This window comes from Malus sylvestris, chromosome 5 (assembly GCF_916048215.2).
Source record: "Malus sylvestris chromosome 5, drMalSylv7.2, whole genome shotgun sequence".
In the NCBI taxonomy this organism is placed as follows: domain Eukaryota; kingdom Viridiplantae; phylum Streptophyta; class Magnoliopsida; order Rosales; family Rosaceae; genus Malus; species Malus sylvestris.
This window is the reverse complement of record NC_062264.1, coordinates 36,823,049-36,894,091: the sequence shown is the minus strand read 5'-3', so window position 1 is coordinate 36,894,091 and position 71,043 is coordinate 36,823,049. Positions and strand designations below refer to the sequence as shown.

Here is a 71,043-nt window from a genome sequence, read left to right as displayed (position 1 = left end):
GCTTGTAATTTTAGTAGAACTGGGAATCCAGGAAACAATGGGTCTGTTAATATAAATTCTGTTCTCTTTTGTTGGGATATACTGTAATATGAACTTGTTTACGTAAGGGGCCTGCTTGATAATAAGAGAGCACCTGAAACCTCAGGAGGATAATCGATTGTGTTGACTTCGTACTCATGACTGTAAGATGATTTTTATGCCCATAGGTTATTTTGTAATGGATGCCACTATACACTGATGATGAACTTAATATTTTTCTACTGTATTATTACCAAAAGTAACTTTCAGTTTATGTCTAAGAACAAAACATATTCAAAATCCCCAGTTCAATTGTTCTAGCTGGGACATAAGAACATTGTCATAGATGGTTGTTGATGCTAATTGTTTGTGATTAAAGTTGAACTACTTCACTTGATCTTTTAAATGAGCTATTACAGAGTATGGTTGAAGTATGTCCATTATATTTTAGCTGTGGCTCAAAATAATTCCTTTTCATGAATTTAAATTTGCTGATAGTCAAACTGGCAAAAAATGTATTTTACAGGGTTCCCAATGCGAAGGATGGCAGGGAGTCAACGGATATTGAAATTTATGGGATGCAAGGAATCCCACCTGACGTCTTGGCTGCACATTATGGAGAGGAAGGTAAAAGGATCCTTACTGGTTTTGATGTTTATCCAGACAATTTTGATATATTATCTTCATGTTATGTTATCATCGTTGGTATTTGGTGATGTGTGAACTTTTAGTCATTTTCAAATTCAACTAGTTTATGCCATGGTTTGGTTTGACTCGCATTAAATTGTGACCTGGATGTGATGATACGTTCAAGTATGCATAGATGGACCCATCTATTTTGGACTTCCTTGAATAATATAATGTATTGAATTAGACATTCTATTAGAATGTTCATAGCAGTATCCATGTAATATACTTATTATATTTTGTCCATGTAACAGTTTTTCAAATTCTCTTGTGTTCATGGTTGAACTAAGTTATGCTTATGTACTCTTGCAAATATACATTCATATGGATTTGGATGTCCTAATCTCTGCATACGAATTCTGCATAAAATGTTTTTTCATGGAATATTGACTGTGCAATCCATTTGAAAGTGTTGTCTCATTTGAGCTAAAGACTAATAAAAAAAAAAAAAAAAAAAAAGTGTACTATACCTATCATTTTGAGTAGTTTATGGCGTTAATCATATATATTAAGTTTATTTTCTAAATATCTCAATTTATGTGCAGAGGAAGACGGTCCATCAAAAGTAGCTAAGGTAAACATCCCAACAACCCAGTTTGTTGGTGGTATGGTGCCAGGTTCGATGGGGGTTGCATATCCTCCCCAACCACCTTTGGGTGCAATGCGGCCAATGTATGTTTTTAGTCAGGTTTCTTGCATATCCTCTGCAACCGGCTTTGTGAAATTTTGAAATTATGTCACTGCTGTACATCATGATTAGCATTTACTTAAATAACTTATCTGTTTGTTTCTTTTGGTTTTGTTTGCACCAGGTACAATTCTGCAGTTCCGGTGACTCCGAATGCTTGGCAAGTTCCACCTCGTCCCCAGCCATGGTATCCACAGCCTCCAGCAGTCTCAGTACCTGCTTCCTCATTGGGTTATGTGCAGCAGCCCTTGTTTCCTGTGCACAATGGGAGACCACCTCTACCATCAACAACCACCCCTGGACTTCTGCCTCCACATATAGCCCCTCCTGGCCTTCCTACATCCATGCCTCCTGTTCCTGTATCACAACCCCTATTTCCTGTTGTTGGTATAAATAATGTACCAACACAAAGTTCTCCCTTTTCTGCTCCCATGCTTTCAACAAGTATTCCTTTAAATTCTCCAGCTGAAGTTAAAGGACCAACGGATGCTTATCAAGGTACTAAAACTTTCCAAACAAGTAGTTATCTAAGCGTTTCAGTTTTGATTTCTTATTGTTGATTTTTTTTTTTTTTTTTTTTTTTAAATGCTCCTTTGTGTGCATGATAGCAGTATGGTGTCAGAGTTGTCTTCTTGCTTTTAAGTTCGACCTATATTTCATGTCTGATCAAATAAGTAGTAGATACTTCAGCTTTTCTTTTGTTTTTTTTTATATTCTAGTTGCCTTCTGAGATTCTTATAGAGAGTTCTGTTTTGGTGAACTTCAAATTTGGATATGCTAGCAATGGCTAGTTTTCCCTTGTAGGCTTAGTGTTTGATTTATTACCAAGGCATCTTTTATGTTCCTTGATATGCACCCAATTAATCCTGTAATTGTTTTTATCTAAACTTAGCTAGTAATTGTTCTGGTATGCTAAGCCTTACGTATTTTCCCGTTGCAATAAAGAATACCTACCACATTGCTAAATTCTCCATGTTGATGCCTTTGGATTGTTGATTTCATACGAGCAAGGCTTGTCAATCTGATATTTCCTTTGCATTTAATTGCTACAGGTGTTAATTCACACTCTTATGCATCTGGTCCAAACACTGGTGGTCCATCAATTGGACCACCCCCTGTTATTGCAAACAAAGTTCCTGCTCCCCAGCCAGCTGCTAATGAGGTGTATCTAGTTTGGGATGATGAAGCTATGTCCATGGTAAGTCGTTCTTAATTTCCCAAATGTTTGTTAGGTTTCCACTTTGCTAGGCTTGCTGGTTCTTACTAACTTGTTTTATGTTTTCTGGTTCGGACTGATTGCTAACTTGTTAAATGGGTTAATTTGATTTGCAGGAGGAAAGAAGAATGTCCTTAGTGAAGTATCAGGTTCATGATGAAACTAGCCAGGTAAGTCATACTACCTCTTTAACTTACGGGGTTGCATTGCTCTAACCAGCTAGGTAGGCTTTATGTTCTGTCTTTTCAGACTGGGTTGTTTACCAATTGTTTCCTGATTAGAGAGGTATTTGTGTACTGTATGAGTTTGAACTTTTTCTATTGAAAACAAACAAATTAAGAAAGAACATGTGAACCTTTTAATCATCCATCTTTCTGCTTTCCAACCCAATTGGTTGATGGGCATGCTGTTTTGTTTATACTGCCATTCTCCGGTTTCCACGCAACTGCATCAAAAGATTCAAGTAGGTATTTACATTATTTTTGCTGTTAGTTAGTATTTACAATTTTGACAAGCTTGCTGCAATGGGATCAAGGATTCTCCTACCTAGCATCGTACTCAGTTAAGTACGGAATGTATATATTTGCTCTTTTAAAATTTGGATTTATCTGTTGTTCACTCTCCCCATGCTTTCTTTTGCGGTTTTGGGGTTCGAGTGAAACAATGTTGAGACCAATAAATTTTTTTTATAATTGTAGCAACGTTATTTTATCGTTGAACAGTGAAACCAGACTTGGCCCAGGTCAGATTCTTTCATAAAGTTTGGCATCTCCGGTTAGATCATAGGACCAGTTTACTTATCTGGCTTTAACCAAATGATTGTGCCCACAGTCCCTCTCTGATGATCTCATTGTGGTTTTGTTTTTCAGATGAGTTCAATCGATGCAGCCATAGACAGAAGGATTTTGGAGAGCAGGCTTGCTGGTCGAATGGCATTTTAGATCAAATAGCAGCAATGGGACGATGATGACAATGTATGCGCCTTCGGAATCTCATGATGAAGTGTGGACCTCGGAACTTCATGCTGATGCACGCTTCATGTCCGGCAAAGTTTATATGAAGTGAAAGGCGGTTTACCAGACTACTAACCAGTCATAGATTCGTGTTTGTATTCTTTGCAAGAGCGTGAAGTAGAAGAGCAAATTTTTAAGTGTTAATGTAATTTTTTTCATTCTTCTCCGGTACTTCGACAGTTCTCTTCGGTTTATTTATAGATGACGAAGTTATTATATGGCTTTTAATATTTCCAGTGCTTTGACAATATTTTCTTGGACGGAATTTTTAATCCAACTCGCACTCTTGCTCGCGGGCTTTCTGTTTTTATTTCGAAGATGTTTGGTTTTGACTTCTATATGTCGTCACAATGGTGATACTTCTGTGAAAATTCAATTGATTTAGTGTGAACGTTAAACCGAATCTCTATTCAGACGAACGATTCTGATCATACGGTTGCATTGCATGATAAATGTACGTGCATTTCTCAAATTATTTCCTCTCAACTTATTTTGTCTCTCAATTGTTTTGGTGTCAAAGACGTGCATGAATTCAAGAATTCTGCCTTTATTCACGTAAATTTATAAAAGTGGTGTTATTCATATTCATTTTTATCTCATGCAGTCATTTGAATTTGTGGCCGTCGGATAAAAAAAATTAAAGATTAATGAATAAAAATAAACAGAAAAGTATGTGAATAACACTACCCATCGGTAATGGAGTAAGGGGTGTGCTATCTACACACCTCATTTTACTTCTCACACCCCTTGATAATTTATGTCTGTTGATTTTCTTCAATTCATCTGATCCGACGGCCGAAAATTAAAAAGGTGTGTGAGAAGTAAAATAAGGTGTCCTCATGGAGTAAAAGTAAAAGAGAATATAAGTTTTTATGGGGTACATTTTGAATTTGCCCCAAAATATTTATATATTCAGAATCACTCAAAAAAGGAGTGATCGTCTACAGAGAGACTAGACAAGGCTCTAGGCTAAAACCCCTAAAACCTCAGATCTCACCCGCGCGCACACCCTCTTTGTGTCTGTCACTTGACACTCGGTATCAGCAGCTGAGATGAAAGCATTGAGAGTTCTGAGAACCCTCTCTTCAAAACCCAGCAAAACCCCTTTAAACCCAGCCTCCTTCTTCCACCGGTTTTACGCAGCTCAGCCGCAAGAGGACGATTCTGGCCACAACCCATCTTTCTCAGACTCCGAAAATGGTTCAGACTCGGTTTTCGACAGTACCCATTACGCCATACCATCCATTGGTTCGGATTCTAAGCCCGAAACCCCTAGGAAGCCGACTTGGGACAACAAGTACCGATCAAAAGCTAATAAATTGATTGGGGTGGACACCCCCAAGGAAAAATTGAGGCGTTTGGAGGAAGAGGAGGAGCAAAAGAGCAGAGTGCTCGCTAAGGCGCTTCTCGAGGCGGCTTTGCAGCGCGCAGATGATGAGGAATCAGGGGAGGAGGAGGAAATGGTGAAGGAAGAGGACCAAAAGGCGCTGTCTGTTGGGATAATTGGTGCCCCGAATGCCGGAAAGTCTGCTCTGACTAATTACATGGTTTGTTCTTTTGGATCTTATTGTTTAAAGATGTTTAATTTAATGGGGGTTTTGATGAATTGTTGAGCATGGGGTTGGTGAAGTCAATGATTGTATTGAGTGTTGTTTATGGTTTTATATAATTGTTTCATTCGAAGGGATTTTGGTAAAGTTTTGTGTTATGTATTCTTTCATTTGCTTAATCGACTGTGGTTTAATATTTCGTGGCAAATAGGGTTCGTCTATGTTGCTCAGGATTATGTTTGTACTGACCATGGATATGGCACAATCTGCCTAATTTCACCGAAAGTGATATCAGTATCTGTTTCATGCTCACTGCACTTTGGTCAGATAGATATCAAATAGTTGTTGAGGCCAAAACATGCTTGAGCTTTTTAATGTGTCTGAAGTTGTCCCGATAAAAAAAAAATTCTTTGGAGGGAAAGAAATGAAAAAGCTTGCGAGAATTCTCTATTTGAGATATGTATTGGCTTTGGAGATTATACTTTGTTCTTAAACTTGAATCTTTGCTGTACTTCGTAGGATACAAAATGATTTGTTGTAATATTTTTTACCATATCATGTGATCTAAGCTTTTACTTTACTGGCCTTTGATGTAACCAGAACCTTTATGATGATATATTGTGCAGATTTATCATACGTTCTCTGCATTTCTTATAGGTTGGGACAAAGGTTTCTGCTGTTTCACGGAAGACAAACACCACTACTCATGAAGTATTAGGAGTTATGACAAAAGGAGACACACAAATTGTATGTTTCTTGTTTATAGTTTATAATCAACCTGCTTCTCTGGACTGGGAATGTTTTCTGATTAATTTATTTTATGTCCAAATGAGCTCTGAAAATTATTCACAATCAATATGCAGTTAATTTCTTTATCCCAGTTCTTTATTTATGAAATTATTGCACAAAAAACAATCTGATGAGCTTGCGACACTTACTTTCATCCAGTGATGAGAGTGGTTGATACATGAAGGGTAAAGGTGATGGGTCATCTTTGCATATTATTTTCTCATCAGTTACTTTCATCTAGTGATGTGTAGACATGTTATTATTATGTTTTCTCCTCACTGACTGAAGAGCACAAAAATTGAATCATATGACATTTATTGACTGTCTTCATGTATGCCTGTGCAGTGTTTCTTTGATACTCCAGGTCTTACATTAAGCAACAAGGGATGTCCTTACAAGGATTTTAAGGTTCGAGTAGAAAGTGCTTGGAGCTCAGTTACTTTATACGATGTGCTCATAGTTATATTCGACGTCCATAGGCATCTTACCAGGTTAGTAATCCATTCCATTTGATATCCTGTACCATATTATGCATGAAACAAACATAAGCATCAGAGCTAGACATATATGGCAGGTGGATTCCATTTGGGCAAATGTTTATCGCTTTTGATAATCGTGCAATTTTTTTTTTTTTTAAATTTCAGCCATTATCCTCATTCCCTGCCTTGTTGGGGAAACACATAGTTATTGCTTGTTTCCTGTTTGACTTCTTGTACATTATCACTCAAGTTTATTATCATTTTGTTGATCGGCTTGCTCTATATGCCATCACCCCCCCCTTTTTCTAAATTTCGTCCCTGTTTCAGTATTTTTGGTCCCTAATCACCTAGTTCTTTGTATTTCCATTTATATAGGCCTGATGTAAGGGTTATTGGATTGATCAAGCGTATGGGAGCACTACCACACCCAGTACAAAAGAGAATTTTATGTATGAACAAGGTTGATTTAGTTGAGAAGAAGAAAGACTTGTTAAAGGTTGCTGAGGAATTCAAAGATCTTCCTGGTTATGAAAGGTGGATTTTACTTGTTCAAAATCAAAGATGGTGTGTTTTCTCTTTTTGACCACGGACCTTAAGAGTATATCTAACCATCTGTTTCTTTCTTAACCGTGTAGGCATTTCATGATTTCTGGTCTGAAGGGCTCCGGAGTGAAAGATCTTACTCAATATTTGATGGATCAGGCATGTGAGCTTTTTAGTATTGTCATCATTGTGATAGTTTCCTCTGACATTTACCTGTCAAAAATATTCTGTTACGAAGGCCTTTTTTAGATGTATTTTTCGGTTGGAAAGAGTTTTTCAAGATATGCCTGGTTTACATGAATCTGATTATCTTTCTAGCCAATGTTACTGCTGTCCACTATATCCTCAGTTCTTCAGTGGTTTTTTTATGTATAGGCTGTTAAACGATCTTGGGATGAAGATCCATTGATCATGACTGAGGAAGTTATGAAGAATATATCATTAGAAGTTGTCCGAGAAAGATTGTTAGACCATGTGCATCAGGTAGATCTTCAGTTTCTGTTTCGAAGTACTTTGAGGCTATCATTTCTGTCTGGTTATATTTTCATTCCCAAGGTCTGAATTAATAAGCAATTTGAGAATCTTCAATAATGGCAACTTGTGCTTGTTTTAGGAAATCCCATACACTATTGAACACCGGTTGATGGACTGGAAGGAGTTGCGAGATGGCTCTCTTCGGATTGAACAGCATCTTATCACGAACAAATTAAGTCAACGCAAGATCCTTGTAGGAAAGAAGGGCAATAAAATAGGGTAAATACTGAAGTCCTAGCGTATTGGAATCACTTTGCTTTTAACACGAGCCAATTTGAATTGAATACATGCTTCTGAAACAGGAGAATTGGCATGGAAGCTAATGAGGAGCTACGGTCCATCTTCAAGAGGGATGTCCATCTCATTCTCCAGGTTAGACTTAAATGATACATTGGAAAATCGAGTTGAATGTCAAGAAGGGATACGATCCATCAGGAGATGTATTTGTAAGGTCAGACTTACGACAAGTTTAGTGAATGGAGCTGAATGTAAAAAGTCGCGACATTTTGATCCAACCCTATTTTGAAGTGTATACAAAGGAAGTACCATCAACTTTATGAAGGCCATCCAGAGTTGTAGCTTTGAGTGGCAGAAATGTATCAGCTTTAGTTTGGGGATGGAGGCGGGTGACGAATAACTGGAAGACTCCAACTTGGCAGGCAAACACATTAGTCCCGAAATTTTGAGAATGTACAATAGCAAGTCTTTTGATATGAAATCTTTCCTCTTTATATACTAACAATTTTTTTCCTTATATATCCATCTTTGTACTTTGCTTGTGGAATTGTAAAATTCAACATGTGTAAAAGGAGTACAGGAATTGATTTGTACGCTCCGCACCCTCCATGCTTGTTTGTACGGAAATGGAGTCTCTGCCCTGGACTCTTGGCATTGTTTCACTTTCATTTGAACCGCGTATTGCAAAGTCACGAGTTTAGGGTTTAAAGAACCATGTATCTCCTTGTGAATATCTCATTCATCGCGTATATGTATTATGTCCCATTCCCGTATATGTATTATGTCCCCATTCCCAGGTAATAGTGGAAGAATACCTAGTAAGGGCTGACTGTCAGTTTTTATACTCAACAAATCATTCGTTTCATCGTTCGAAATCTTGTTGATCAATTTGATTACAGTTGAAGCAGCTGCTTAAGAACGGAAAAAATATGATAGATCTCGGAAACGGCACAAACTTCATCCTAGTGGTAATCCCAAGCAGGAAAGAGAAGCTTTAAAACATTCCCCTTTTACCTAAAGTGGTATTTTTCTTTATTTATAAATGAAAGGCCTTAACTTCGACTTTCAGAAATTGTGAGTCTGATACTTCGTTATTTTAATCGGTCTATTGGGTGGTTTAGCTGAAATTCCCCGGACCCTAGTGTAAATATCGGTTGCAATAAAAAATAATAATAAGAAGAGAAAAAAAACACTTGGCTTCAATCTTGTAGTTAATTCCAGGAAATATTACTACATTTATCACAATAGTTATGCAGACTATCTCCTCATTTCATACACTAGGTAGAAGAGACTGACAAAATACATAGCAGATTACTTCAAACTATAACAAGTAGCTCCTTTTACTAGATTAGACCAAACCTACCAACTCCCACATCACAACCGCTGCTTTTCCTACGGCTACATACTAAGATCACATGCATTGCAACTTGAACCCTCCTAAGCACTGAAAGCCTGGAACGGAATTGTAGTCAGCTGATCAAGCAGCCCAGTGACCGGCGTAGCGAGCCGGGGTTCATAAGCAAAGCCATGCAAGTCCCCATCAACCCCTGCATGAACATAAGGGCACGGAGGAATCCACTGCCACCTCTTCCTGCACATATCGAACAGCAACGCCTTGTCCGAACCCAGAATCATGATGGTGATGAACTCTCCATGTCCAACACACTGGAACCCACTCCCATTCTCCAGGTCAGCAAATTGCACATAGAGCTGCTGAGGCATCCTATCAATCTCAACCCAAGTTGTTCCACAAGCCTGCAACCCCCAAATCCTCAAGCTTTTCGGCACGTTGAGCTTGCTCTTCTCAACTGCAGCAACCAAAAGCAGCTTCCCCCTGCTCTCCACCAAGCTTGGAGACCTCAGGAACCTTCTCATGGGGGCCTGAATCTTCCACCAATTGTTTGCTGACACATCATAGGCTAAGACGCTGAAAGGGCTGTAGTTCATGCAGTAGAATCTTCCTTGAACATTAACCATTTGACCTGATTCGAAACTGCAGAGCCTTGGGAGGGAAGAATTGATTCCCCACAGCGAAAAAAACCCGCCTGCGTCGATATGGAAGCTCTCGGCAGTCAAGTTTTTCACAGCGTATGGAGAGATCAAGTCGTCTCCAGCAAGAGTTACATCAATGGATGTGGGGCTGACACTCAACCCTATGGAAGGGAAGAGTCTTGATCTTAGTGTTGGAGGCAACTGAGACACAGTACCAACAATTGGGTTGCATAGAATGAGAGTCTTCGGGCCAGCCTCGTCTGAAACCCAACAGATTAAACCGCCGGAAGATGAAGCAGGGGAAAGGCCGGAGGGAAGCAAAGCGAACGAAAGGCGGTACCATGCAATTTCATAAGGATCAAAAAGATAGCCTTCACAATTAGTATCACCCCTGTTGCTGTCACCATTGCTTCCTCCATTGTTGTTGTTCCTGTATATGTAGCTTCCATTGAGGCTCTTGTTCTTGAAGAAGAGGAACCAATGACGGCGCGGAGACACTTCGAGGTAGAGTTGGAGAAAGGTGTTGGAGAACAAGAGGGCATACCACCTCTTGCAGACACATCGAGCGCGAAAAAAGGCCGGCGGTGGGAGAAAGGCGATGACACGGTCGACGAGCCGGTGGGGGAGCTTGCTCCATATCCTAGCATCCATCCATGGATTAGGACATGATGTGTCGATGTTTTCAGCAATGACACCACCAAGTGCACTAGTAGTAGTAGTGAAGGTGTAGGAGAAGGGAAATGTGAGAGAAGGATGAAAAGCTTCCATTTTTGTGTAGGATGACAAGGGCTTATAAGTAAAATATGCCTCTAAATTTAGTACGTGTTGAGTGGAACGAAAGCAAAGAAATTGGAGGGAATTGAAGAGTGCTAATTTGGGAAATATGTGCTTACATGCAAGCTTGCTTTTTTCACAAGCAGTGCGAATTTTGTTTTGGAAGATGTGAACATAAAACTGGAAAATCTCTCAGGTGGGTTTTGGAGAAGGCATGGGTTTCTACTGGGAGAAGAAGAAAGAACTGAAAGAGAGACAGCTGATGGCAGTCACCTGAAGGGTGGTTTGTTGTTAACTTTCATGGGATTGGAGTGAAGGGTTTGAAGGCTAGGAGAAAGGAGCTGAAACTTCACTTCATATATAGAAGAAAACTTTGGGGATATAACTTTTTTTTAGAAAAATGATATATGCACTTTTTTCTTTCTTTTTTTGCACATCTCTACATATTTTTATTCTTTGATTATCTTTTATTTTATTTTATTTATGGACGAAAAATAAAGAGAGATGCATATACAAAGAAAATGAATGTGTGAAAATCGTAAAAAGGTAGTGCCCAAAATAGCTCTAAAGGAACTTGCGTTTGTTTTGGATGGTCTCTCTAATGTGTGCTGTTTTTATCTTTTGCAAATTGGTTTCTTTTGTATTCCTTTTCCTGAGCGGTGATTCTGATGGATGCATCAGTCAATTTGGTGTTGTTTTGTCAAAGCCGAGGTTCCTGAGACATGTGCAATTTTTCGAGAGAGAGAGAGAGAGAGAGAGAGAGAGAGAGAGAGAGAGAGAGAGAGAGAGAGAGAGAGAGAGGAACAGTGCAAGGCAACAGAAGTTGGAACCTTAGGCCATCTCCAACCGAAAGTTGGTCAGATGACTCGTTTTAGCCTTCTGGCCTTCGAAGAAATTAATATTTTAATGAACAATACAGGATCATATTTGCCTCCATCTCCAACCGAGGGCCAAAGGGCCATAGGGCCAAACATAATTTATTATTTAAAAACTACAACTTAAATTCTAATCCAACGGCTAAGTGACGTCAGCTAGCCGTTGGATTTGAATTTTTTTTTGCTATAAATAAGGTGGATATTGGGCTATAATTCACACAACTTTGAATTCAATCTATTTCAATTCAATCTCTTTCAATTCAAGTTTGCAATGAATTCCAACTTTGGATCCTCTTTGGATTCCAACTAGGGGTCCTCATCCAATTCCAAATTGGAAGAAAAATGGGCGCAAATAAGACGAGAAGATGATGAGTCTGATGAAGAAGTTCAAGTAAGGCGCAACAAACAAAACAGAGCAGCAGTCATGCACTACAAGAAAACATGGAATAGGTGACGAATTGTTCAGAGAGTCACGCATGACTAGTTTTTTAGGTATGAAATTTGAGAACACTTAGGTGACAATAAATACGTTACATATTCTAGAATGGAGTGACGAAAATCATAAGCGTCAATTACAATTATTTTATATCTTTTAAGATGAAAAAGTGGTGACACAAATTTTTTGAAGTCCTTACTAAAGTCTATGGCCAGGAACAATGGCGGCCTAACGAAGTATGATATGTGAGGAATTGCAAAAGGGTCACATATGTGTATTCTTAGTGACGAAAGTGATTCATCACTTTTCAATAGTAAATAAATAAAAAAAGATAAAAGAAACATAGTAAAGTATTAAACAAATTTGAGAAAGCCCATCTAAATTCTAAACCGTTCTCTTTCACTTTCACTTTCTCTATCTCTCAGACTTCTCCCATTTCTCATCGCTGTGACCCAAGCCAACCGACGCATCTCTTAATCTTCTTATTTCTCTATTGCGACATTATTGGGATCTTCTAAGCCAAATGCTCAAACCCTCTCTCATCTATTCGCTGTTTATCACACTCCACAACCAAAAACCATAGAGACCAATTCAACCAACAAGCCAAACCCACACCCTGTCGCGTCTCAACCTTCTTCCAGTTTCTTGTGCCACCACCGAAAACCCAAGAACCATAGAAACCCTTTCCACCAACTAAATAAATCTATGCCAAATTTCTCCACGCCTACGAGACCACTATGTGGCCAAATGGTTAACGAATTCAATTTTTATCATTCTTTTTAACTTAGGGTTTTGGATTTGCAGGTAATTGCCTCCAAATTGAGCACGCCAGCAGCCCCTCGACCTCTTCATCCATCTTTCAAGGACTCTAATTGGGTAAAATTTGGTTTTTAATTTTTAGATTTATATATATATATCCCTGGCTTTTTCTATTTGTTTTTGGAACTTGCAGGTTTACATTCACAAATTTACAAACAAAAAAACTGAAGGAAGGAACATTAATCAATAACTTTAGCAAAGAAACTTGTAAGAATTTCTTCTTTTTTCTTGCTACATTTTGTTTTCTTGTGAGATTATATGTATTTGTCCCTGGCTATTTTATTCAGGGTAATCGTTGGGGATTATTCAAATGATTTATTTGCACATATGGAGGCTTTAATAAGTTGTTTTATTTGGTATTTCTATTTCAATTTTTTGTTTGTTATGAACTTGCAAGTTGGTATTTTTTTTTTGTTGGGCTTATTGGTTTTACATGGTGATTGAAGGTAAAAAATTTTGAGTTGGTGATACCATTTATTGAAAAGGAAAGTTGTTTGATTTGGCTTTGAATTGCTCTTAAATTTGAACCATAATTCTTTTAAGTGCTCTGCATTTGAAAAGATTGAAAATGGTCTCTTGGGCAAGCAAAATGATTTCCCCCATCATAGATGATTTTCTTTCTGCTAATTATTAGTGGCAATGTCTTTTCTGTTTATTGGTGTTATTATTTGGAGTCCTAGAAAACCATGAAAAACTATATAAAGAAGGATTTAAGAAACACATATATTTCTCATATATATATTTTCAGCTGCTCAATTCTTATTAGATGATATGGGGTGACTAATGCTGCATATGGTTGATGTTGCATATGAATATTAGACGATATGGGGTAACTGATGCTGCCATATTTTATGTTTCCTCTTTCCATGAGATTCTTTATTAAGTCTAATCCCTTAATTTGAGGAAGATTGACATCTAGATGACTTCTTGTGATTGTGTTGTTTGCAGGTTGGTCATGTTTTTTGACAAGGGTAGTTCTCTTGCTTGTGTTTTTAAACCAAGATGTTGTCGGTATAGGTTTTATACTCTACAAGTTTTGGGGTTGTTCTGCTTTCAGTATTTTCATCTTAATCTCACTTTATCAACATACTTGGTAACTTAAGTGATAGCCACAACTTCCAGAACTCACCTTTTGAAGGATATTGAATTTGGAAAACTAATATGTTATTCACCTTTTTTTTTCTATACTAAGTTAGATTTTGGTCTTATTGTTTTTTAGGAATGGTGTTGGAGTTGGAGTTGGATTTTTATTAAATTTTGGCAAATCTTCATATTCTTGCAATCGCAGATTGGTTTAGAAGTTTAATTATAATTTAAGAAGTTTTTTTGTTAATTTTATCTTTTGTTAGTAGATTATCTAGTCCTGACATTTGGAGTCTTGATAACTTACTAACTAGGCTATGATAAATTAGTGAAATCAAATACGCAAAAGGAAAATGAGGATATGATAGCACAACTGAAGGATTGCAAGCCAAGGGTGGACCAACAACATCTCCAGAGGTAGTGACATCAATTTAGCCTTCATTAGTAGTGATATCAATTTGATCTTTATAAAAGTTGAATGTTTTAAAATTACAGTGAATAAGTAGTCTATGGTATGAAACTAGATATGTTTTTCTTGTTAATTAATGGCCCTTTAATGTAGGATGTTTTCAAGCAAAATTCATATAATTGTAAGAAACAAAAGTATTACCACAAGGGAGGGGCAAAACCATTTCATCCAACATGCAAGGAAGGCTTGCAAGGTAATTAAATTAAAGTACATATAAAACTCATTGTGTAATTTAGGTAGGCTCGTCTGTTATGTTTCGTTCTTCTTACTGTTAATTATTCCTTCAATTCTTATTTTCTTCTCTTTTGTTATTCAAATTCTCAATGCACCTGCTATTCTCTAGACACCAATATTTATTTTCTTCTCTTTTATTATGTAAGGATAAGATGAAGAAAAAGAAGGATGAAGTTAAAGGAGAAAGTATTCAAGAAGCACTTGAGGTAGTGATGGTGATCTTTCAAATGACAATGATACATGTGCTGAACTAAAGACCATGACATGGCTGATGACTTATATTATGTATTTTGTTGTTGGTTTCAAATATGCACACAGTATACCTGTTTTGTTACCGACTCAATGCCTTAGAATCTTGTTAGCATCTCAATATGTTTAGAGGTGTTAGGATGCTTATGTTAGCTTTTGAGATATACACTTGGTGTATGTATTGGATATAATCTAACTTATTGATCAATGAAATGTGATTAACTAAAGTATTGCCTCATATTTGTTATGAATTCTAATTCTAGATGATGAAGCAGGGAATATGTGGTAATTGGTTCGTCGCGAATTGTTTCTAATAGGTTTATGATTTTGACACATGTGACACAAATTGCGCCACATGTCAAAGGAATATGTGACGCTTTCAGTCTCACTTATTCTTAGCCATAACATTCTAGGATCAAATTGAGTGACGATAAATTCCTCACTTATACATTTGTTATGTGACAAACTTATAGGTCACTGACTTTTATGTTTTGTGACACTTATTTTGTCACAGTTAAAGTTATTAAGTGACGAATTTGGCATCACAAATACTAAAAATATGTGGCGAATGTAAAATTTGTCACATGAACTATATGTGACACTGTATAGGTGACGAACATAATGACGCTGGATTTTTGTCACATATAATCAAATATGACGAATGTCTGTCGCCACCTAAGCTATGTTTTCTTGTAGTGATGGCTGCAGCCATGGTGTGTCAGCTAACTGAGGAACAACCTCAATGGGGTGGCTCTGTTGCTGGTCACTCTTACAAACCACAAAACAGGGGAATGATGAATGCCAATCTGATGAATAACTACTTCAACCCTAACTCGGTGTACACAGAAGAGGATTTCAGACTTCGCTTCCAAATAAGGCATCATGTCTTCGAGCGTTTACTTCATGATGTCCAGTTGGTCAATCCATACTTTCGACAGAAGCGAGACAGAGCAGATCGCCCTGGTTTCTCACCTCATCAGAAGGTTATTGTTGCACTCCGAATGATGGCTTATGGCTTTGGAAGTTATAGAAAAAAAGAGAATTTAAAAAATATACGAAACAAATTTTGTAAAATAGAAGTTATAGGAAAAAAATATATAATTTAGAAAAAATATAAAACAAATTTTGTAAAATAGAAGTTATAGAAAAAAAATAGAAGTTATAGGAAAAAAATTGTGTAAAAAAAAATTCAAAAATAACGACTAGCTGACGTCAGCTAGCCGTTACATTTGAAATTTGGCCTAGAATTCCTATCGGATATAACCGACAAGAATATTAAATATATTTCTATCGGTTATATCCGACATGAATGCTAGAATTTCTGGCCCAGCCCGGGGTTGGCTGGCTGGCTGGATTGGGCCAACCGGTTGGCCCTTTCAGATTCTATGGGGCCCACGAGCCCTCTGGCCTATCCCTCGGTTGGAGACGGTTGTCTAGCTATTTTCAGCTCTCTGGTCCTCTGGACCCTTCGATTGGAGAAGACCTTAGCATTAAAACTAATCATTGTTCACAACAAGATTCTAAAAGACGCTAGGCACCAGTCGGGCGGTGGGCTGGAGCCTAGAGCCTAGGCGGTTAGGTGAGGTCTAAGCGGGCGCCTAAGCGAACTAAGCGGATTTAAGTAAATCCATTATATTTCGTGTAAATAAGTGTCTGTTTATACTTAAAATATATATGATTTCATCATAAACTACAAAATAGAATGACATAATGTATTATGAAGTATTGGAACATAATGAAAACATGGGGAACAAATATATAGTGTGTCCGCATTTAAGTATTCAACAAGTCTCTTACAATTTATTGAAAAAAAAAATTAAATGCAAAGTGAAAGTTATTTATTTTCTTTCTAAGTGAGTCGCAACCTATGCAGGTCTGGGCGGGCTAGGCAGTCTAGGCGGGCGCCTCAACTGGTTTAGGCACCCTTTCTTAATTTTCAAACGCCTAATCATTAATCGGAGCGGTGACTAGCCGTCTAACCCCTAGGTGGGGCCTAGGCGGGAATTTTTAGAACAGTGAATGCAACCAATCTAGGAGTCTAGAACCTTTAGCTAGACCCGAATCCACCAAAATGATAGATTCAACTCCCTTCCTAAACCATAGACCTCGAACATACAATCTAGGAGTCTAGAACCTTTACCTAGACCCGGGTTAAAGGGAAAAGTGCACACATGCAGGAGAGATTTTTCAGTGTGACCGACATACAAAGTGGTACACCACGTGTCACTTTACAAATGGTAGGATTTGTGTGTTAAAAAGTTAATAACTTAAAAAACAAAATTTCCCACCACTTATATAAAAACACATGGTGTACCACTCGTGTTCCCGTTACATGAAAAATTTCTCCACATGTAGATCCTCAAATCACATAATAAAAGATATATGAACTACTCAACATAAGAAATATATTGATGCATACAAATTTTTCTCTTATCTAAAGTGTCTGTCAGAATTTTGACAAAAAAGTGTCAATTTGAATCTTGATTTAGTTGATATCAAACCCTTAAGTTCATGAAACACACCCATCTTTCGGACAGAAACACTGAACCTCAGGCCATCTCCAATCGAAAGCTGGCCAGAGGGCTCGTTTTAGCCCTCTGGCCCTCCAAGAAATTAATACTTTAATGAACAATACATGGCCATATTTGCCTCCATCTCCAACCGATGACCAAATGGCCATAGGGCTCGTTTTAACCATGTCACAAAAAACTGTTTCCAACCGAGGGCCATAAGGCCAAACATAATTTATTATTTAAAAACTACAACTTAAATTTAAATCTAACGGCTAAGTGACGTCAGCTAGCCATTGGTAGAATGATACAAACAAGTACCTACAACAAGATCTTGTTGCATATCTTTGGGCCAAAAATAGCATGGAGTAGGTGTTTAATTTTTATGTTGGTTAATGTTATTTAATGTTGTTTCATATTGTTTAATGTTGTTTCATGTTACTTAATTTAATTTAATGTTGTATAATGGCTTAGGAAGTTATAGAAAAAAATTGAATTTAAAAAAAATATGAAACAAATTTTGTAAAATAGAAGTTATAAGAAGTTATAGAAAAAAAAAGAAGTTATAGGAAAAAAATTGTGTAAAAAAAATTAAAAAAATTAAAAATTAAACTGTAAAAAGTTAAAAATTAAAAAATAACGACTAGCTGACGTCATTTAGCCGTTGCATTTGAAATTTGGCCTAGAATTCATGTCGGATATAACCCACATGAATATATTTATATTAAATATATTCTTGTCAGTTATATTCGACAAGAATGCTAGAATTTCTGGCCCAGCTTGGGGCTGGCTGGATTTGGCCAGCCGGTTGGCCTTTTGGCCATTCCAGATTCCATGGGGCCCACGATTCCTCTAGTCTAGCCCTCGGTTGGAGACGGTTTTCAGGCTATTTTCGACCCCTGGCCCTTTGACCCTCTAAACCCTTCGGTTGGAGATGACCTCAATTTCTATACATTGAACTCAAACCGTACATTTCCGACCACGTGACAAACTCAAATCTCACACCATGTCCATATATGGATATGGATTACACATGCATCTCTTCTGAATGTCATCATACTAATATGTTAGTAAAACAACAAGAACTTGAAAAAAATCTACTACTTTAACTAAACTCATCACATTTGAAACTTATTGATGTAACTCGCCTAAATGACTTATCTAATTGTAGTTGTACACTACGACTACATTAAGAGCAACTCCACCGGAGGTGAAATAGCCCAGCACCCAGTCAAAAAATAAGGCTGGCACCCTGTCAATCCATTCCAGCCCACAAACTTGCCTGACACCCAGCCCGTGCCAGTCTCCAGACCAGCCCATTTTTGACTGAGCTTGGGACCGGCCTATCTGATGCCTGCGTGACATTAGGGACTTTTTTTTTTTCTACGCCAGCCAACTTCACCCCACCATTGCACCCATATCTCCATTCTCCTGGGGATTTCCTTCGCGTTCCTCCTCCTGGGGATTTCCTTCGCCTTCCTCCTCCTCCTCCTCCTCCTCACCTACTCAATCTTCATCGACACCGTCGACATCCGATCTTACTTCCTCCCGCTTCTCCCCTCATTGTCGCGGCCGTTGTCCGGTCCCTCTGCGCCACCACCTCCCCGCCTCTCAAGGTCCCTCTGCGCCGCTGGTTGTTCGACGGTAAAGGCGGTGATGGGAAGGAGAAAATAAAAATATTATTTTATTTTTTATAAATTCATAAATTAAAAATAAAATTATTATTTTATAATAAAAATACTAATATTTTAATATAATGGACTAGGCTATTTTTTGTTAGAGGTGGAGATGTTTTGGCCTATTACTGTTCACTGAGGTCTATTTCTGTTCACTTAAGTGGATAAATACACTGGGTGCTGGTATAAAGTCCTTTGGAGTGGACTTGCTCTAAGGACCACTATATCACACAAAAACAAGCTTATTGTAAGGAACATAATTGAGTACGTAATTATTTTAACAGTGTCTGGATAAGTTGGTATTATCATACTGTTGACTTGGTGGCAAAGACATCATGCAACCCTAAACGCAGGTGGTGTGTATGACACAAAGACTTTGTCAGATCATATGTCCAATCCAATCTCATTGATGATGGGTTTTGTTGCAGTAGTCGTACACATCGGCGTGAACAACGAAATACTTTATTCGACCCTTGAGGCTTCACAAATTTGCTTCAAATTATATATAATTATAATTTAATATTAATTGCACTTGCTGTAAAGAAGCTGCGTAATCTGCTCCTTCTGACTACTCTCCTTTCTCCTTTCTTTGAATCATAATATTCTCTTTCCGTAGCCCTTCGGCTTTTGCTTGGTTTTGTTAAGAGAAGTAAATCTGAGTCAGAACAATCACCATGTCTTGTTTACATCAATCTATTTAGTATTATCATTTGTCTCAGAGTTAATGCTTCAAAGATGGAAAAAGTTGGGTCGCTCATATTTGGAAATTTATTTCTTCCCTCAAGAAACTTCCATATTTAGAAAAAGGCTAACTCCTCTATTTGGCAATTGTGTTTTTACTTCAAGCAACCCAGCAGGTCAGTACAGTACTCATCTCTCTCTCTCATGTCAATGTTTCTTCCTTCAGCTAGCTAGCTAGCTAGTTTGGTCTCGGTTCCTCATTTGTATCTAGTTTGGTTTGGCACTTTGACTTGCCCAAAATTTCATGGAGCTTCTTTTAGCTTTTACTTTATTTATGGGAGAGAGATGTTAAAACACAATTATCTTCAAGAAATCTACGGTAAATAAGTATCCATTTATAGATGTTCTTTCTTTCAAAATTAAAGTATAATTAGGGTTTCTTCCTTGAGCTAGCTAGCTAGTGAGGTAGTCAGTCATTTAGAGAGGTTCTAAACCAAAATTAAAGTATAATTAGTGTTTCTTTCAATATTGAATGTGATTAAGAAAAAATCAGTGATAAAAACAATCATCCAATAGTTTTATTTATTTTTAGTAAGCTTTCAAAAGTTGATTAATTACCAAGTCAGATTGCAGAACTCATGTCCAATCTTCCTGTAGTGATGGTTCTGTGGGAGAGTTGGTTCACATCCATCCATGTCATCTGCTGCTGAAGGTTTCTAGGCTCTTGATGAATGGCATGCTTATTAGTTCGTTAAATCAGTTTTCACTTCATATGACACAAGCAATAAGCAAAAGTCAAAACTAAAGAAACAGAAATATCATGATAAACCCTTTTTAGTCAGAAAATACATAAATTAATGAATACAAATACCCCAATGCAACTTTTGTTTAGAGCAGATGAGTCAGATTTGAAATTACACTACATTTATTTATTTATAATGGCTTTTGAAGAAAGGTTATCTTCATGAATTCATCTAGCTAGCTCTCTTTCCCTGACAATGGCAGGAGCAGGTGCAATATTTTGCCCTATAGGTCTTGTAAGAGTTCAGCTAGGCTTCAAAGACACAAGATACAACATTTTCAGCCATATAGGTTTAATAGAAAAGTCAAATTGAAGTTAGGAATTGAAATGAGATACATTGAATTGGCTTGTGTTACATATCCTGCACTTGACTCACATGTCAATTGTCTCACGTTTCCTCAACTCAAGTTCATAAAGATTTTAGGGCAAGTTATAAGTTTTAGTTTCCATTTTTTGTTAGTAATACAGGAGAAATACAAGATAGAAATAAGGAATGAGCAGAGGTGGAGGTCGGTAGGTGGTTTGAATGAAGGACAATGTAGGAAACAACAACTAGAAAATACTCTCCTTTCGTTTATTTACTTGATGTGATTGTGCAAATTAAAGTTGTGAGATACTTGTGTTGTACAAGTGGTGAGATACTAGTATTATGACATTAACAACTTAAAGAATAAAACTTTCCACCATTGACATAATAACACGTTATGTACCACATCTGTTCCTGACACAATGAAAATTTTCTTCTCCGTTGTCTTTTTTTCCCGTCGACGGATTATGGTTAGGTTCCTGACTTGAAGCTCCTTTAGATAGAAAAAAGTTACATACTTTCTTCACCTCTTTTACAAGGCTCTGACTATAGTGTTTCGCTTTTTGTTGGTTGATTGGAGTAATTGATTATAGCTTCTTTGTCAAACGAGTTTCATTATGTACATATATTTTCGTGAAGGTAGCCTAACTGCAGATATATAAGTTAGCTTCTTATAGAGTTGCATTATAGGCTTATGATTCGGTAGTCGTCAATCCTGAAGTTTGCGGCTTGTATATATACATGTCCAAGACCTCTCTTTTTCCCTTCATTTCTTGTTATTCTATTAATAAAAATTGGTAGAGGGGGACGAGCCAAGGGTTTCTTGATGCAACAATATTTTCCCCTTCGAACAGGAGTAGGTGTCTTGCCCATGATTGTGGACGAATAGCTAATATCGCTTGGTCCTTTATTTTTCACCTAGAAAAAGAATGGTGGGAGTGAACGGGAATAAATATACATGAAATAAGTACAAACAATTATACATGAAAGGAAACCTAAAGGTTTTATTTTCTAGTTTTGTTTCCGACATTCTTCTTCATTTCTCCCTCCTTTGTCCATCTATCTACCCTTCTTAATTTCTCCCCATGTGTATTATCTCTCTTATATTCTTCCATATATTTTCTCTCTATCTCTATCACAACAAATGAAAACTAAACAAAATATAAAGTGATTATCAAAGGGACCCTTAAATTTTTTGTTGTTTATAACAAAATCAAAATTTCTTATATATAAGAAAATATATTAACCTAAACTGGTATTTCGTCAAAAGAAAAGGGTGGATTAAATTCTCTTTCATAAAGAGTGACGAAGCAAATGTGAATTGTTTATGAACTAAATATTCCAATAAGCACTTCTCTTGATTTTATACTCAATCCATCCCTTTTAGTATTATAGTTTCAATAAAAGTGGTAATATGATATTTCATTTGTTGTCTATAGAATAATATTTAGCTTGGAGTAAAGCTAGGCAGACTAATTTTTTTTATCAAAGTTGTAAAATATAGATGTATCATTAATAAAAATAAACACGTTAAAGAAAAGTTAAGTAATAATTCAATCATTAACAATTACGTCATATAATTTACTAAATTTGATCTAAATAATTGGTCCCCATATCATTACTCTTTATCTTATTTGTTACCTATACGTTACGATCTTATTTATATGTTCCGGCAGGCTAATTGGTACAATAATGGAGCATGTAATTCCAAATTAATGGGCCTACCTTCGACCTATTTTCTTGTCAACGAGCGATGAATTTAAGCATCCTGCTGTGAGTATTTTACGATTCCAAGGTATTCGTTCCGATTATATATTATTTAAGGTCCTATATGTGGATCAAAATTCACAAGAAAAGATAACACCACCAAACAAAACCATACAGCAAAAAAATCACCATGGCCAAATTTCATGTAGTCTTCATCTCAACTCTGGAATCGGAAACCTTGTCCCACTCGTCGAGTTTGCTCAGCTCCTTGTCAATCATGACCGTCGTTTACACGCCACCATCCTCATCATCACCATGTCCCAAAGGCCCATTGTCAACGCTTACATCTAATCCCGTGTTGCCACGTCAACTAGCATCACCTTCCTCCGCCTGACTCTGGTGGACCCGCCCTCGCCGGACCAGTACGGGTCCACCATGGACTACATATCCCTACTCATACAAAACCACAAACCCCACGTAAAGAATGCAATCACCAAACTCATGTCGTCCCACTCGGCCGAGTCAAACTCATCTAACTCGGACCGGGTTGTAGGGTTTTTTGTTGACATGTTTTGTACTTCCATGATTGAGGTTGCTAACGAGCTTGACATTACTTGTTACCTGTATTTTGCTCCCCCAGCAACTTTTCTGAGCTTTATGCTCCACTTACCATTCTTGGATGCCCAAAACCCCCGCCGAGTTCATTGACTTGGGCACCGAGTTGAGCATACCGGGTTTTGTCAACTCGGTGCCACCACCCGTTTTACCAACAGCCGTGTTGAATAGAAGGGAGATGCATACTCGTGGTATCTATCCCACGCGCGAAGGTACACCGAAACAAAGGGTATTGTTGTGAATAGTTTAGAGAATTGGAGCGGCATGCACTTGACTCGTTGAATACGAGTCAAGTGCCACAGGTTTACCCAATTGGGCCGGTTCTTGATCTTTACGAACCGACTCAAAAGCGGGATTTAAACCAATATGAAAGCGTCATCAGGTGGCTCGATGACCAGCCCTCATCATCGGTCATGTTGTTATGCTTCGGAAGCATGGGGAGTCTTAGTGGACCACAGGTGCGGGAGATAGCATATGGGCTTGAACGTGCCGGGGTCCGATTCATATGGGCATTACGTGAGCCGCCCAAGTCCCAATTGGATCTCCCAAGCGACCACGCGAACGTGGAAGATGTGTTGCCCAATGGGTTCTTGGAGCGGACATGTGAATTGGGCATGGTGTGCGGGTGGATCCCACAAGCGCAGATCTTGGCCCACCAATCGATCGGAGGGTTCACATCGCATTGTGGTTGGAACTCGATTTTCGAGAGCTTGTGGTACGGTGTACCGATTGCCACGTGGCCGATTTACGCGGAGCAACAAATGAATGCCTTTGAGATGGTGAAGGAATTGAGATTGGCAATTGAGATTAGGCTGGATTATAGAGAGGGTAGTGATTTGGTGATGGGAGAGGAGGTGGATATAAGCATAAAGCGGCTGATGAACGGTGGTGATGTGGTGAGAGGTAGGGTGAAAGAGATGAGAGAGAAGAGTAGGATTGCTTTGATGGAAAATGGGTCTTCATACCAAGCACTCGGAGTTTTAATCAGAAACTTAGTGCCCAAAATATGATGCAAATAGCAATTCGTCCTCTTGTATTTTTTTTCGTTTTAAATAAATTTTTAATTACAAGTTGTCAATTTCTCCATTTATTGTTTTTTTTTTAACAAATTACATTATCTACGCTAAAGTCATCTCCAATAGAGAAGATTAAATGTCTAAAAGCCAAAAAATGATATGACTTGTCCAAAAAATCATCTCCAACCGATGACTAGACTATAATTATATATAGCTTATCAGGCCATTATTTAGCCAAGAAGCATCTGACTAAATATAGCCCCCCTCCCCCCCCCCCCTTTAGCCCTTTTTTGGCGCTCAACTCCTTAATTGCAATAATTGATTCAAATTTAACGACTAGATTTGAAAACATTCAACAATAGTTTAATTAGATTAACCAATAAATTTAAAGTATAAACTTTAAAACTAATAAATTATTGAGAGGACTATGTTTAGCCTCTTCGGTTGGAAATTGTATATAAATATGGTCTGATATTGTTCATTTAAAAATATTTTTTTACAGGGCTTTATTTCTAGATGGTGCTATGTTTAGCCATTTCGGTTGGAGATGGCTTAAGGGGGAGGGGTGGGCTAAGTCTCACAATGGGCTAGCAATAATGTAGTTCAAATTTCCCTTTGGCGAGAATTGAACCTATGATTTCTCACTTACAAGTGAAAAAGAATATGACTAGACCATAGTACTAATTAATCTCATATGCAACCAGAACCCAATGGTTTTAGTAATAAGTACGAGGCTGCGAGATTTATTTCTTTGCACAAGGTCGATCAACATAGACAAGGTAAAAGCTTCTCCAAAGGAGATGTCAAATATAATATGTCAAAATTTTATTTGATGGCTGACGTGACAAATTGAATACAAGTGTTAAATTCTCTTATTTTCCAATGGATGTGTCAAATATTTATTTTATTATTTTATTGGGCCTAGAGTTACATTAATTATTAAAAAATAATAAAAAATAATTGTAGTTTTTATTCTATTGGTTGTTAATGAGACCCATGTATTAAAAAAATTCAATTAAATATATTTGACTCATTCTTTGTTTGCTATCAAAAAAGGCAGCTAAAAAGCAATAACTCAAATGACTCACATGTCATATTATATATGGCATATCCATTGGAGAACACATAAATGTCTTTTTAATCCTATTTGGCATATTTGACATCTCATTTGAAGATGGTCTAAGGGGATATCACAAGAAGAGAACTCTCGCCACTTACAAAAGGTTAAGCAAATAATAGGTTGCATCATAAGAGAATGAGAAATTTTTTATTATGATCAGAACACGAGTGGGACACCACGTTTCTATATAAGTGGTGATAAATTTTATTTTTAAGTTATTAATTTTTTAACACACATATCCCACCATTTGTATAGTGACACGTGGTGTACCACCCCGTGTTCCGGTCACACTGAAAATTCTCTCATAAGAGAATAAGCATACTTTTTTTTCTGATTTTTAGTTAAGATCAAGTATATTATCTGTTTTTATCAATTTAATATTTGATACGTGAGTCAATGATCTACACGATATTAAATTAATTAATTTTTTATGAAAGAGCCTACTACAATAACTTGTTATTGAAGCTATCACGCGTCGCCATGTGTTGCACTTAGGCTTGACACACCCAAACAAATCAAATTTTAATTTTAATTAGTTTTTTCCCAAGTTGTTAGGACTTTTTGTTGAAAAACTAAACTAAAAGAAAATTCAACCATAACTTATAAAATTTCTGGTTAGAAGAACCTTGCCATTGTGGTAATTGTTTAACGAAAGAGTTTAGGCCTAAAGGTGAGATTTTCTACTCACCTGTACGGTTTGTTTGATACACATGATTAGATTGGAATGGAGAACTCTCAAGTTCAAAGGTATATTGAAGGTGAAAGTGAATGGTTTTTCATTTGGAAGGAAATAGAAAATGATTAGATATGAAGAAAATCATCATTTCTAATCCTACCATTTCTTGAATGGATAAGTTTTCTTTATGAGCAATCTATCTTCGATTCATCTTTGGTGTTGTCGAAGAATTGAAAATAGGCATACCTCCATGATGTCTTTATGATCAACATGCCGCAAACGTCCCAAATGCCTACGATGAAACCAAGTATCATGCTGACTGAGAACCACAACTTATCATAATTTCCATCTTCATTCTTGTCTTTTGAAACCACAACTTATCATCATTTCCATCTTCATTATTGTCTTTTGCATCCTTAGCTGCGAAAGTGTCATCTCCATGGCACTTAGTTGAGAGGGGAACGCCACATTGCGATGAACTTTCCATATAACGAGACAAAACATTGAACGTTTAAAGCTGATTTCCTGAATAATTTCTTTCGGACAAGTTGTTGTAAAACTGGTTCAAGTGGGACAAAGAGATTTTAAATGACAAGCTTTGAGGAATCTATCCCGATAGGTGGTGTGAGAGACCAACAGTTTTGAGCCAACGAAAGTTTTTGACCTTGGAAAGGGATCTTTCCAGTCAATTGATCATATACAAATTCAAGTGCCAATAGAATCAGGCTACTTATTTCTTCAGGGATTTCACCTTGTAAATACTTTGATGAAAGATCAATGCTCTTTACAAGATCTAGAGTCGTGTTGTACACAAGTTCTTCTCGTTTTGGTGTCAGTGTGGCTTGCTCAAGATAATCAGTAGAGTACGTATTTGAATCACTAACCAACGAAGTCAAATTACTTAAACATAAGGGAATAGTACTTGAAAGGCTGTTGTGACTAAGGTCGAGGATATAAAGGCTCCAAAGATTGTGCAGTTGCCGGGAAATATGTCCACTAAAGTAGTTGGACTGTAATCATAGTATATACAACATAGATTCATTTGATCCTCCTATCCATAAAGGTGTTTTCCCAAATAAATTGTCTTCAAGATCAATACGTTGAACTAGAACAATTTTACGAGGAAGCAGGAATCTCACTACCAAAATTGTTGTTGTTTAGCTTTAATTCTTGTAGTGAACTTAATACCCCAAATGAACTGGAAATATGACTAGAGAGATTGTTGTGACCAACATCTACAAACAACATATAGATCCCCACACTCCATGCATGATAAAATTCTCCAGAAAATTAATTGCTCCTTAGAGGCAAAAATCCCAAGTGTTGCATGTTGCAGATAAAAGGAAGAATAATGTCATTCAAATGATTCTCAGAAAGATACAAATCTATCAAATTGGGCATCATCTGGTCAATATTCCAAGGAAAAGGTCCGAAAAATAAATTGCTTTCAAAATCAAGGGAAGAGACATTACTGGACCACCAAAGTTGAAGTGGTTCCTCCAACTGATTATCACTTAATTCAATAGACTTTAAATTTGGAAATTTCAAATGGGATGGAAAGTTTTCACAAAATTGGTTGTGAGACATGTCAAATGTTTTTAAGGATGACAATTTTCCAATGGATTATGGAATTGAGCCCCACAAATAGTTTTGTGTAAGACTTAAGAACTTTAGCTTGCATAAATTTCCAATGCCCTTGGGATTGTGACCTTTTAGGCCCGTAGAAGATAAATCAAGGTATTTCTGAGATTTGAAGTTTGAAAATTCACTTGGAAAAGGACCATTGAAATTATTCCCGGACAAATCAAGCGTTATGAGGCTGGTAAGATTAAAAACCAACTGAGAAATTGAATACCATTCTGCAACATATCAAGGATCAAAAGTGATGTCAATTTAATCCTCTGTAGTGAGACTGGAAGGCTTTCAATTTGGCAAAAAGATAAATGTAACTCTAATGACGAAGGAAGCATGTTAATATTATATGGCCAACTGATTGCGAAGGTCAACGGAATTGAGATTAATATATTACAGGGAAGAGAGGTGAGAAAGCCAATTCAAGTTTCTAAAAGATAAGTCATAATTCAACCCGAGATCAAGAAAATTTGGACTTGGCAGGTTACTAAGATTGTAATTTACAGGTTTGCAACTTGCAAGACTGCTGCCCAATGAGGTAGTCAAGTTGTTTACTCGTGTTTGCTCCTTAAATCCGTCATGGGCCTTGCGAGCATGCCGGGGATTTGCTCACATACGAGATTGGTGGGGTGCAGGCATGCCACTACTAGATACCGCTAGTAGATGGGATTTGAATAATTGAGGTTGCACCTGAGTTTGACTTCGAACCAAGAGATTGTGCCATTGAGTGGGAGTTACTCAAATTAAGGTTTTTTGTTTGCCTTAAAAATAAGGACTTTACTTATATGGAGAGACAGAACAATATGTGAATGACAAGGTTGCTTGGAAATATAAATGATAGAGGAAAATGACTAATATTGCAGATTGCTTGTAGATTAAATGACTGAAAGAGGGTTGTACATAAAAGCTACAAATAAGATCGATACTACAAGTGAGTAGCAGAGCTAATAAACAAGAAAAGCAAAGGATGCTTGGCTAAAAATAAATGTCTACAAGGAAGCTGATGAGCTAATTTGAGTAGAGTTTTGATTGGTTGTTTTTAGTGTCTCTAATCCTTGTGCTTGTGCTCCTTTATATAGAGGTCTGGAAGAAAACCCTGCTGAGGACATTGCATCTGCCCGAAACAAACTTGGACAGTTTGTATTTCACTTGCCAACTTGCATGGAGAAATAATATTAAAAGGGGAACTTGCATTTCCACCACATGCTTTCATCACATGTCTTCCCACTTGTAATAAACTAACATTTAAAAGAAGCAAGTTGGCTTCTTTCACATGTTCTCTGCATCCACATCCGTATGTTGCCTTCCAACCCTTTTGCAAGCATGCAATTTGTTGATTAAACAAAGGCTTGACAAACCTCCACCACTCAAACAAATGGGAGAAACAATATTATAGTGTCAAACCCCTCCACTTGATAGCTAAATATCTTCAAAATTAGTCTTCTTGCTCATTAATCCTTCAAATGCCATATTTTACCCAAATTGCCCAAATAAGTAAAATGGGTATATTTTGAGTGCAAACAGTGCCCCCCAAGTTTTACAAATTTGAGCAAAGTTTGTGAAACTTACGACTCCAATGTTGCCAGGATTGATGTCGAAGGAAGAGGCACGTCTACCTCTTTGGTCATTCTGTCGTTGATAAACTTTGGCAAGAGCAGCAAGGCAATTGGTAGTGCAACTAGCATCGGAAAGAATGTTTATGTCTGGCTTGTATTCCTTCTTGTGGATACCAAAAAACATGGGAGCAACCTCACTGATTACATAGATAATAAACTGGACAAATGCCCAAAGTCGGGCAAACTAGAAAAGAGGGATAAGAGAAAAATAAACTTGGGCAACTATTATTTTTATTGTTCTTTTTCTTTTTGCCTCTTTTCATATGTAATATAATATAATAATATAATACATATACAAATATAGGTAGAAGGCCCATTCGGGCAAGTATAATATATATATATAGAGCCCTTTCGGGCAAAGTGCCCAGATTCTCTTTTTTAACTCTTTTTCTATAATATAATATATTCCAAATATATAAAGAGAGTAAGTACTTGTCTCCTTTCAAGTAGTATAATATAGATATATAGAGAGCCCTAATGGGCAAAATGGAAGAAAGAGAGAGACAAGGAGACAAGGAGAAAGAAAAAGAAAGAAAGAGAAATAATAATAAAAAAAACAAAAAGAAAGAGAGAAGAAGTCCCTCTTTCGGGTAAAAGAGGGGACAAAAGAGATAAAAAAGAAAAAGAAAAAAGAGAGAGAGAACAATCCTTCTTCGTTCCTAAACTTTGCATCTTTGGAATTAGGAGAAGTGAAGAGATGTCTCTCAAAGCAGAAGCTCCAAACAGCAAAGCCAATTTCATCATCCTCTTGGCTGACGAGGACCTTTCTACCCCTTTCTACCTTTCTACCATAACAAAGAGGGTGTGCAGGAAACAGAGCAACCAGCGCAGTATGTAACAAGAACACTTCATGTTTGCCAGATCGAATGTGGGGCCCCACATTTGATTGACAATATCTAAATCAATTGTAGTGGAGAAGATATCATGTCCTTCGGGCAAAATTGTCGTTCCGTCGGGCCACAACAACATAATTTTCTATCATCTTCCTCCAGCTTTCGAATTTCACATTTAGATGCAGCTCCATTTTTCTATTTTCTCACCCATGAAAACTAGTCTCCAGTGATTAATAGTAGCCACATCAAAAGCTCTAACTGTAGCCTCCAATGGTAGTCGTCGAAGTAGCCCGACCCTTGGTTGTAGGAGCTGGTGAGAGTTGGGGAGACATGCAGAGTCTGTTGGTGGTGAGCAGGGAAGACGTTAGTTCCATCAGGCATGGTTATGGTTCCATCGGGCACCATCAGTCGGGTAAGATATGTTAGGAATGTCGGTACTACAAGATAGAGAATGCACAAGGTAAAGTAGAAAATGGACGCCAAGAATTTATGTGGTTCGGCAATTTATGCCTACGTCCACCAAACAAGGAATCTTCACTATATGAAAAAGATGAATACAACAAGAGTAGTCTTACCAAGCCAAAGACAAGGCTTGATGGATACAAGAAAGTATAACACACACTTTCTATCACTCTAAACTTCACTCACACAATGTGTAGTGGAACACTCTCACTCTCACTCTTGGAGTGGAACTCTAGCTTTGGACTTGATCCTTTGCTACTCACTCTTAGTTCTCTATTGGTTACATCACACCCATATTTATAGGTGAGGGCTTGGCATTCTACTAGTTTCTAGTTCCTTCTTCAAACCTCTAGTATAGAAAAATCTAGACTAGCCACATACTTGTAGCTTCTAGATCTTTCCATTTGCAACCAAGGAAGCTAGTACTCTCTAGCTTCTTCCATCAACTTAATAACATGCTAGAATTGTCTAGCAAGCTCCAGCCTCATCTCTTGCTTACTAGAATAATCTAGAACATTGATCATGGGCTGGACCATATACCAACAATCTCCCCCTCCAGTCCATGAGGGAGGAATTCCGATCATGACTCCAAGTTACCTGGAGTTCATCCCAGCAGCTTTAATGCAGAATTCCAACTTTGATTTTGTGACTACCTTTGTCAACATGTCTGAAGAATTATTATCGGTATGAATCTTCTTCAGCTGCAGCAACTTGTTCTCGATAGCGTCTCTAATCCAGTGATAACGAATATCAATGTGCTTAGTGCGTGAATGATATGTAGTGTTCTTGCTCAAGTCCAGAGCACTCTGACTATCACAATAAATGCCATAATCACTTTGCTTCAAACCCAACTCTTGGAGAAACCGCTTCAGCCACAACAACTCCTTGCATGCTTCTGTAACGGCTATGTATTCAGCCTCGGTTGTAGACAAAGCAACACACTTTTGCAACTTGGATTGCCAAGACACGGCTCCCCCTGCAAAAGTAAACAGGTACCCAGACGTAGATTTTCTACCATCCAGGTCACCTCCCATGTCAGCATCTGTAAATCCTTCCAAGATTGGTTTGGAACCGCCAAAGCACAAGCACATCTTAGAAGTCCCCTTCAAATATCTGAGAATCCACTTAACAGCTTCCCAATGGTCTTTCCCTGGATTAGAGAGAAACCTGCTCACCACACCTACTGCATGAGCAATATCTGGCCGTGTGCACACCATTGCATACATGATACTTCCTACTGCTGAAGAGTAGGGAACAACTGCCATTTTCTCCTTTTCTTCATATGTTTTTGGACACGACTCTTTGCTCAACTTGATATGATTGGCTAAAGGTGAGCTTACCGATTTGGCTGCTTTCATGTTGAACCTTTCAAGCACCCGTTCAACATACTTTTCTTGTGACAGCCACAACTTCTTGGATTTTCTGTCACGAATTATCTCCATGCCCAAAATCTGCTTGGCTGGCCCTAAGTCCTTCATGTCAAAGGACTTAGATAACTCTTCTTTGAGCTTTTTAATCATAAAAGCATCTTGACCGACAATCAACATGTCATCAACATAAAGCAACAAAATGATAAATTTACCTCCAGAAAATTGTTTGATATAGACACAAGAGTCAGCATGAGTTCTTTTGTACCCATTACTCACCATGAATGAGTTGAACTTCTTATTCCACTGTCTCGGAGCCTGCTTAAGACCATATAAGCTTTTCTTGAGCTTGCACACCAAAGTTTCTTTACCCTTGACTTCAAAGCCTTTGGGTTGCTCCATATATATCTCCTCTTCTAAGTTACCGTGGAGAAATGCAGTTTTAACGTCTAACTGCTCGAGCTCAAGATCCATGCTTGCTGCCATACCAAGGATAACTCGAATGGAAGTCATCTTCACCACCGGTGAGAAAATCTCATCAAAGTCAACTCCTTTCTTTTGACCAAAACCTTTGACAACCAAACGAGCCTTGTACCTTGTCATGTTGTCGTCATTTTTCAATTTGAACACCCACTTGTTTTTCAATGCTTTTCTGCCCTTTGGAAGCTCCACCAGCTCATAGGTATTATTCTTTAATAAGGAATCCATCTCTGACTCCATTGCCTTCATCCATTTATCACTGTCGTTATGAGCTCTGGCCTCCTCATAAGTTTCGGGCTCTCCATAATTAGTCAACATGATATACTCTGATGAAGAATACTTGGTAGACGGTCTTCGACTTCTGCTGGATCTTCTGACCTGATCTTCATTCTCTTGCGGGGCTAGAGGCTCCCCCTGATTGGATTCTCCTTGAATCTGCTCTTCTTGACTAGGCTCCCCCTGATCAGCAATCTCATGGTCTGGCACATCTTGATCAGGCTCCTCTTGATCAGCATTATCTGATTCTGCAGGCACTTCATTGGCAGTTGCTTCAGGGATGTCATCGTGACTTTCTTCATCTGAAGCTAATGGATCAACTCCTCTGACTGCGCCATCTGGTTGTGCCTCTTTATCCGAATCCCCAATTGTTTGATCTTCATAAAAGACCACGTCTCTACTTCGGATAAACTTCTTCTGGTATGGGTCCCATAATCTGTAACCAAAATCTTCACCGCCATAACCAAGAAAGATGCACGGTGTAGCTTTGTAGTCTAACTTCGATCTCTGCTCTTTGGGCACATGCACAAAAGCTTTGCAACCAAACACCTTCAGATGAGAGTAAGACACATCATTACCAGTCCATACTCTCTCTGGAACATCAAGACCTAATGGTACTGATGGAGATCGGTTGATCAAATAGCAGGCTGTCCTTACAGCTTCACCCCAGAACTGCTTAGATAACTTTGCAGTCCTCAACATACACCTGACTTTCTCCATGATGGTTCGGTTCATTCTTTCAGCAACACCGTTATGTTGTGGAGTTCCAGGAACTGTCTTCTCATGACGTATGCCATGTTTTACACAATACTCTCTAAACTGGTGAGATGTGTACTCGCCGCCGTTGTCGCTACGAAGGCACTTGAGAGGTTTCCCAGTTTCCCTCTCCACCATGGCATGGAACTCCTGGAATGTCTGAAACACCTGGTCTTTGGATTTCAACAAATACACCCACACCCTTCGTGAAGCATCATCAATATAAGTAACAAAATATTTATTTCTTCCAAGTGACTCGACTTCCATGGGACCACACACATCTGAATAAACAAGATCTAACAAGTTTCCTTTCTTTGTAGATGGAACAGAAAAACTAACTCTTCTTTGTTTTCCGAATAAACAATGCTCACAAGAGTTTAACGACGTACCTTTGGCAAAGGGAATATGAGACTTCTTTGCCAAAACTTGTAGGCCTTTCTCGCTCATGTGGCCTAGCCTCTTATGCCACAAGTCTAGAGATGAGTCTTCCACAGCATTCAACTCACCTTTCAAAACCTTGGCATTTGACCGGTACAACGTACAACAAAGTCGTGCTCTTGCTACCACCATTAAGCCTTTAGTAAGCTTCAATTTTCCTTCGCCAATATGGTGATAATATCCTTGTCGATCAAGGGTACCGATGGATATCAGATTGAGACGTATATCAGGAATATGTCTCACATCTTTCAACATCAATTGGCAGCCGAGATTAGTTCTTAAGCAGATATCACCAATTCCAAGAATTTTGGAATAGCTTTCATTCCCCATCTTCACTATGCCAAAGTCACCTTCTTTGTATGTACTGAAGAACTCCCGTTTGGACGTAGCATGGAAGGAAGCTCCATTATCAAAGATCCATTCAATGTCTCTGTCAGAGTTGCCCATATGCAGACATTCACCAACAGACAATATTTCTGGTACATCACCACATATGACAGCGGTGGTATTGCCAGTATCATCTTTCTTCTGATTGTTTCCTTCCTTTTGCTCTCTCTTCCAAACTCGACAATTTTTCTTCATATGGCCTTCTTTGCCACAATGGTGGCATGCACCCCTGAACCTTGACTTGGATCGGCTAGGACTCCTGCCATGACCTCTAGGCCCTCTACTCTTGCTTCTTCCGCGGTTCTCTGTGACAAATACTTGGCTGCTATCTGTGCCAGAAGTCTTTCTCCTTGTTTCTTCATTGAGCATGCTATTTTTAACATTATCAAGGGTAAGAACACCATTAGAAGCAGAGTTACTTATACTCACCACAAAGGTCTCCCAACTGTCTGGCAAGGATCCAAGTAACAAGAGCGCTTGTAGCTCGTCCTCGATCGTCATTTTCATAGTAGCCAACTGGTTGATGATATTCTGGAAATTATTCAAGTGTTCTGCTACACTTAAACCATCCTTGTACTTCACATTGATGAGCTCTTTGATCAAGAAGGCTTTCTTAACTGGAGTCTTCTTCTCGAACAAGGACTCAAGCTTTGTCCAAAACTCGCGAGCATTGGTTTCATTAGACACATGGTGAAAAACACTATCGTCCACCCATTGTCTAATTGTGCCAATAGCCTTGCGATTCATCTTCTTCCACTCGGCATCGGACATGCTCTCTGGCTTAGCGGCATCTCCTTCAATTGGCTCATGCAGATCCTTGCAATAGAGAATGTCCTCCATCCTTGGCTTCCATGTTACCCAATTGGAGTTGGTGAGTTTGATCATAGTGCCACTTCATTCCATCTCGCAGTACGAGCCAACCGGGCTCTGATACCACTTGTTAGGAATGTCGGTACTACAAGATAGAGAATGCACAAGGTAAAGTAGAAAATGGACGCCAAGAATTTATGTGGTTCGGCAATTTATGCCTACGTCCACCAAACAAGGAATCTTCACTATATGAAAAAGATGAATACAACAAGAGTAGTCTTACCAAGCCAAAGACAAGGCTTGATGGATACAAGAAAGTATAACACACACTTTCTATCACTCTAAACTTCACTCACACAATGTGTAGTGGAACACTCTCACTCTCACTCTTGGAGTGGAACTCTAGCTTTGGACTTGATCCTTTGCTACTCACTCTTAGTTCTCTATTGGTTACATCACACCCATATTTATAGGTGAGGGCTTGGCATTCTACTAGTTTCTAGTTCCTTCTTCAAACCTCTAGTATAGAAAAATCTAGACTAGCCACATACTTGTAGCTTCTAGATCTTTCCATTTGCAACCAAGGAAGCTAGTACTCTCTAGCTTCTTCCATCAACTTAATAACATGCTAGAATTGTCTAGCAAGCTCCAGCCTCATCTCTTGCTTACTAGAATAATCTAGAACATTGATCATGGGCTGGACCATATACCAACAAGATAACCCCATGCTTTCTTACAATAGCCATTGAGAAACAGATGACATGCTTTTCTGCAGGAAAGCCATAGTTTCGGCTTTTTATGAAACTCCTCACTCCATGAATTTGGGTATAGCCACTGGATGGTTTTCTAATTTCAACTTTTGGGTTCGGGCTAAATACACCAATTGGATGAGAGAAAAGTGGAAAGAAGGGTAAAAATGGCTACTCACAAACTGGCTAACTCTTTATATTTTCTGTTTTTTTTTTTTTTTTTTTTTTTTTTATATTCATCACATAACTCAGTTCGGGCAACTGGAAAGAGGAAAGAGACAAATAAAAAGAAAGAAAGCTAGGCCTTTGACAAGCAAGTTGGAAAAAGGAAGAAAGGGTAAATAAAACGGAAGATAACAGGCAACAAAAACAACAAGAACAAAACCCCTTTCGGGCAACGTAAAAGAATACTATTATATTATATATATATATATATATATATATAGAGAGAGAGAGACACACACACACAGCCCATACGAGCTAAATGCTTTCAAATCATACATGGATAATATTATATAGTAAAATACCATGAAGCCCGTTTGGGTAAAGTATAGCTTGAAAAAAGAAAAATAATAAATAATAAAGAAAAGGGGAGAGATAGAGACAGCCCTTTCGGGCAAACCACACCAAAAAGAAAGTCTTTAATAGAAACATGAACTATACCCCCTTCGGGCAAAATATGAGAAAAAGGGTACACATTTTTTTATTTTTCTTTTTAGCTTTTCTTTTGTTTTTGGTGTTTTGTTCTTTTTTTGAAATCAAAAAGTAAGTAAACAAAAGAAAGGTCTTTTTAGACAAGAAGGCAAAAAGAGAGAAAAGGAAAGAAGAAAGAAAGGAGAAATGAGAGAAAGCAAAGAAAAGAAAGGATCAGGAAACCTACTTCGAGCAAAAGAGGAAACAACAACTTGGGCTTATTGGTCAAACCCCTTGATTGCCCAGATATCTCTTAACACTCAAATCTTTTGCTCTTTTTAAAATTGACTGTAGAGAGATCATATCCATCATTTAAACTGGCCATGCCATGTAGCTTGGGAACCATAGGAGATGGCCATTCATGTTTGACCCCAAGCTTTGTCCTCCTTGAGATCTCAATTTGGATGACATGCTTGTGTTGGCGGGGAGGAGTGTATGAGCTTTTTTCTTCTTCTTCGGGCTCCACATGAGGTGTGAGTTCGAGCCCCCCGAGCGTCGGTGTTTGGCCTACAATAGCCACAAGCTCCATCTTAGCCGTTATCGGTTTCGATATGTCGGCTTGGTCTTCTACAACCATATCTATTTTCATAGATTTTTCATTGGGTGGGGCCATTGTTTGGCCTTCATCAACGTGTATGATTTGTTCTTCCTTGGTTGTAGTAGGGTGAGTGTGCTTTGTAGAGGGGATTTGACACATTTGATCTATCAACTTTCTCAAAGTTTCTCCAAAAGTTGTATAGCTTTCCTCCACCTTTCTAAAACACTTAGTCACCTCTTCACCATATTCGATGCTTGCCATATGGAGTTTGGACACCTTCTCTAATTTGCCCACATCCTCTCTGCAGAGCTTTTCATCTGGATGATCATGAGTTGGCATTTCATATATTGGCTCTATGTACTCATTGGAAGCCTTTTGATACTCAAAGCCATTGGTTGGCCTATCATAGTATTCAAAAGGGTGATTGTCTTCAAAAGAATAATAACCTTCATCATAGCCATAAGTTGGCCAATCTTCAAGATTATTATTTATTTGATGGCCATTAGTTGGCCGACAATCATATTCCATGGGCCTTGAGTATTCTTTAGCCATGTACCCATAAGTTGGCAACTCATAAGTTGGCTCTATGTGATAGCCATAGTTTGGGCGTTCTTCAACACCGCCATCCTCCTCATACTCCGAAAAAGCAGAAAAATCATGAACATAAGGATTGTTCATGATCTAACTTCATATAAGTATCCCACCGAGCGTGCCAAAATATGTTTGCTCCCTAAATCCGCCATGGGCCTTGCGGGCATGCCGGGAATTTGCTCACATACGAGATTGGTGGGGTGCGGGCGTGCCACTACTAGATGCTGCTAGTAGACGGGATTTGAATGATTGAGGTTGCACCTGAGTTTGACTTCAAACCAAGAGATTGTGCCATTGAGTGGGAGTTACTCAAATTAAGGTTCTTTGTTTGCCTTAAAAATAAGGACTTTACTTATATAGAGAGATAGAACAATATGTGAATGATAATGTTGCTTGGAAATATAAATGACAGAGGAAAGTGACTAATATTGCAGATTGCTTGTAGATTAAATGACTAAAAGAAGGTTGTACATAAAAGCTACAAATAAGATCGATACTACAAGTGAGTAGCAGAGCTAATAAACAAGAAAAGCAAAGGATGCTTGGCTAAAAATAAATGTCTACAAGGAAGCTGATGAGCTAATTTGAGTAGAGTTTTGATTGGTTATTTTGAGTGTCTCTAATCCTTGTGCTTGTGCTCCTTTATATAGAGGTCTGGAAGAAACCCCCCTGCTGAGGACATTGCATCTGCCCGAAAGAAACTTGGGCAGTTTGTATTTCACTTGCCAACTTGCATGGAGAAATAATATTAAAAGGGGCACTTGCATTTCCACCACATACTTTCACCACATGTCTTCCCACTTGTAATAAACTAACATTTAAAAGAAGCAAGTTGGCTTCTTTCACATGTTCTCTGCATCCATATCCGTATGTTGCCTTCCAACCCTTTTGCAAGCATGCAATTTGTTGATTAAACAAAGGCTTGACAAACCTCCACCACCCAAACAAATGGGAGAAACAATATTATAGTGTCAAACCCCTCCACTTGATAGCTAAATATCTTCAAAATTAGTCTTCTTGCTCATTAATCCTCCAAATGCCATATTTTACCCAAATTACCCAAATAAGTAAAAATGGGTATATTTTGAGTGCAAACAACTCGCAAAGAGTCATTCCTCCTTGCGTAAAAGTTCAGTCCAACGGTAAGTTGTGGGTTACAAAAAATAATCAACTAGGATCAAGTTTTTTACTTACGTAGTTGAAGCAATAATGGAAGGGTGTATGACTTTATTGGTTGTATATACTGATGATTTTGGTATGAATATATGTTTGGCTGGTCGAATTGTAATTGAGATTAGGAGAACGTTCCACGATGTATTATTGGGTTTGGAATACTCAAACTATATAACTTTCCATGATGTATTATTGTGTTTGGAATACTCAAAGTATATAACTTTCCATGATGTATTTATTGGGTTTGGAATACTCAAAGTATATAACTTTCCATGATGTATTATTGTGTTTGGAATACTCAAAGTATATAACTTTCCATGATGTATTATTGTGTTTGAAACACGTCCTGACTAGAAAAAAATGAAATCAAATGCCAAATGCCAACGCTGTCACACCATGAAATTGCAGGGAAAGTGCAAGTGGGGAGGGGGACTAGACTGTCTTATTTGGCTTTCACTAATGGGGATTACAAGACATTTTCTTCGGAATTTTTCGAATTCTGGTGAATCCGCGTAGGAGTAGATGATAATGATGCTTGGATGAGATCGCTATATGTGGAAAATAAATCATAACTGATGAAAGGGATTGGAAGAGAGAAGAAAGAGGCATTTTGCAATGCAATTGAGGATGATTTATATGTGGGATTTTTGTTTATTTTTACTTATTTCTGATACTAGCAATATTCTAAACTAATTCATTGATAAAACCGAACACCATGCTAATGTTAGTTACCATGTTTTTTTTTTTTTTTTTTTTTTAGTTAAACGATAGATTTTGTTATATTAGATGTTAGATTAGCGACCGATGAGATTTGAACCTACGCCGTCATGTAAGAGTTCAACACCCTTCCACTACTATGGTAAAGGGTCACTTGCAATGTTAGTTACCATGTTAAGGTGTAACCTTTTTCACCTAAACTTGTTACTTCCATCTTTTGTCCTCATCACCTGAACAAACTATGTCAAATTACTTTCTATAGATGACTGGATATGGTATGATCTGAAAATTGTATAAAGTTGGTACTTATGTGCATGAGGAAGTAAGATTTTTTTTCTTTGTTGTGTATGTTTTTGCTCTTTCTGATTTACTCTTGTTTACAGCTTGTCGTTCAGTTTTTCTGAACTTCATTTAGAAGTAATGTTGAACCAACTTTTTCATGCTGTTAGTCCTTGTCCTGCACAATTTTTTGTTCTGTCCGTCTATAACTTATGACTGTGAGTGCAGCTTGGAAGTGTACTATGTCTTCACTGATTAATATATATGCATTTCTTCATTTGACATGTTTGATCTCAATCTCATTTTGTGCATATTCTTTTGCAGTGTTTAGAGGGTTTCATACATACAAGGATGAGACATCGCGTGGAATACTTGATTAAGGTTGTATTTTCCCTTTCCAGTATAATTTAAGCTACATTTTCTCTGCAAGTGTAAAAGAAGAGAATACATACGTGCGCTTATCTACTTTATGAACAAAGTGTTATTTTGTTAAAGTGCAACATTGAATACACAACCGTCGCATATATCTGGTATTATGCGATTGATTACAAACTAGAATTTTTTATTAGTTGCAGATTAATACATAATTGAAAGCTAGAATTCTTTTATTCAATACATAAGTTGCAAGTATCAAAAACCCAAAGTAGAAAGAAAAAACATCACATTTACATAGTACAATCAAACTTCTAAAAACATTATTCAGAACCGAGCCACTTTCAATACAATTGCTAGTACTGCCTTATTTTTGATGTTGTCGAAGAAATGAAAACAGGCATACCTCTATGATGTCTTTGAGATCAATATGCCGCAAACGCTCCAAAAGCCTACGATGAAGCCAAGTACCACGCTGACAGAGAACCACAATTTATCATTGTCACCATCTTCATTTTTGTCTTTTGCATCCTTAGTAGTAAAATTGTCATCTTCAGGGCACTTAGTTGAGAGAGGAGCACCACATAGCAATGGATTGTCCATATAAATGGACGAAAAATTGAGCGTTTGAAGTTGGTTTCCAGAAGGAATTCTTCCAGACAAGTTGTTGCAAGACAAATTCAAGTGGGACAAAGAGGTCAAAGATGACAAGCTTTGAGGAATTTGACCTGAAAGGTGGTTGTGTGAGAGATCAAGAGTTTCAAGCAAATGTAAGTTTCCAATCTTGGAGGGGATCCTTCCAGTCAATTGATTCTTTGACAAGTTCAACGTACCCAATAAAATGAGGCTGCTTATTTCTTGAGGGATTTCACCTTGTAAATTATTTGATGAAAGATCAATGCTCTTTACCAACATCAGAGTCTTGTTGTACACAAGTTCGCTTCCTTTTAGTGTTAGTGTGGCTTGCTCAATATAACCTGTAGAGTTTGTATTGGAATCGTCCACCAGTGAAGTCCAATTATTTAAACACATGGGAATAGTACCTGAAAGGTTGTTGTAACTGAGGTCAAGGATATGAAGGTGGTGAAGATTGCACAATTGTGGGGAAATATGTCCACTGAAATAGTTGGACCGTAATCGTAGCATACACCACATGGATGAATTTGATCCTCCTATCCATAGAGGTATGTTGCCAGTTAACTTGTTGTCCCCAAGATCCATACTCTCCAAACTAGAACAATTCTGCAAGGAATCGGGTATTTCACCGCCAAAATTGTTGTTGTTGAGCTTTAATATTCGAAGTGAACTTAATACCCCCAATGAACTAGGAATATTACCAGAGAGATTGTTGTAACCAACATCTAGAAACATCATATTGCTCTCCACACTCCATGCACGAAGGAATTCCCCAGAAAATTGATTGCTCCTCAGGGACAAGATTTTCAATTGCTCCATATTGCAAACACCGGGAGGAATAGTGCCATTCAAATGATTCTCAGAAAGATACAGAGTTTTCAAATTAGGCATCATTTGGTTAATATTGGAGGGAATTGGTCCGGAAAAAAAATTGCTTTCAAGATCAAGAGAAAAGACATTAGTGGACCACCAAAGTGGGAGTGGGCCCTCCAATTGATTATGACTCAAATCAATAGAATTTATATTTGGAAATTTCAAATGTGATGGAAGGTTTCCACAAAATTGGTTGTAAGACAAATCTAGTTGGATGAGTTGGGAAGATATCTGCAACAACCATTCCTCTGGAATGGAATCCGACATTCCATTACCACGAAGAATAACAGAAGACAGTTTAGTTTGAGCTTGAAGCCATACCCAAAAACCGGGACTTACTTGACAGTTTATGATCTCAATTGTGTGGAGCTTGAAAGGAGGAATCCAATCATAAGCCACGTTGAAAATGAGGGACATGGGTCGGTCTTTGTTTCCTACTTGCAGATCTTGTAATTTGGTAAGGTTTATGAAATGGGCTTCTGTTAGAATGCCTTCCCATAAATTACCATATAGACGCAGAGAAACTAGATGAGTGAGTTGTCCCATACTTTGTGGAATAGAGCCTTCCATCTTATTAAAAGAGAGGTCCAAAGTTTTCAAAGATGACAAGTTTCCAATGGAATCTGGAATGGAGCCATTCATCTTATTATTAGAGATGTCCAATGTTTCCAAGGATGACAAGTTTCCGATGGAATCTGGAATTGAGCCCCACAAATAGTTTCCACAAAGGTTGAGATACTGCAAGCTTTTTAATATTCCTAAGGAGGCCGGCATTTGGCTTTCCAGCTCACAGTTAGACAAATCTAATGACTCTAATGGGTTATTTGAACAATTTGAGAAACTCCTCAAAAAGTCTCCAACCCTCCCATCAATTTTGTTTCCAGAAAGACTCAAGACCTTTAGCTTGCAAAAATTTCCAAAGACTTTGGGAACTTGACCTTTTAAGCCTGTTTTAGATAAATCAAGGTATTCCAGAGATTTGAGACATGCAAGTTCATTTGGAAAAGGCCCATTGAAATTATTCCCGGATAGATCAAGAGTTATGAGGCTGGTAAGATTAAAAAGTGATGTCAAGTTAATTCCCTGCAATGAGAGTGGAATGCTTTCAATTTGGCACGAAGACAAGTGTAACTCTAACAATGAAGGAAGCATCGAAATATCATACGCCCAACTGACTCCAGTGCTGCTAAGGTTAATGTAATTGAGATTAAGGTATTCTAGAGAAGAGAGGTGAGAAAGCCAATTCAAATTTTTTGAAGATGAGAGTTGATTCCACCCAAGGTCAAGAAAATTAAGGCTTGACAGGTTACCAAGAGAAAGGGGAATCTCTCCTCCAAATGACGCAAAGGAGAGATTGAGATATTGCAAACTTTTAAGCTCCCCAAAGAACTTAGGAATTTGACTGCTATGAAAAAAATTCTTGCTTAGGTCCAGGTAATTTAAATGTTTCAAGCCCAACAGAGAAGCATTTATCTTACCTCCCAAGAGAGACTTTTCATAAGCTTCGTACTCCCACTGGTCATCAGAAATGGAATACGGATATGGATTCCGGAGGTCCATCTTCACGACATGACCAGTGTTGTTGTTGCATGAAATACCTTCCCATTGACAGCAATCATGGCCCACCCAAGAGGAAAGCCTACCAGAAGGATCAACAAGATGTTGCTTAAAGATGAGAAGCGATTGTCTTTCTTCGTCGATGCATGAATTTGTTTTCACACTGCTTGAAAGTTCATCACCGTCCAAACAGAAACAGAGTTTGGTAGTAGTCTGCATGTAGGAAGAGATCAAAAGAAGTATAAGTAAATAGCGAGCAATACTGAGGTGATAGTGGCTATCCATTATCACACACAATTTTCTTTTGTTTGCTTTGCTCTGCTGGTGATGATGTTTAGCTCTAAATTAGCGCGATACCGAAATTTATAGGAATAGATCATAGATGTAGGCCGGGGAGTTGAAAACGACATTCGTCTTATAGAGAAAAGTAAAAAGCGTAACTGAACTGAATGGCGGGCGTTCACAACCCTTTTACAAGTCCATCGCCTAATAGGACTGTTGTGTCGTTATTTACAAATGGGTTTTCCATGAGATGGGAAATGAAAACTATTATTAGCCCCACAAGCGGTTTGTGAATAAGTGATTGTCTGATAATGAGCAAGGAATATATGGGTTTTCCATGAGATGGGAAATGAAAACTATTAGCCCTATAGGAGGTTTGTGAATAAGTGATTGTTTGATAATGAGTAAGGAATATCCGTCTTTCTGCCAAACAGGATGTATTGAACTCATAATTCATTAGATACTTTTTTTTCTTCTAAATATTGGAATTGTTATTAACATTCAAAAATCATCATTGTCACACCAGTCACTTTCTTATTTGTCGCTCACTGATGAGAGATACTGATATTTTTCTATGGAATGTCCGAATTCTAATGAAGCCGTGAAGGAGTAGATGATAATGAATCCATGAATAAGATAGCTAGCCTTGGAAATCTTGGCACACCAATTAGTCTTTGGTGGAAAATCCATATGGCTAGCCGTGGAAATTCATAAATCATGATTGATGAAGGGGGATTGAAAGAGAGGAGAGGGAGGGGGAGAGAGTCCATAAAGAGTCTCATTTAGGAGACAACAAATTATATATTACCACAACCATGACTAGAACAGATGTACAAAGTTCCATTTTATTTTTCACAGTTGTATTTGAACCACGGGCTTGTGTTTGTGTTTTACACATACGATGGCAAATAAAGTCTTTTTGGATTGCTTTCAAAACCTGCCATTTGGAAACTATAGCATGCCTTGGTTGATACCACTCTAATTGTCTTCTTTTTTCCTTACTTTAAGTGCCCTTATTCTACCACATATAAACTTAGTTCATACATATTTATAGGAAAAATTAGTATCATGTCACTAATTACTAATGTTCACTGACTGATACCTTATTAATTTTCAGATTTTGATAAAAGTCTCTAACCTTAATTTATTAATGAATTTACATGTAAGTTACATAATTTTTTAAATGAAAATTAGTCATTGATTTAGGATTTTAATACTCACACCTTTATTAAACTCCTAATTAATTTCAATTCAAAACATTTAAAAAAAGAGAGAGAGAGAGAATAAGTTTCTACCCATTAAATTTTTATAAAAAGAGTTTCAATTTTTTTTAATAAAAAACATTCATATAATTTTTCAATTTTTTAAATCTTAAATGTACCCCTTTTTTAATATAAAATTCATTCAATTTTTTTCTAATATGTTTTTTTTAACTTATACGGGTACATTCTTTTTTTGTTAATTTGAAAATGTATCCATGTCAAGTTTAATTGAAGAAATTTACTAATGTTATTAAGCCTCATTCTTTTTTTTTTTTTTTTTTTGTGGTGGTACAAGTTTTGATTTGAGAATATATCCATATATGTGTGTGTGTGTGTGTGTGTGTACAAGATACATAGGGTATAATTTATCTTTTATTATTTTTAATCTCACAAATTATAGGTTTTATTTAAAATCTTATTAAGATAAAAGTCTATAGTATTTGTCTTTTCTTTAGTTAGTTCCTTATATTTTTGAGCTATTTACTTTGTTTTTGTGTTTTGTGGGATTTGTCAAGCAAAGAAAAGAAAAATAGCACAAGTGGGATTTTAAGTAACAAATTCGTCAAAACTGCCTGTGCAGGTCAGCTGATTTTGGAAGCAAGTTGTGGACAGCTTAGAATGAATTAGAGAATGTGCCTTATATTCTTGGAAAGCTATGGATGTCTATTTTCTGGAGCATTTCACGGATTGTTAATATCATGTTTCTAGAAGAAGTTATGGTCATTTTAACACTGAAAGGTTCCCAAGAGGCTGAGCATTTTGTAACTGACAAGAAAACAATAAATCCAATAAATCTAGCAGCCAAAACTGATGCAGCCAAGAACAAGTCAGCTGACACCTATCCAAATATCAGAGGAAATGGAAATAAAGATGAGAATTAAGTGGGAGTAATGGGCATAAAGGCTACCCAAAGAGTTACAATTGTTTTACCATTTCTTCTCACGTGGGTGAGTTATGGAGAAAAAACTGGGGCAGCAAGCATAACAAAAAGGTTGCAGGTTGCAGTGACGAAAAGGGGAAGAAAAAAGATAGAAAAAAAAAGAAAAAAAATGGAAAGGTGCAGCTGACGAAAATGGGAGAGAAGAAAGCAAGGCAGCAAGAAGTTAGACGAGGAAGAAGGCAGCAGGATTGAGGAAGGAAGGAGAGAAGGGGAGACTCGTTTCTTTTAGTTTTATCTTCTCAAACCCATGTTTTTCTTTTGGTTTTATTTGATAATAATGTGTAACTAAATTTTTAGTAGTTAGAGGCTGTTTTGAAGCCCCGAATATGATTGCAAGTTTGTTATGACATTTAGTTGAATTACTTTTATGAATGGATGAAAATTGGTTCACTACTTGTCCCATTGATGAATTATTTATGTGTTTTCTACGGATGCATACTTAGTAAGCATATCTAGGATTCTAATGCTATGAATATGTGTGTGTCTGCCCTTGTCGAATGAGGACCTACATATGTTCTAGAGTAGTACTTGTTAATTGCGATTAACATGTGAACCAATTTCTAGGATAAGTAAGACAGCGCCAGTACTTACGATGCCTTGTGATGACTCAAGCTCTTTTCGTTCTTAATGATTTCTACTTGTTAAATCTATGAACATGCCATTTTAGATTGCATGCTAGAGACTAAGTTAAGTTGAAAACGTCATTCTCTTAACATACTACTTAAGAAAGAGTAATAGGTTGAGAGAATCTTCATCCGGAAATAAAAGGAATTTGAATGAAACATAACATGTTTGCATGATTATTTGGTGGTGGATAGCAATTCCCCTAACTCGTTTTTCTTAATTTGTGAACTACTTAAAATTTGTTTCTGTCCTATTTTTGTTCGATTTAATTTAAATAGCAAATTAACTCCAAAAATCCCAAAAATTTGTGTGAGTGTAGCTCTGTGTGTCTAGTGTGTTCTTATAAAATTTCATAGACTTTAGATAAGTGTAAGTTGGTCTAATAATTATTTTTCGGTGGCTGGTCAGTAGGGACAACAGCCCAGTTTTTGTGACATTTTAAGTAGATAGATAAAACAATCTTCTGCGGGAAAGACCCTTATTTTCATATGCTACAATTGACAAATCTAGTGTTAACAAGGAAAATCAATAGGACATTTGTGTGCTACTTGTGGTGTGCTTTTAATCCTATCATCAGCTCCATGGCACTTAGTTGAGAGGGGAACGCCACATTGCGTTGAACTTTCCATATAACGAGATGAAACATTGAACGTTTAAAGCTGATTTCCAGAATAATTTCTTCCGGACAAGTTGTTGTAAAATAGGTTCAAGTGGAACAAAGAGATTTTAAATGACAAGCTTTGAGGAATCTATCTCGAGAGGTGGTGTGAGAGACCGACAGTTTTGAGACAACGCAAGTTTCTGACCTTGGAAGGGATCTTTCCAGTCAATTGATTCATACACAAATTCAAGTGCCAATAGAATCAGGCTACTTATTTCTTCAAGGATTTCACCTCGTAAATACTTTGATGAAAGATCAATGCTCTTTACAAGATCTAGAGTCGTGTTGCACACAAATTCTTCTCGTTTTGGTGTCAGTGTGGCTTGCTCAAGATAATCAGTAGAGTATGTATTTGAATCACTGACCAATGAAGTCAAATTACGTAAACATATGGGAATAGTACCTGAAAGGCTATTGTGACTAAGGTCGAGGATATAAAGGCTCTGAAGATTGCGCAGTTGCTAGGAAATATGTCCACTAAAATAGTTGGACTGTAATCATAGTATATACAACATGGATTCATTTGATCTCCTATCCATAAAGGTGTTTTTCCAAATAAATTGTTGTCTTCAAGATCAATACTCAACAAACTAGAACAATTTTATGAGGGAGCAGGAATCTCACTACCAAAATTGTTGTTTTTTAGCTTTAATTCTTGCAGTAAACTTAATACCCCAATGAACTAGAAATATTACTAGAGAGATTGTTGTGACCAACATCTACAAACAACATATAGATCCCCACACTCTATGCATGATAAAATTCTCCAGAAAATTAATTTCTCCTTAGAGGCAAGAATCCCAAGTGTTGCATGTTGCAGATAAAAGGAAGAATAGTGTCATTCAAATGATTCTCAGAAATATACAAATCTATCAAATTGGGCATCATCTGGTCAATATTCCAAGGAAAAGGTCCGAAAAATAAATTGCTTTCAAAATCAAGGGAAGAGACATTACTGGACCACCAAAGTCGAAGTGGTTCCTCCAACTGATTATTACTTAATTCAATAGTCTTTAAATTTGGAAATTTCAAATGGGATGGAAAGTTTTCATGAAATTGGTTGTGAGACACGTCAAATGTTTTTAAGGATGACAATTTTCCAATGGATTATGGAATTGAGCCCCACAAATAGTTTTGTGTAAGACTTAAGAACTTTAGCTTGCATAAATTTCCAATGCCCTTGGGATTGTGACCTTTTAGGCCCATAGAAGATAAATCAAGGTATTTCAGAGATTTGAAGTTTGAAAATTCACTTGGAAAAGGACCATTGAAATTATTCCCGGACAGATCAAGCGTTATGAGGGTGGTAAGATTAAAAACCAACTGAGAAATTGAATACCATTATGCAACATATCAAGGATCAAAAGTGATGTCAATTTAATCCTCTGTAGTGAGACTGGAAGGCTTTCAATTTGGCAAAAAGATAAATGTAACTCTAATAACGAAGGAAGCATGTTAATATTATATGGCCAACTGATTGCGAAGGTCAACGGAATTGAGATTAATATATTACAGGGAAGAGAGGTGAGAAAGCCAATTCAAGTTTCTAAAAGATAAGTCATAATTCAACCCGAGATCAAGAAAATTTGGACTTGGCAGGTTACTAAGATTGTAATTCACAGGTTTGCAACTTGCAAGACTGCTGCCCAATGAGGTAGTCAAGTTCTTTACTCGCAGAGAGTCATTCCTCCTTGCGTAAAAGTTCAGTCCAACGGTAAGTTGTGGGTTACAAAAAATAATCAACTAGGATCAAGTTTTTTACTTACGTAGTTGAAGCAATAACGGAAGGGTGTATGACTTTATTGGTATGATTTTGGTATGAATATATGTTTGGCTGGTCGAATTGTAATTGAGATTAGGAGAACGTTCCACGATGTATTATTGGGTTTGGAATACTCAAAGTATATAACTTTCCATGATGTATTATTGTGTTTGGAATACTCAAAGTATATAACTTTCCAAGATGTATTTATTGGGTTTGGAATACTCAAAGTATATAACTTTCCATGATGTATTATTGTGTTTGGAATACTCAAAGTATATAACTTTCCATGATGTATTATTGTGTTTGAAACACGTCCTGACTAGAAAAAAATGAAATCAAATGCCAAATGCCAACGCTGTCACACCATGAAATTGCAGGGAAAGTGCAAGTGGGGAGGGGGACTAGACTGTCTTATTTGGCTTTCACTAATGGGGATTACAAGACATTTTCTTCGTAATTTTTCGAATTCTGGTGAATCCGCGTAGGAGTAGATGATAATGATGCTTGGATGAGATCGTTATATGTGGAAAATAAATCATAACTGATGAAAGGGATTGGAAGAGAGAAGAAAGAGGCATTTTGCAATGCAATTGAGGATGATTTATATGTGGGATTTTTGTTTATTTTTACTTATTTCTGATACTAGCAATATTCTAAACTAATTCATTGATAAAACCGAACACCATGCTAATGTTAGTTACCATGTTTTTTTTTTTTTTTTTTTGGTTAAACGATAGATTTTGTTATATTAGATGTTAGATTAGCGACCGATAAGATTTGAACCTACTCCGTCATGTAAGAGTTCAACACCCTTCCACCACTATGGTAAAGGGTCACTTGCAATGTTAGTTACCATGTTAAGGTGTAACCTTTTTCACCTAAACTTGTTACTTCCATCTTTTGTCCTCATCACCTGAACAAAATATGTCAAATTACTTTCTATAGATGACTGGATATGGTATGATCTGAAAATTGTATAAAGTTGGTACTTATGTGCATGAGGAAGTAAGATTTTTTTTCTTTGTTGTATATGTTTTTGCTCTTTCTGATTTACTCTTGTTTACAGCTTGTCGTTCAGTTTTTCTGAACTTCATTTAGAAGTAATGTTGGACCAACTTTTTCATGCTGTTAGTCCTTGTCCTGCACAATTTTTTGTTCTGTCCTTCTATAACTTATGACTGTGAGTGCAGCTTGGAAGTGTACTATGTCTTCACTGATTAATATATATGCATTTCTTCATTTGACATGTTTGATCTCAATCTCATTTTGTGCATATTCTTTTGCAGTGTTTAGAGGGGTTCATACATACAAGGATGAGACATCGCGTGGAATACTTGATTAAGGTTGTATTTTCCCTTTCCAGTATAATTTAAGCTACATTTTCTCTGCAAGTGTAAAAGAAGAGAATACATACGTGCGCTTATCTACTTTATGAACAAAGTGTTATTTTGTTAAAGTGCAACATTGAATACACAACCGTCGCATGTATCTGGTATTATGCGATTGATTACAAACTAGAATTTTTTATTAGTTGCAGATTAAGACATAATTGAAAGCTAGAATTCTTTTATTCAATACATAAGTTGCAAGTATCAAAAACCCAAAGTAGAAAGAAAAAACATCACATTTACATAGTACAATCAAACTTCTAAAAACATTATTCAGAACCGAGCCACTTTCAATACAATTGCTAGTACTGCCTTATTTTTGATGTTGTCGAAGAAATGAAAACAGGCATACCTCTATGATGTCTTTGAGATCAATATGCCGCAAACGCTCCAAAAGCCTACGATGAAGCCAAGTACCACGCTGACAGAGAACCACAATTTATCATTGTCACCATCTTCATTTTTGTCTTTTGCATCCTTAGTAGTAAAATTGTCATCTTCAGGGCACTTAGTTGAGAGAGGAGCACCACATAGCAATGGATTGTCCATATAAATGGACGAAAAATTGAGCGTTTGAAGTTGGTTTCCAGAAGGAATTCTTCCAGACAAGTTGTTGCAAGACAAATTCAAGTGGGACAAAGAGGTCAAAGATGACAAGCTTTGAGGAATTTGACCTGAAAGGTGGTTGTGTGAGAGATCAAGAGTTTCAAGCAAATGTAAGTTTCCAATCTTGGAGGGGATCCTTCCAGTCAATTGATTCTTTGACAAGTTCAACGTACCCAATAAAATGAGGCTGCTTATTTCTTGAGGGATTTCACCTTGTAAATTATTTGATGAAAGATCAATGCTCTTTACCAACATCAGAGTCTTGTTGTACACAAGTTCGCTTCCTTTTAGTGTTAGTGTGGCTTGCTCAATATAACCTGTAGAGTTTGTATTGGAATCGTCCACCAGTGAAGTCCAATTATTTAAACACATGGGAATAGTACCTGAAAGGTTGTTGTAACTGAGGTCAAGGATATGAAGGTGGTGAAGATTGCACAATTGTGGGGAAATATGTCCACTGAAATAGTTGGACCGTAATCGTAGCATACACCACATGGATGAATTTGATCCTCCTATCCATAGAGGTATGTTGCCAGTTAACTTGTTGTCCCCAAGATCCATACTCTCCAAACTAGAACAATTCTGCAAGGAATCGGGTATTTCACCGCCAAAATTGTTGTTGTTGAGCTTTAATATTCGAAGTGAACTTAATACCCCCAATGAACTAGGAATATTACCAGAGAGATTGTTGTAACCAACATCTAGAAACACCATATTGCTCTCCACACTCCATGCACGAAGGAATTCCCCAGAAAATTGATTGCTCCTCAGGGACAAGATTTTCAATTGCTCCATATTGCAAACACCGGGAGGAATAGTGCCATTCAAATGATTCTCAGAAAGATACAGAGTTTTCAAATTGGGCATCATTTGGTTAATATTGGAGGGAATTGGTCCGGAAAAAAAATTGCTTTCAAGATCAAGAGAAAAGACATTAGTGGACCACCAAAGTGGGAGTGGGCCCTCCAATTGATTATGACTCAAATCAATAGAATTTATATTTGGAAATTTCAAATGTGATGGAAGGTTTCCACAAAATTGGTTGTAAGACAAATCTAGTTGGATGAGTTGGGAAGATATCTGCAACAACCATTCCTCTGGAATGGAATCCGACATTCCATTACCACGAAGAATAACAGAAGACAGTTTAGTTTGAGCTTGAAGCCATACCCAAAAACCGGGACTTACTTGACAGTTTATGATCTCAATTGTGTGGAGCTTGAAAGGAGGAATCCAATCATAAGCCGCGTTGAAAATGAGGGACATGGGTCGGTCTTTGTTTCCTACTTGCAGATCTTGTAATTTGGTAAGGTTTATGAAATGGGCTTCTGTTAGAATGCCTTCCCATAAATTACCATATAGACGCAGAGAAACTAGATGAGTGAGTTGTCCCATACTTTGTGGAATAGAGCCTTCCATCTTATTAAAAGAGAGGTCCAAAGTTTTCAAAGATGACAAGTTTCCAATGGAATCTGGAATGGAGCCATTCATCTTATTATTAGAGATGTCCAATGTTTCCAAGGATGACAAGTTTCCGATGGAATCTGGAATTGAGCCCCACAAATAGTTTCCACAAAGGTTGAGATACTGCAAGCTTTTTAATATTCCTAAGGAGGCCGGCATTTGGCTTTCCAGCTCACAGTTAGACAAATCTAATGACTCTAATGGGTTATTTGAACAATTTGAGAAACTCCTCAAAAAGTCTCCAACCCTCCCATCAATTTTGTTTCCAGAAAGACTCAAGACCTTTAGCTTGCACAAATTTCCAAAGACTTTGGGAACTTGACCTTTTAAGCCTGTTTTAGATAAATCAAGGTATTCCAGAGATTTGAGACATGCAAGTTCATTTGGAAAAGGACCATTGAAATTATTCCCGGATAGATCAAGAGTTATGAGGCTGGTAAGATTAAAAAGTGATGTCAAGTTAATTCCCTGCAATGAGAGTGGAATGCTTTCAATTTGGCACGAAGACAAGTGTAACTCTAACAATGAAGGAAGCATCGAAATATCATACGCCCAACTGACTCCAGTGCTGCTAAGGTTAATGTAATTGAGATTAAGGTATTCTAGAGAAGAGAGGTGAGAAAGCCAATTCAAATTTTTTGAAGATGAGAGTTGATTCCACCCAAGGTCAAGAAAATTAAGGCTTGACAGGTTACCAAGAGAAAGGGGAATCTCTCCTCCAAACGATGCAAAGGAGAGATTGAGATATTGCAAACTTTTAAGCTCCCCAAAGAACTTAGGAATTTGACTGCTATGAAAAAAATTCTTGCTTAGGTCCAGGTAATTTAAATGTTTCAAGCCCAACAGTGAAGCATTTATCTTACCTCCCAAGAGAGACTTTTCATAAGCTTCGTACTCCCACTGGTCATCAGAAATGGAATACAGATATGGATTCCGGAGGTCCATCTTCACGACATGACCAGTGTTGTTGTTGCATGAAATACCTTCCCATTGACAGCAATCATGGCCCACCCAAGAGGAAAGCCTACCAGAAGGATCAACAAGATGTTGCTTAAAGATGAGAAGCGATTGTCTTTCTTCGTCGATGCATGAATTTGTTTTCAGACTGCTTGAAAGTTCATCACCGTCCAAACAGAAACAGAGTTTGGTAGTAGTCTGCATGTAGGAAAAGACCAAAAGCAATATAAGTAAATAGCGAGCAATACTGAGGTGATAGTGGCTATCCATTATCACACACAATTTTCTTTTCTTTGCTTTGCTCTGCTAGTGATGATGTTTAGCTCTAAATTAGCGCGACACCGAAATTTATAGGAATAGATCATAGATGTAGGCCGGGGAGTTGAAAACGACATTCGTCTTATAGAGAAAAGTAAAAAGCGTAACTGAACTGAATGGCGGGCGTTCATAACCCTTTTACAAGTCCATCGTCCACATCACACATGCTGTGAGTCTCAAACTGAATAGGACTGTTGTGTCGTTATTTACAAATGGGTTTTCCATGAGATGGGAAATGAAAACTATTATTAGCCCCACAAGAGGTTTGTGAATAAGTGATTGTCTGATAATGAGCAAGGAATACATGGGTTTTCCATGAGATGAGAAATGAAAACTATTAGCCCTACAGGAGGTTTGTGAATAAGTGATTGTTTGATAATGAGTTAGGAATATCCGTCTTTCTGCCAAACAGGATGTATTGAACTCATAATTCATTAGATACTTTTTCTTCTTCTAAATATTGGAATTGTTATTAACATTCAAAAATCATCATTGTCACACCAGTCACTTTCTTATTTGTTGCTCACTAATGAGAGATACTGATATTTTTCTATGGAATGTCCGAATTCTAATGAAGCCGTGTAGGAGTAGATGATAATGAATCCATGAATAAGATAGCCAGCCTTGGAAATCTTGGCACACCAATTAGTCTTTGGTGGAAAATCCATATGGCTAGCCGTGGAAATTCATAAATCATGATTGATGAAGGGGGATTGAAAGAGAGGAGAGGGAGGGGGAGAGAGTCCATAAAGAATCTCATTTAGGAGACAACAAATTATATATAACCACAACCATGACTAGAACAGATGTACAAAGTTCCATTTTATTTTTCACAGTTGTATTTGAACCACGGGCATGTGTATGTGTTTTACACATGCGATGGCAAATGAAGTCTTTTTGGCTTGCTTTCAAAACCTGCCATTTGGAAACTATAGCATCCCTTGGTTGATACCACTCTAATTGTCTTCTTTTTCCCTTACTTTAAGTGCCCTTATTCTACCACATATAAACTTAGTTCATACATATTTATAGGAAAAATTAGTATCATGTCACTAATTACTAATGTTCACTGACTGATACCTTATTAATTTTCAGATTTTGATAAAAGTCTCTAACCTTAATTTATTAATGAATTTACATGTAAGTTACATAATTTTTTTAAATGAAAACTAGTCATTGATTTAGGATTTTGTACTCACACCTTTATTAAACTCCTAATTAATTCCAATTCAAAACATTTTCAAAAAAAAAGAAAAAAAAAGAGAGAATAAGTTTCTACCCATTAAATTTTTATAAAAAGAGTTTCAATTTTTTTTAATAAAAAACATTCATATAATTTTTCAATTTTTTAAATCTTAAATGTACCTTTTTTTAATATAAAATGTACCTATTTTATTTGTATATAAAATCCATTCAATTTTTTTCTAATCTATTTTTTTTTAACTTATACGGGTACATTCTTTTTTATTGATTTGAAAATGTATCCATGTCAAGTTTAATCGAAGAAATTTACTAATGTTATTAAGCCTCATTTTTTTTTTTGGTGGTGGTACAAGTTTTGATTTGAGAATGTATCCATATATATGTGTGTGTGTACAAGAATGTATCCCACAAATTATAGGTTTTATTTAAAATCTTATTAATATAAACAACTAAAATTCAATTCTTAATTTAAAAAATATAACAACCTACATAAAAAAAACATTATTACATTAATGTCTTGGATGTCGATAAAAAACTAAATCACAACAAGGTTTCAGTAAAACAAGTTTGATAGTTAGGGATCGCATCCAAAGTCTCTCATATTTATATCAAACAAAATCTGTGAATATAAAATTACACAAAAGAAGATAAGAGGATATAGAAATTGATTACTTAAATGCACTGTTTATGCTACATAAATGATGATTATAAATAAAATTTACCAATGTAAAATTAACGCATGGACAGAAAAAGAAAAAAAACTGCTTTTGTTGTGCTTTTTTAAAAATTGCTTCTGATGTGCTTTAAAAAAAAAAAAAAAAACTGTTTCTGCTATGCTTTAACAATAATCAGTTACAAAATAATGTAGTTGAGCGTTGATAAATTGTATATTTAAAAGTGTTGTGAGTATGAAAAACAATGTAAAAGCGTTTGGTAAATTTAATGTAAAAATGATGTAGTTGTGTATAATTGCAAAAATGGACATGATAGTGTGAGTGGTGATGACGACAATGGTAGCGAGGGCAATGGTTGTGATGGTGCCAATATAAAGCAGTGTGGTTGTTGGGCTGCAGACATAACAATGATAGTAGAGGCGGTGATAAGGGGTGCATGTCATACATCGTGTAACATATCACAATATGTCACTTTAGAGCCTATAAGCTGTTAGGACTTTCGTTGGAAAAAACTAAAATAAAAAAATTTCAACCATAACTCAAAAAAACTTCTAGTTAGAAGAACCTTGCATTTTGGTAATTGTATTCCGAAAAAGTTTAGGCCTATAGGTGAGATTTTCGACTCATCCATAGGTTCATTTGACACACATGGTTGGATTGGAATGCAGAACTCATAAGTTTCAAAGTATAGAAAGGGATCATCTTCGAATCCTTTCCTCCTAATCCACCAAGTCTAAGGATCTAGGCCATTGAAATTTGATCCAACGGCTACAAACAGGGGCTCACTTTAAAAATTATAATAACTTTAGCCGTTTGATCAAATTTCAATGGCCCGGATCCCTCGAGTTAGTGGATTAGAATGAAAGGATCCGGATAGGATCCCTTTCCTCAAGGTATATTGAAATTGAAGATGAAAGTGAATGATTTTGTATTTGGAAGGGATTAGAAAAGGTTTAGATATGAATAATTTCATCATTTTTAATACTACCATTTATTGAAATTGACACGCCCCAACCCCGATATCCCTAAATACGAGGATTGGCACGTGCTGGCCGACACCTGAGGGTGACCAAGCCATTTTTAAACATGCATACTAATGAAATATGTCATTAGAAAGAGTTACACCAATATAGAATCGTGTTTAGAGCATACAACTAATCAAGAATAATGTGAAGGAATTATCATAGAAAGGTACAAACCGAGGAATGGATCCTACACAGAGGAGACTCGAAGGTGCCTAAGCGAAAGTGCCCTGACGTCGGGATCGTGTGCCTCGAATCTAAATCCTGAAGGGGGCGCAAAACAAAAAAGATGAGTGGACCAAGTTTATAATAATACTAATAATAAGAAAACCATTTTATTTCTGAATATACTAACCCCCTCTTTTGAAAACACATACATAGTACTACATAGTAGTTTTCTGAAAACTCTACATGCCATGAAAACGTTCATAAAACATGTACATATAAAACGATGCTCAATAATGGTGTTATTGTCGTCCGAAGGCAAATCTGTAAATCTCATCAATACTATACTCACTAGGGGTATCATAATGGCCCGAAGGCATAACCATCACCAGAGGTGAAGCTGTACGACACTGGGTTACGCTAGTGAAGAAACCATGGCCCATCACCTGAAGGTAAAGTTGTACGACACTGGGTTACGCTAGTGAAGAAACATGGTAGGCCTTATCACCCGAAGGTGAAGCTGTACAGCTCTGGCTTACGCCAGAGAAGAACTATATACGTAGATATCCTCAACTGTGTCCTATGGCCATAGATGTCTAAATACCAGCGTTGTGTGGATGTATTGTATGATAACCCACTAGATAAGTACCGAAAACATATCTCAAAATCTCATCTCAAATCCGAAGCTCAAAAGCTCAAAGCCTTATCCCATCAATCCATAATAATTCATGTTCATAGATCAATCGTATCCGCAAATCCATAGAATTCCATATACAAAAATCTAATAATTTATAACCTTTCGTAAAACGTAAATTCAATAAGTCGTAAATATCTCGTAAAAGCAATTTAAATAAATCATAATTTCTCCGTAAATCATAAATATAGAAATCCATAAAAAAAAAAAACATATTATAAATCATGCTCTATTCATGAAATGTGCAATGCATGCAAGCCTAATATTTTATAAAAAACATGCAAGTTTAGAAGGGGTCCACTCACAATATTCCATCGCCCGTAATCCGCTCAAACTAGCGAGGATGATGTCATTTCCAACCGACGACACCTAAACACAAAGAGAGGACATTTAATAAAACTCTACTAAAACGACAGAATTAGGGAAAACAGATAGCGAATTCGGATCCAGCACGTCAAAAAACCTAAAGAGGGACCTCGGGTTCCCCTACTCGCCGTCGCACTGACTTGGAAGACCACGCACCACCGCAAGCGCAGCTACGCTTCGAGTTGGTTTGCCAGAAAAGTTGGCGGCACCGCCGTGGATAGCCGGATTGGGTCGGGTGTAGGACTGGGCCTAGGCTATTAGGTTTAGATCCAGTTTAGGGCTTGGGTTACATAGGCCCAAGGTTTGGGCCGAGTTAGTGGATTAGGCTTAGTTGGATCTGATTGGGTTGGGTTGGCTATTAGGCTGTGGGTCGGGTCTGACCTGATAAAATTCACGGGTCGCCGAAGCCAATGAAGGAGAAGGCCGGAATCGCAGGGAAGTGGCCGGAAAACTTTAAATGGCCATAACAAACTTATTTCTCAACCAAATTCAAAGATTCAAAAGCCAAAATGAAGTTCAAGAGGTATGAGATAGAAATATACCTAAGTGGAACATGAGTCGTGGCCGGAGTTGGCTGGAAAAGGTTTGCAAACCTTCGGACTTCACCCGAATCTGGGAATTAGTTTCCCTGAGCTATTTTATATCCTAACACCCTTCCAAAACACACAAGCATACTCAAAATCGAACCACGAAGACGAATGTATAAGATGTAGAACATACTTGAGGCCCACCTTGGCCATAATCGTGGAGAACTCGCCGGAGTTCAAGAGGTTAGGTGGTGGTGGTGGTGCTGTCTCTGTGTTTGCAGAGTGAATGAGAGATAAATGGCTGTTAAGGGAACATCATGGTTGTGGGTGACTTGTTGCGAGGCCTAGAGCAAGTAGGTGATTCGGCTGTGCTCGCTGGAGATGGTAGATGGTGAAAATGGTGGTGGGTGTTGCTTGGAGAGAATAGGAGTAAGGGGGTATATGGGTGTGCTTGGGGGAGAGAAAGGGTGACAGAAAAATATGGGAGAGAGATCCCGGGAGAGGAAAAGGAACACCCCAAAAATGGGGACAATTTTGCCATGTGTCACCATCCCAGTGGTCCCTAATAGGGAAATACATTTTAATTGCAAAATTACCAAAATACCCTTATCGTTCCGAGTCCCGTAAAATCTTCGTTTAAACTCCAAATTCAATTCCACTCGCGCCCACTCGTTCGTAGCGACAAGTGCTACAAGGATATGTTAAGAAAATGGATCTTACATGAAATGACAAGATAGTCAATAAAAGTCAATGTTTTTACCTCAAAGGGCATTTTCATAATTTCACGTTTTACAATTATAAAAACCATAAAATTTGGGGACGGGTCGTTACAAAATGGATAAAAAAATTTCATGAGTAATCCATCTTCGATCATCTAGGTGGTCATAATTTTATATTTTCTCCTTTCGACGTACCTTTGATTTAGTATGTTATTTATTTCAATTCAATTATGTGTACTAAACGAGCCCATAACGAGCGGGGTGCCCTATCTAGGACATGCTTAATGTGACATTGCAACACCCAATAAACAATAACTTCAATAATCCGCATGGTTACAAATTTGCGTTGCCAGACTATGCAATAATAATATTTTGTGTAACTAATCTCTACGTTTAAAAATGTGAGACTTGCACATCCACATCCAGAATCTGGAAAATGTGAGAATCTGTGATTGAGCTACTTACCCATCGTTAATCCCAACTTACCATAAATTTTTATGTGGTTTGATTATTGTAGTGTAAAATTAACATGCTCTTGATATTGGACATTCATGTTCCTTCCCATTTGATCCTCTACAGATTCTATGCCAAATGATCATGCTAGTAGGATGTTTGAAGCTGCAATGTATCAAGTATAGGGAATTATCCCTCCTCAACTCTCATATTTATTGGTCCTTCTCAAACCACCCCGCATCTCACTCTATTCCGGCCGGTCATCGATTTTTCAAGGATCAAACAATAACCAACAATTTGATATTTCAAGTACTTCCACTGTCCGAGTCATAAACGCAAGCACAAAAACCCTAAAAATTAAAGGCCGGTAAGGAAAACCAGTTGATCACTTGATCTAATCATCTTAAGAATTATCTTTGTAATATTTACTTTCTTGATTTAGTCTAGTAGATCAAATCCCACCATTTAGCCTTAGATCAAATCTCACCAAATGGGGATCACGGAATCCTAGCCCTAGAAATAGGTGTGGTTGAATGTTGTATTTGTATCTATATCGTGTATTGTTGACAATGAGAGCATTCAGAAAATCATTCACCCAATTACTTATTATTCAAAGAAATGTGCTATCTACGCATTCATTTTTACTTCTCACACACTCCTTATTAATTTCTGTTATTTGATTTTCTTCAATTCATTTGATCCGACGATTGAAAATTATAAGAGTGTGAGAAATAAAAAAGAAATGGTGAATACCCCTTATGTAAACTCTTAACAAATTCTCCGTTCAAGGTTCGGGTGCATGAGGGACTGCAAGCAATTATGGTGAGAGACCTTATTGATCCTGGCTCTTATGAGTGGAAAACTGACATTGTTAAAGGGGGTTTCTTGAAAGAGGATGTGTCCTCGATTCTCAATATTCCTCTTAGCAGGTGCGGCATGAGCGATCGCCTGGTTTGGCATCACTCTAAGAACGGGGAGTATACCGTTAAAACTGGATACGGGGTAGCCTTGGGGCTCATGGAAAATGGTGATTTGGGAAAGAAAGGGCGGGGAATGCCAAGCTTAGTTTCAAGCCTCACTCAGGTTTGGAACAAAATATGGAAACTGGAGGTCCCAAATAAAATGAAGTTTTTTGTTTAGAAATGTTGTAATAATGCTTTGGCTGTTCGAAGGAATCTGAAAATAAGAATTATGAGAGTTGACAATATCTGCGAGGGGTGTATGCAGCCTGACGAGACGGAGAACCATTTATTTTTTCGATGTGAAATCAGTCATATCTTTTGGTTTTGCTCCCCTCTACAGCTCAATTCTTTCGACCTGGAAGGGAACGATTTCCTTGCTTCCTGGGGGTCCTTCTGCAGCAGAGTCAAGGGGAAAGATAACGAAATGGAGTTGTTGCAAGAATTTGTTTGGGCTTTGGCGTCTCTGGAAAAACAGGAACGACTTAGTCTTCAAAGGCGTGATCCATCAACCCCTTGATATCCTTGGGCTCTGGATGAGGAACCTGGGCGAGTTCAGGGAGGCGGGATCTCAAAGGACGAAGGGCGCACAACCTACTGATGGCTTGTTATCACCATCTTCGGCGAGAAGACCTGGACAGTGGAAGAAGTCGGGTTTTGGCACTATCAAGGTGAATACTGATGCTGCTTGGCGCAAGGAGACGTTATGTGTAGGTGTGGGATGGGTTGCCCGTGACTTTGCTGGGCTGCTGCAGGCGGCGGGGGGGGCTCGAGAGGGCTACTATGCCATAGTACTGCAGCAGCTGAGGCGCTTGCAATCCGAGCTGCTTTGGACTTCTGTGTTCGACATGGCTTCAATTCTGTGGCCATCGAATCAGATGCTAAGGCTATAATCCAAATGATTCGGAATAAGACTACCCCTGACTTCAGTTTGGAATGTACTTTAGGTGACATTGAGACTCTAGCCCGTGGTTTGGAGTCGGTAACTTTCGATTTTGTTTCTCGGGAAAGTAACCGTGCGGCGCACTCGGTGGCCAAGTATGTTTTCCAAGAGGGTAAGGAATTTGTTTGGGATCGTATTGGGCCTGATTTTCTTTTTAACATTTTAGCTCACGATGTAAATCTATCTATTCAATTATAAATTTCTACCTTTGGTTTAAAAAAAAAAAAAACAAATTCTCCGTTCAATCTTCCTTAATTTTTATTCTTAAGATGGTATCATAGCACTATCCTAAGCGCCTGATTTCTCTTTTCCCGGAAAGTCCATGTCAAATCAAATACTCCCAGTAAGCACAAAATCCAATTCTCAAACACCGTGTCAAATCAAACACTACCAAAGAAAAGACGAAACCCAATTCTCAAAAAAATTCCACCACGTGAAATGCATAGTTGACTAAGCCATCGGTGATCAGACTTTTATTGGGCTGACCATCAGGTGCATCATCAGCAAGTGCAACATCGTTATCATCATCATCAGTTCATCATCGTAGCATGATGCCAAAGCATGCTTCCAGCGCAGGATGCCGACGAATGCAGCCAACGCATGCCGCCAGCGAGGACCACAAGGCACCTGCCTTCTTACATGCTGCCAACGCAGCAAATGCCTCTGCACGTCCAGCCCATTGTCGCCAGCAGTTCAAAGCTTTCATGCGCCGCCCAGTTCTCCAATTCACAATCTTCTCAACCGAACCCATTAAATGGGCTTTCTGCAAAGGAGCTTCAACAACTTGTTCATGGCATATCTATAATAAATACAAATCATGTTTTTAGTAATAACAATTCTTATGCAAATGCTTCAGGTCTGTCGTCTTTTACAAATGTCTCGATTAATTATGCCTTCATTAAACCCTGGATTTTTTTATAGTGAAGCTACTGTCCAGTGACCACATCATTTCTAACTCCACGCTTTTCACCAAGAAAGAATCTTGCTCAATACCCATTATTAATTTAACCACTGGATCTACAGTCTTATTTACTTCCACTGGCACCGTACCTTTCAACTTAGATAACACCTTAGGCAAAGTTTTACGCATTCCTTCTTTCCGCTTAAATCTCATGTCTGCCAGTAAATTTACTAATTCTTTAAACTGTTGTGTCCTTTTGTTTCCCACTTTTTATGTCCTGTAGAACTTTTCTATGGGAAAGATGATTGGTTCGGGTAAACAACGTAGTTATCTCTATTACTTCTCTTCGTTATAGAGGACACCTGTCCCAAATCAAGTTTTGTAGCCCTCCAATTTGTGGCATATGCGACTTGGTCACCCGTCGCTTTCTCGTCTCAAATTAGTGACTCCATACTATCTTCAAAAAAAAAATATTTCTATATAATAATTGCAATATTTGACCCATGGCAAAACAAACAAGACTTCCGTTTCCTTTAGGTTCTATATCAAGCCATGCTCCATTCAATTTGTTACATTGTGATATTTGGGGTCCGCACAAAGTTCCCACACATTCAGAACACTTTTCTTTCTTGCAATTGTAGATGAGTTTACGCAACATAAATCTGAAACTCAATATCTTTTATAATCTTTTGTTGCTTTTGCTCATACTCAATTTCTTGCCAAAATTAAAGCCATCAGGGTAGACAATGGGTCTGAGTTTTTTTTCATGTTGCCGAACACAAACATTGACACATTCTCACGTACCAAGAGCCTTATTGTTCCAATCCCACTTACTCCTTTCTTTCTAGGGAGTATGTGTCTTAACCGATGTCTACCTCATTAATTGCCTACCATCACCACTCTTATCCACCAAGTCACCTTTTGAGATGTTATACAACCGCCCACCATCCTTTGATCTCTTGAAAGTATTTAGTTGTTTATGTTATGCAACTGTTGTTCATCCTACTGACAAATTTGATCCCCGTACCAAACACTGCATCTTTGTTGGATACCCCCTGCCAAACTCTTTTGTGATTCATATTGGGAAGGTTGTCGTACCACTAGAAGGTCAGTTACTAGATGATGTGTATTTCTTGAAAACTATCCCATCTCATGGAAGTCTAAGAAACAAACCATGACCATTAGCAGAAGCCGAATATCGAGCTATATATGGCTAACACATGTTTGGAGCTCACTTGGTTGAGCTATATATCTTATAGGATTTAAAAGTCCCACAAAAAGCTCCTACATCATTGTTATGTTATAATCACGCAACTTTGCATATTGCAACAAATCTTGTTTTCCATGAGTGTATGAAACACATTAAAATCCAGGTTCTAAAAAACATTAGGTGCTAGTTGGGCTTGGGCCTAGCGCCTAGGTGGCTAGGCAGAGTCGAGGTAGTGGCCTAGGCAGACTGGGCGGATTGAGTAAATTTATTATATTTTATAAATAAGTGTTTATTTATACTTTAAAAACACATAATTGTATGTGTGTGTGTGTATATATTGCAAAATAAAATGACATGTAGATTATAGACTTAAGTAATAGAACATATTGAAAACATGTGAAACAAGCATATAATTAGTGTTCATCCAAGTATTCAACAAGTATCCCTTCATTTTATTGAAAAAAAAAAGGAATTGTTATAAGCACTCAAAAAATCTTATTCAACACTCCTTACAAGTGTATTTTTCCTTCTAATTCTAGAAAGTTTGGAGTGCCAAATGAGATTTTTGGAGTGTTAATAACAATTCCCAAAAATAAAATACAAAATGAAAGTTATCGATTTTTTGTCTAAGTGAAAGTCGCGACTTAGACGGGTTTAGGTGGTCACCTAGGCGGGCTAGACGGATGCCTAAGCAGGTTTAGGCACACTTTCTTAATTTACAACCTATGTACTTGTGTAAACCCTTCACAATTGATGAGAACTCCTCTACTCCGTGGACGTAGCCAATCGGGATGAACCACGTACATCTTGTGTTTGCTTCCCTGTCTCTATCCATTTGCATACTTATCCACACTAGTGACCGGAGCAATCTAGCGAAGGTCACAAATTTAACACTTTCTGTTGTACCAAAGTCCTCACTGATTTTGTGCATCAACACTCTGTGTTACTTAGACAAGTTGATTAAGGGCTTAGAGATTTGGATCCTATCAATTGAATACAGACTTACAAGTGAAGAGAAATATCACTAGACCGTAGTACTAACACAACAACAACAACAACAACAACAAAGCCTTTTCCCACTAAGTGGGGTCGGCTATATGAATCCTAGAACGCCATTGCGCTCGGTTTTGTGTCATGTCCTCCGTTAGATCCAAGTACTCTAAGTCTTTTCTTAGAGTCTCTTCCAAAGTTTTCATAGGTCTTCCTCTACCCCTTTGGCCCTGAACCTCTGTCCCGTAGTCACATCTTCGAACCGGAGCGTCAGTCGGCCTTCTTTGCACATGTCCAAATCATCGGAGCCGATTTTCTCTCATCTTTCCTACAATTTCGGCTACTCCTACTTTACCTCGGATATCCTCATTCCCAATCTTATCATTTCTCGTGTGCCCACACATCCCACGAAGCATCCTCATCTCCGCTACACCCATTTTGTGTACGTGTTGATGCTTCACCGCCCAACATTCTGTGCCATACAACATCGCTGGCCTTATTGCCGTCCTATAAAATTTTCCCTTGAGCTTCAGTGGCCTACGACGGTCACACAACACGCCGGATGCACTCTTACACTTCATCCATCCAGCTCGTATTCTATGGTTGAGATCTCCATCTAATTCTCCGTTCTCTTGCAAGATAGATCCTAGGTAGCGAAAACGGTCGCTTTTTGTGATCTTCGCTAGATTGCTCCGGTCATTAGTGTGGATAAGTATATAAATGGATAGAGATAGGAAAGCAAACACAAGATGTACGTGGTTCACCCAGATTGGCTACGTCCACGGAATAGAAGAGTTCTCATTAATTGTGAAGGGTTTACACAAGTACATAGGTTCAAGCTCTCCTTTAGTGAGTACAAGTGAATGATTTAGTACAAATGACATTAGGAAATATTGTGGGAGAATGATCTCGTAATCACGAAACTTCTAAGTATCGGAGTGTGGTGTCGTCTTGACTTGCCTTATCTGTCTCATAGGTAGATGTGGCATCTTCTCTGGAAGTACTCTTCCTCCATCCAGGGGTGGTATCTTTAACTGGTGGAGATGCACAAGGTAATGTATCAATTTCACTTGAAGCTTACTTGTAGTCTCAGGCTTGGTCAAGCGCGATACAAACCATGTAGTAGGAGTCCCCCAAGTCGCCGAGCTAGGGGGTCTGCTGAAAGAGGTGACAGACAAGGTAAGCAATCAGAGCTCCGACTGATTGTTCACCTTCTCCCCATCTTGCAGCAGCATGAAGGATAAAGAGAAGAAAAATGAGAAGAGATGATATGAGATACTTTTGCTTTTGAAGAAGTAACTTTCCACAGGCTTATTCTTGAACTGAGCTGGAGGGTTTTCTGGTTTCCTCCAGAGTATAAGGCCGACTGAAGAATTTGAGGGTCAAAACAAGTCCATCAAATCTAGAGTACGTTCCACCCTGCTGATATGGGATACTTTTGCTTTTGACAGAGTAATGGGTGTATCGGCACGTGTGCTGTTACGCTTGTCTCCACATGCTTCCTTGTATCCTTCGCACTTGCCCTATCTGTTCCTCAAGCAGATGCGGAATCTTCCCTGGAAACATAAGATGTTGAAGATGAGTACTCGAGAGCAATGCCAGGTAAGTAATCAGGTAAGGGGTTCCAGGCAGTCAGTTCCTGGCTGGAAGCTTGATCCAAGTGCTGACTGATTGCTCTCTTTCTCCTTGTCTTGCAGGTAAAAACAAGGCCAAAGGAAAAGACAGGGAAAAAGCATGATATGGGATACTCTTGCTTTTAACCCTGATGATATGAGATATTCTTGCTCTAGTATAGCTTGTTTGCAGAGGTATTATCGGGGGGAAAGAAAGCTGAATATTTCGAAAGGCTTCGTTGAGAGTGCCCTCTCAGATATGATGAAAGGTTGAGCATTTTTGCAGGTCTGCCTGTCCGTTGGGGATGGAGGTCGACATATATAGGAGTCTCCCTAACAACAAGTAGTAATGCTATTCCTTTACCCTGCTTGGTCATAGCACGGTAGTGGGAGCTGCCAGTTTCACATGTTTTAACTCTGTCAGAGCACTTTGAAAAAGTGGTCTGTGGTATCTGGCTCTCGAGATTCGGAGAACGATGCCTTTTCGATTTTTGAGAAAGCAATCATGCTGGGGGTCTGGCTCTCGAGATTCGTAGAGCAGTGTCTCTTCGATTTTTGAGGAAGTAATCATGTTGGGAGTCTGGCTCTCGAGATTCGGAGGGCGGTGCCTCTTCGATTTTGGAGCAAGCAATCCTGTTGGGAGTGTTGTCTCGAATGTGAGTAAAGGTTGGGCATGTTTGCTAGTCTACCTTGCCACGAAGCACAAAGGTTGACACACAGAGACTTTCCAATTATCCAGCAATGGTACTGTTCCTTTACCCTCTCTTCGCTTTTGAGAAAGTAGTCATGTTGGGAGTCTGGCTCTCGAGATTCGGAGGACGGTGCCTCTTCGATTTTGGAGCAAGCAATCTTGTTGGGAGTGTTTTCTCGAAAGTGAGTAAAGGTTGGGCATGTTTGCTAGTCTACCTTGCCACGAAGCACAGAGGTTGACACACAGGGACTTTCCAATTATCCAGCAGTGGTACTGTTCCTTTACCCTTGTGGGTAATAATATGGTAGCTAGACCTTCAAAATTTATGTGTCTAAACTTTGTTAGTGCTGTTTCTTTGCTATTCTTTTACCTTTCTTGGTCAGAGCGATGTAGTGGGAGCTGCAAGCTTCACGTGCTCAACTTTGGCAGAGAACTTTGGCAAAGTTATCTGTGGTACCCATGAGCTATTGTTGCGTGTGGGAAGTGGGTGATTGAACAGTAAGATTCATGTGCTTTCTACTTCACCAGAAGTCTTCGACAGAATGCCCATAATTTCTGCAAAGCTGAGTGTGCGTGTGACAGGTGCTGACAAGGCTAGAAAAGTAGGTGCCTCTTCGATTTCTGAGATCGGCCCTCGTGGTCTCTGAGCAGCCCAGCTTTTGAGAAAGCGAGCGCCTCTTCGATTGATTCGGAGAACGATGCCTCATCGATTTTTGAGAAAGCAATCATGCTGGGGGTCTGGCTCTCGAGGATTCGGGGAGCAGTGTCTCTTCGATTTTTGAGAAAGTAATCACGTTGGGAGTCTGGCTCTCGAGATTCGGAGGGCGGTGCCTCTTCGATTTTGGAGCAAGCAATCTTGTTGGAAGTGTTTTCTCGAATGTGAGTAAAGGTTGGGCATGTTTGCTAGTCTACCTTGCCACGAAGCACAGAGGTTGACACACAGGGACTTTCCAATTATCCAGCAATGGTACTGTTCCTTTACCCTCTCTTCGATTTTTAAGAAAGTAGTCATGTTGGGAGTCTGGCTCTCGAGATTCGGAGGACGGTGCCTCTTCGATTTTGGAGCAAGCAATCTTATTGGGAGTGTTTTCTCGAATGTGAGTAAAGGTTGGGCATGTTTGCTAGTCTACCTTGCCACGAAGCACAGAGGTTGACACACAGGGACTTTCCAATTATCCAGCAATAGTACTGTTCCTTTACCCTTGTGGGTAATAATATGGTAGCTAGACCTTCAAAATTTATGGGTCTAAACTTTATTAGTGCTGTTTCTTTGCTATTCTTTTACCCTTCTTGGTCAGAGCGATGTAGTGGGAGCTGCAAGCTTCACGTGCTCAACTTTGGCAGAGAACTTTGGCAAAGTTATCTGTGGTACCCATGAGCTATTGTTGCGTGTGGGAAGTGGGTGATTGAACAGTAAGATTCATGTGTTTTCTACTTCCCCAGAAGTCTTCGACAGAATGCCCATAATTTCTGCAAAGCTGAGTGTGCGTGTGACGGGTGCTGACAAGGCTGGAAAAGTAGGTGCCTCTTCGATTTCTGAGATCGGCCCTCGTGGTCTCTGGGGAGCCCAGCTTTTGAGAAAGCGAGCGCCTCTTCGATTTCTGAGATCGGCCTTCGTGGTCTTTGAGAAGCCCAACTTTTGAGAAAGCAAACGCCTCTTCGATTTCTGAGATCAACCCTCGTGATCTCTAAGCAGCCCAGCTTTTGAGAAAGCAAACGCCTCTTCGATTTCTGAGCAGGCGCCTCTTCGATTTCCGAAGCTCCGTCGAGTGCAGATTTTTATAGAGGCTGACATTAAGTTCCAAAGCACACTTGAATCTCCACCAGTAGAAGCTTCATTCTTGCACTTCTAAGATCTTGATTTGTCCGACCTCTTCTCTCTTCAACACCTTTGAAAATGTCTGGCCCCTCCGACCGTCGTTTTGACTTGAACCTTGTTGAAGAGGCAGCCCCGCCTTCTCCAGACAACATATGGCGCCCATCCTTCGTCTCCCCTACTGGTCCTCTTACCGTTGGGGATTCCGTGATGAAGAATGATATGACCGCTGCGGTGGTGGCCAGGAACCTTCTCACTCCCAAAGATAACAGACTACTTTCCAAACGGTCTGATGAGTTAGCTGTTAAGGATTCGTTGGCTCTCAGTGTTCAGTGTGCAGGTTCTGTGTCTAATATGGCCCAACGCCTATTTGCTCGAACCCGCCAAGTTGAATCCTTGGCGGCTGAAGTGATGAGTCTCAAACAGGAGATTAGAGGGCTCAAGCATGAGAATAAACAGTTGCACCGGCTCGCACATGACTATGCTACAAACATGAAGAGGAAGCTTGACCAGATGAAGGAAACTGATGGTCAGGTTTTACTTGATCATCAGAGATTTGTGGGTTTGTTCCAAAGGCATTTATTGCCTTCGTCTTCTGGGGCTGTACCGCGTAATGAAGCTCCGAATGATCAACCTCTGATGCCTCCTCCTTCTAGGGTTCTGTCCAGTACTGAGGCTCCAAATGATCCCCCTCCGGTGCCTTCTCTTTCTGGGGCTCTACCGACTGCTGAGACTTCTCCTAAGCAACCTTTGTGAAGGCTCCGTCTTGTGTGTTTATTTTGACTCATGTATATGTACATATTTGTAGCTGATCGGGGATATCAATAAATAAGCTTTCCTTCATTTCAACGTATTGTGTTAAATACACCAAAGCCTTCTTCGCTAAGTTCTTTGAATTTTCTTTTGTTGAAGCTTGTATGTTGAAGCTTTCTGAGTGGAGCATGTAGGTTGGGGTAGTGTTCCCTTAATTTCCCGAGTGAGGAAAACTTCTCGATTGGAGACTTGGAAAATCCAAGTCACTGAGTGGGATCGGCTATATGAATCTTAGAACGCCATTGTGCTCGATCCTGTGTCATGTCCTCCGTTAGATCCAAGTACTCTAAGTCTTTTCTTAGAGTCTCTTCCAAAGTTTTCCTAGGTCTTCCTCTACCCCTTCGGCCCTGAACCCCTTCGGCCCTGAACCGTAGTACTAACACAAACTTGAAAAATGAGTTTAACCCAATCAAATTTGTTGGAGAGGAAGAATCCGTTCATGATTTTCTTCCGAGTTAGGATATATTTACTTGTCCTAGTTGTATTTGGATTACGAGAATTCAAGTAACCTTACTTGCATCCCAAGTATACTTGGTAACAACTTAATAGAGAAAAAAAACAAAAAGCAACACTCTTAACACTTTCTTATAGGATCTCTTCAAGTCAGAGTTTACAAATACTACAAGGATCTCTTTCGAAAACCGTATGAAAAAAAAAATGAAGTAAAAGAGTAGAAATTGAAGGAAAAAAAAATGCTTTGGGGTTTCTCATTAAAAAAAGAAAAGATCAAAGGAAATAAATTAAACATTCCCATTTGTTTATGACATCTGTAGAAATTTAATAAAATTGCATATAGCAAGGGATGTATGTAAAGAAGAAGATGGGGAGACTGAAATTAATTTCTTCATAATTTATTGCATGGGTTAAGTTTTTTTTGTTTGTTTTAAGGGTATTTATGTCTAATTATTTTTTGTGAAACTTTGTGACCCCAAACACAGGGGCTGACTTTATAATTGTAGAGATAATACACTAGTAGAGATAAGGGGCCAAAAGTTTGGCGTTCGGGAATTTGACTGTCAATCAAATCAATTATGGTATCGTAGTATTCTTTTAATTTTGTAAGTAAAAAACCTCAAATTTTTTTTAGCAAACAATATTATTTACACTAAGAGAAAAATGTGTGGTTAGCCTCATAATGGATTAACAATAATGTTGTTCGAATTCGCCTTTTACGAGAATCAAAACTAAAACCTCTCACTCGGAAATGAAAATGAATACAACTAAACCGTAGTACTAAGTGACAGAAGTCTCAATTTTTTTTTTAAAAAAATTCGATATCAGTTTATTCACTCACAAATATATCGTTATATGAAAGAAAATTCGACCGTCAATGAAAAAAAAAAGGCTTTTTAGCTAAAATGGTCCCTGAGATTTGCATAACTCCTCACTTTGGTCCCTGAGATTTCAAATCAATAGAAGTGGTCCTTGCGATTGTCCATCATCCATCGTTTTGGTCATTCCGTTAAAAACTCTGTTAAGTGTCCCGGAGCTATTGGCCGGAAGTTTGGGCAATTTTCAAAACTTCGTAACTTAATCATTTCTTAACTAAATTCGACCCATAATATATCAAAATGAAGATAGGAAAGTGTAGAATAAGATTATACCTAATTGGAAGCCAAATGGTTGCCAAAGATGGTCGGAAAATAGCCTCAAAGTTGACTGGTCTGAGGGAAAACTGAAAAACTCGCCGGAAACTGGGTAAACTTTAAACGTTCATAACTTCTTCAATACTCAACGAAATCAAGTGATTTAAAAACGAAAATCATACTTCCTTATGAGAGGAAGAGAATAGTACCTTTTTCAATGGCTAAATAGCCATGGTTTAACCGGAAAATGGCTCGAAAGTGGCCATCTTGGTCTCGAGTTAGCCACTTTTGAGCCGCTTTTCGACCAAACCACGATGATTTAGACGTCTAAAAAGATACCATTATCTTAGTCTCATTGAGAAGTATGATTTTTGTTTTTGAATCACTTGAGCTCGTTGAGT

General features: G+C 38.1%; 5 protein-coding genes, 1 long non-coding RNA gene, 1 other non-coding gene and 1 pseudogene across 10 annotated transcripts in view; 5 read left to right on the top strand and 3 right to left on the bottom strand.

Annotated features, from left to right (window-relative positions):
• The window catches only part of LOC126623284 (protein SUPPRESSOR OF FRI 4-like), a 4,652-nt gene extending 800 nt beyond the window's left edge, over positions 1-3,852 (top strand). Inside the window, exons 2-7 of the mRNA XM_050292123.1 lie at positions 545-645; positions 1,251-1,377; positions 1,518-1,891; positions 2,446-2,591; positions 2,726-2,779; positions 3,479-3,852. Of these exons, the coding sequence (XP_050148080.1) occupies positions 545-645; positions 1,251-1,377; positions 1,518-1,891; positions 2,446-2,591; positions 2,726-2,779; positions 3,479-3,550 (874 nt within the window). The 3' untranslated portion in view covers positions 3,551-3,852. The remainder of the gene's footprint in view (positions 1-544; positions 646-1,250; positions 1,378-1,517; positions 1,892-2,445; positions 2,592-2,725; positions 2,780-3,478) is intronic.
• Positions 3,853-4,576: 724 nt separating this feature from the next.
• LOC126620652 (GTP-binding protein ERG-like) lies at positions 4,577-8,347 on the top strand. Its single transcript, XM_050288868.1, has 8 exons — positions 4,577-5,169; positions 5,830-5,919; positions 6,307-6,452; positions 6,816-6,974; positions 7,076-7,142; positions 7,359-7,466; positions 7,597-7,736; positions 7,820-8,347. The coding sequence occupies exons 1-8, from the start codon at positions 4,675-4,677 to the stop codon at positions 7,902-7,904; spliced, it is 1,290 nt and encodes a 429-aa protein (XP_050144825.1). The 5' UTR covers positions 4,577-4,674; the 3' UTR covers positions 7,905-8,347.
• A 600-nt stretch (positions 8,348-8,947) lies between these two features.
• On the bottom strand, positions 8,948-10,858 carry LOC126624013 (protein UNUSUAL FLORAL ORGANS-like). The gene has a single exon (XM_050293008.1). The coding sequence runs from the start codon at positions 10,512-10,514 to the stop codon at positions 9,192-9,194; it is 1,323 nt and encodes a 440-aa protein (XP_050148965.1). The 5' UTR covers positions 10,515-10,858; the 3' UTR covers positions 8,948-9,191.
• Positions 10,859-12,235: 1,377 nt separating this feature from the next.
• On the top strand, positions 12,236-14,892 carry LOC126624016 (uncharacterized). Of its 2 annotated transcripts, XR_007623957.1 has the most exons (5): positions 12,236-12,707; positions 12,784-12,857; positions 14,063-14,150; positions 14,296-14,395; positions 14,583-14,892. It is a non-coding gene; the product is annotated as an uncharacterized LOC126624016 (long non-coding RNA). The 2 variants fall into 2 exon arrangements; XR_007623958.1 differs by lacking the exon at positions 14,583-14,892 and having other exon boundaries at positions 14,296-14,438.
• Positions 14,893-22,322: 7,430 nt separating this feature from the next.
• LOC126620943 (UDP-glycosyltransferase 43-like) lies at positions 22,323-24,071 on the top strand (annotated as a pseudogene).
• A 1,371-nt stretch (positions 24,072-25,442) lies between these two features.
• On the top strand, positions 25,443-25,630 carry LOC126624848 (U2 spliceosomal RNA). The gene has a single exon (XR_007624240.1). It is a non-coding gene; the product is annotated as a U2 spliceosomal RNA (small nuclear RNA).
• Positions 25,631-40,133: 14,503 nt separating this feature from the next.
• Positions 40,134-43,349, bottom strand: LOC126621760 (receptor-like protein EIX2). 2 transcript variants are annotated; one of them, XM_050290339.1, is made up of 2 exons: positions 40,798-43,349; positions 40,134-40,692 (listed from the first exon to the last, which is right to left on the bottom strand). In XM_050290339.1, the coding sequence occupies exons 1-2, from the start codon at positions 43,313-43,315 to the stop codon at positions 40,373-40,375; spliced, it is 2,838 nt and encodes a 945-aa protein (XP_050146296.1). In that variant the 5' UTR covers positions 43,316-43,349; the 3' UTR covers positions 40,134-40,372. The 2 variants fall into 2 exon arrangements, with proteins under 2 accessions (XP_050146296.1, XP_050146294.1); XM_050290337.1 differs by having other exon boundaries at positions 40,134-40,941; positions 41,008-43,349.
• A 6,761-nt stretch (positions 43,350-50,110) lies between these two features.
• Positions 50,111-53,279, bottom strand: LOC126621759 (receptor-like protein EIX2). Of its 2 annotated transcripts, none has more exons than XM_050290336.1 (2): positions 50,732-53,279; positions 50,111-50,626 (listed from the first exon to the last, which is right to left on the bottom strand). In XM_050290336.1, exons 1-2 carry the CDS (start codon positions 53,247-53,249, stop codon positions 50,307-50,309), a joined length of 2,838 nt encoding a protein of 945 aa, XP_050146293.1. In that variant the 5' UTR covers positions 53,250-53,279; the 3' UTR covers positions 50,111-50,306. The 2 variants fall into 2 exon arrangements, with proteins under 2 accessions (XP_050146293.1, XP_050146292.1); XM_050290335.1 differs by having other exon boundaries at positions 50,111-50,875; positions 50,942-53,279.
• Between the last annotated feature and the right edge of the window lie 17,764 nt (positions 53,280-71,043).

Coding starts and splice junctions, on each gene's coding strand:
- LOC126620652 (XM_050288868.1), top strand. CDS start 4,675: ATGAAAGCATTGAGAGTTCTGAGAACCCTCTCTTCAAAACCCAGCAAA. Junction 5,920..6,306: donor CAAAAGGAGACACACAAATT/GTATGTTTCTTG, acceptor ATGCCTGTGCAG/TGTTTCTTTGATACTCCAGG. Junction 7,467..7,596: donor TGTTAGACCATGTGCATCAG/GTAGATCTTCAG, acceptor TGCTTGTTTTAG/GAAATCCCATACACTATTGA.
- LOC126624013 (XM_050293008.1), bottom strand. CDS start 10,514: ATGGAAGCTTTTCATCCTTCTCTCACATTTCCCTTCTCCTACACCTTC.
- LOC126621760 (XM_050290337.1), bottom strand. CDS start 43,315: ATGGATAGCCACTATCACCTCAGTATTGCTCGCTATTTACTTATACTT. Junction 40,942..41,007: donor CAGTTACAACAACCTTTCAG/GTACTATTCCCA, acceptor CAAACTCTACAG/GTTATATTGAGCAAGCCACA.
- LOC126621759 (XM_050290335.1), bottom strand. CDS start 53,249: ATGGATAGCCACTATCACCTCAGTATTGCTCGCTATTTACTTATATTG. Junction 50,876..50,941: donor CAGTTACAACAACCTTTCAG/GTACTATTCCCA, acceptor CAAACTCTACAG/GTTATATTGAGCAAGCCACA.